Raw genomic sequence first — 72,089 nt, 5'->3', positions numbered from 1 at the left:
CTTCTAACAAAAACAAGAAAATAGAAGATTTACTAGGAAATAAGACCTTTGAAGAATTCTTTATCGTCCCCTAACTCCTTGTCGTCAACAACCATTGGGACATAAGGTTCATTAAGGTAGGAGTTTATATAAATAAACCTTCTTGGCTGATGATATCGAGCCAGGGCCTTCTGAATCTCATGAGTCTTATACACAAAAGCCTTTATTTGTTGAATCTCCTTTCGCATCTCTTTCAACTCTTCAAGAACATCAGAAAACTTCTAAGAATTTGAAGGAACGACTCTTGGCTTCCTCACATTCCTTTCTTTTCAAGGTAGGAGATAACATAGATTTCTCTTTTTCCTTCATGATTGATGTCTTAACAATCATATTAACATCTTTTCCATCAGAAAACATCATGCTTGGAGTATCCATAACGTATGGGTTTGTGAGAAGAAATCACAAATTGAACTCAACAAGTAGTCTTGAGATAAAAAGAGGTTTTGAGGAAGGAAAAAGAAATGTAGGGTTTCGAAACCTTTAAACAGGTTCGTACACGTCCAACTCACAACCCTATAAAGAGTAGAATTGTCGATAACAAAACCCTCCTTTGTTGATAGACAGTAAATAACAAAACTAAGAAAAGAAGAGAAAAACTTTTCCTAAAGCCCGTGAGGTACAAAATCATTGTCTATTTTGATCAGGTACATGAGACAAGATTCCGAAACAACACAATCAAGTTGCGTTGTGGTGAACAAAAATTTGTACACCATTTTCCTCTTGAGAGGAATCCACAGACCTATGTCTATCAAAACGACTCGACCATACTTTCTTCTCTAATGGTGTTGGTTTATCCTTGGAAACTAACTTCTTAGACGAAGATAAAATCCTACATACCTCAGCAGTCTTCTGAGCAAGTTTAAGCTTATTTGCTAATTGATTTACTTTTCGTTGAAGTTTGTTGACGTGCCTCGATTCGTGTTTGTACTTGTAACACCTTGAAAGTTCATGAGCCTTTAGAGAACAATACGAGCACGTCAAACTGGGATAAAAGTCAGGCTTCTGAGATGTGCACGCGGCTAGACACATGGTGGAACCTGAAACATTACAAACAAAGTTTCCAAGAAATGGGTCAATTTTTTCTTCCAGAATAGTTGGGTTCTCTTCTGAAAGAATATCGAGATTGATGTATGTATTGCTAAAGTTATCAAAATCAATATTTTCACCAAGAAGTGCAACACTTGATTTCTCGTCTTCATTAGAATCATAGTTGTCAGACATTTCATCAAGAATTGCAGCAAGACCTTTGTTCCCGGTGTATTTTCTACGATTTGGGCACTCGTTTGGAAAATGACAAAATCCCTTACACTTAAAGCACTGAGGCATATCCTCATCATCAGTTTCATTTGTTTCCCTGTTTTTAGGAGGAATACGATTATGAGGTTTAACTGATGCTTTAGGATTATCTCTGGAGAACCGTTTACTTCTCTTCAACAGAAGATCCCTAAACTGTCTTGTGATCATCGAGACTGACTTGTCAAGATCTTCATCTGATGAATCTGTCTCAGAGTGATCATCTTCAGAGATATACACTTTTTTATTCTTATCAAGTAATTTAGTGTCCTTTTGTGCTTTGAACACAACATCCTTAGTTTAGATGAATGTTCGTGATTAAAGATCTTTAGCTTCCCAACCAGCGTATTTCTGGAGAGATTATCAAGGTTATTTCCCTCAACGATGGCATGCTTCTTAGAGTCGTATCTAGATGGAAGAGATCTGAGAATTTTCATCACAATGTCCTTTTCAGGAATAGTCTTACCCAATGCAAAAGATGCATTAACAATTTCAGACACTCTGTGATTAAATTCATCAAATGTATCTTCATCTGCCATACGAAGGTTTTCCCAATCGGAATTAAGGTTTTGAAGCCTAGCTTCCTTTTCATTGGAGTTACCTTAGAATACGGTTTCTAAGATATCCCACGCATCTTTAGACCTCGTGCAGTTTGACACATGGTGCTGAAGATTTGGGGTAATGGCATGTATAATGGCATTCAAACCGTCGGAATTTTTCTTTGCAGCATTTATCTCGGCAGGGGTGTATTCACCAATATCTTTGGGAACGTTTACATCTCCAACTGCCACGACGGGAGCATTATATCCATTAACAACATATACCCATGATTGAAAAATCACGTGCTTGAAGAAAAGCTCGCATAGCAATTTTCCACCACAAGTAATTAGAGCCATCGAAGATTGGTGGTACGTTAATTGAGATAACACCTCTGTCCATAGAGTCAGATTGCTACAAACACAGACTTGTAAGGTCTTGAACGTGTTTGCCTGCTCTGATACCAATTGAGAAAGTGGGGTACAAAAACAACACCCAATATATCGCTTAACAATCTGTATGGACAAACTCTAATATACTTTCTAGAGAATCAACTAGACAGTCAGACTCAATCTAGATAAAAAGTATATCAAAGAGTTTATATCTCAATCTCTCGATTTAATATACACTCGAGCAAATAGAAATCTGCGAGTCTTTATCAAATACTAGAGAGATAACTTTGATGGTACCAAAGACCAATATCCAAGTGTCAATCAATTTAAATCAACAACCAAAATGTCGGATATTCTAATTGATTGAACAACGCACAACCTGTGATATTTCAATTATATAAAAAAATATAATGCGGAAAATAAATAACACAGACACCAGAATTTTGTTAACGAGGAAACCGCAAATGCAGAAAAACCTCGGGACCTAGTCCAGATTGAACACACATTGTATTAAGCCGCTACAGACACTAGCCTACTCCAAATTAACTTCGGTATGGACTGTAGTTGAACCCCAATCAATCTCACACTGATCCAAGGTACAGTTATGCTCTTACGTCTTTGATCCCAGCAGGATGCTACGTACTTGATTCCCTTAGCTGATCTCACCCACAACTAAGAGCTGCTATGACCCAAAGTCGAAGACTTTAATAAACAAATCTGTATCACACAGAAAAGTCTACGGTAATAGATAAATCGGTCTCCCACGAATATACCTACGAGTTTTGTTCTGTCTTTTGATAAATCAAGGTGAACAGGAACCAATTGATAAACCATACTTATATTCCCGAAGAACAACCTAGTATTATCAATCACCTCACAATAATCTTAATTGACGCAGCGAAAAAAGATATTGCGGAATCACAAACGATGAGACAAAGTGTTTGTGATTTCTTTTATATCTTTCCTATCGGAGATATCAATCTCAAGCCAATTATTACAATTATACTCGTACGATAAAAACAACAAGATCAGATCACACAACTACAAGAAAGTAGTATCGTCCTGGCTTCAAAATACCAAGGAAGTCTTTAAGTCGTTAACCTGGTTTAGAAGAAGAAACCAAAGGTTAAAGGAGAATCGCTCTAGCTTAGCACAACTAGTATCACACAGAAGGTGTGGGGATTAGGTTTCCCAGTTGCTAGAGTTCTCCCTTATATAGTCTTTCAAATTAGGGTTTGCAATCAATGTTAGCTTGGTAAGAAAGCATTCAATATTCACCGTAAGGTGAAAACCTGATTAGATTCAAGCTAATATCTTTCAACCGTTAGATCGAAAACTAGCTTGTTACACACAAATGAAATGCACGTTTCTAGGCTTATGTAACCGTACCCAAACTTGTGCATTTTTTGGTTCAACAATAGTTAACCAAATGGTTAGCCATATGATCACTTTCATATCAACCATATTCTTCTTCATCATAACTAGTTCAAGTGACTCAAATGAACTAGTTAGAGAGTTTTTCAATTGCAAGGAAATCTTATGTAACTACACAAGACACAATTGAAGCAAAAACGATTTGATTCACTCGAATCGGTTCATGAACTATATAGCCACGGTTTGCAATTTGCATTCCTTAGTTTATATAAGAATAAGTTCACAAACATAGTTTTTAGATATAACCTACTCAAGTTCACGGACTGGGTACGCGGATTTAAGTTCCCGGACGGAGTTCACAAACTCCAGCAGAATTTCTCGAGACGAGAACTTCCGCCAGTTCGCGGACTAAGTTCGCGGACTTGGCTCACGCCACCATTCCGGTTCTCTTGATCAACAAAGTTCGCAAACTTCGGTTCAAGGAATAAGAACTTATACATATATGTGTTTCCACAATAATGCTTATATCCTCCAATGGTTATATAATCTAAACTCTCATTTCAATCATTGAAACATTCTTAGAGGACGTTGATATTCTATAGTTGTTATTCACAAACTATTTTTCGTCAAAGTAAGCAATTTTCAAGGTGATTGAAACTTGTCATGACTTTCGCACTAGGTAAAGATGAACTTGGTTAAAGCGAAAGCTTACCAACACATATTTCGAGAAATAGATAGGCGAGATAAACTCGGCTCGAAATAGAAAATGTGTATAATATAAGTCTATATAGCAAAACGACTTTTGTCTCAAGATAGGAGATAAATAGATTTTTGAGTGATAGATAAGTTCAAGTCTCCACATACCTTTTAGTCGATGAAGATCCACCGGTTCCTTGAGTAGTCCTTAGTCTTGTATGATGATTGCCATGGAGTTCTTGAGCTCAACTACAGTTTCTATCCTAGCCCGAGACCTCAGCTATAGTAGACCAGAAATCAAGACTTATAGTTTTGATCACTATCATTGACAAACATGTTTGAGATAGCAACGCATGCGAGTTCGACCGAGCAGTGCTCTAACAGAGGCATGCAATCGAACCAGCTCATGACCCGAGAATGGGAAACGAACCTCCCAAGCACTCCACTTCTGAAGACGAACCACCTCGACGAAATAGGGGACCCGATGCAACAACCGAAGCTAAGCTCAGGAAACTTTAGGAGATGGTTAAGAAACTAACTAAAGATGGTGAGGATGACAAACTGGCTGAAATAATCAACGAAGCGGAAAAGACCCCCTTCACCAGAGAATTGTAGCAAGCACCATTCCCTCCAAAATGCACCCTTCCTACCTTTGGATCACGATTCGATGGCACCGGAGACACCATAGAACATGTCAAGATGTATATGATGTCACTACTACAGTGGAAAGGCAATGATATTGTTATGTGCAAGTTCTTTTCCGCAAGCTTAGAAGTCGAATCTAATAATTGGTTTTAAACCCTACCCGAAGGATCTATCGGAAGCTATGGAGTGTTAGTGGAAACTTTCCTCGAAACCTACATGCATAACAACATTGCTAGGCCAAGGGTCAACACACTGTTCACATTGTCTAGAAGATTCAAGGAACTATTGAGATCCTTAACGGACAGATGGAGGAAATTATGTACCGAGATCGGGAAGGTCCCTGAACTCGGTAGTGAGTCCTTGTCCCTTCGCTAAATGGGGAATTGATATCATAGGACCACTACATGTCGGGTTAAGACAAAGAAAATATTTGATAGTAGCAAAGGACTACTTCACAAAATGGGTCGAGGCTGCAGTATTGAGACATATTCGAGATATGGATGTATTTCAGTTCATCTTTGAGCATATAATTTGTTGCTTGGGGATCCCAAAAACTATTGTTTCTGACAATGGGAAACAACTACAAGTAAAAAATATTGACATGCTGTTCAATACGTACCAGATCAGAAAAATCAAAGCTACACACATATACCCCTAAAGTAATGGGCAAGCAGAGATCACCAATAAAACGATAGCGGACAACCTGAAAAAGAAGTTGGATGGAAAATATGGAGAGTGGTATGAGGAACTACACAACGTCCTATAGGCCCACCGAATTACCAGGAGGGAGGCAACGGGTCTTTCACCCTTCACGCTCACATACGGAACCGAGGCAATCCTCATAACCGAGGCAATGGTACCCACAACAAGAATTAAAGCACGGAGGAGGAATTTATCATCGGATCTGATCCTAGCCAAGCTTGACGACTTGGAGGAAACAAGATAAATGGCTCTACATAAGATGGAAAATTACCAAAGACGGCTACAACGTGAATATAACAAAAAGGTTTTCCCGATAGGATTTCACCCGGGACAGTTTTTTGAAAGAATATCCTAAGTATGAGCGAGATAAGAAAGGCGGAAAACTGACAGCCAGATGGGGCGGGCTGTACACTATCGTTTCGAAAGTCAGAGAGGGTGCGTACAAAATACTGAAACCCGAAGGCGCTGCGGAAGATCAACCATGGAACACATGACATTTGAAGTTATACCACCCTTGAGAGGTGAAATCACATGTATGATACTTTATCATTTAAACTTTATGTCATCCACGAGAGATAGGCAAAAGGAATGGCTTGGGCGAATATAATGTTCATCCGTACTCTTGGCGATGTAAGTGTGCAAGTGCCGAGGTGACTACACTCGAATGGTTGTTCGAACTTGGGGCAATGGCAGTGTGAAAGTTCCGAGACGACTTACACTCATCGGACTATTCGATCTCGGGCAGTGGCAGTGTGCAAATGCCGAGGTAGTGTAAGGGTTCTGGTGGTTGGAAGCCAGTAACCAAAGGTTACCAAGGCATGAGTTCCTGGTAATCGAGAAACCTACGCACATCTAAAGGGTTCCTCCCATCGCAAGTGACCATATTCCCTTAAACCTGGGAAGCCAACTGATGACTGACCTAGGATGATCAGGATATAGAATTTAGGCAAGACCTAATACACTAATTTCATCAGTTCAAAATACCAGTGATGAGATACCTCAATCGGGACATGGTATTGGGACCAATGACCCTCCTGTTGAGTGTGTTCGACAGATATGGAACTTATACTAACATATATCTATAAAAAATATTGCAGGATACCGAAATGCTAAGCTTATGAATGACCATGCATAAAAAGTGAAAGTGGAAATTTTCGAAAGATACAATCCCTACGAAGAGGGACTAAATGGTGACACAGTACCCCATAAAAAAAGTTGTTCGAAATATAAAGGTTTTCAAACGTATGAAAATTACGGCCCCAGAGGAGGGGGAAATAGTAAAGCGGCACTGCAAAACGCAGAAACTATGCTTCGGGATTGATCGAACCCGAACCATCACTGTTTGCAGCGATCTTATCCTTCCTCATGTTTATGAATTCTTTCACACCTTATTTGACTTTGTCAGAAAGCTCCTTATCGTGCTTTTCCTGAGCCTCATTCAATTGACGGGTGAGATCGGTAGCAACATCACTGAGCTTGGTATTCAAAATTATTTCGTTCTCCTTCGACTTCACGATCTGTTCCTCCAAGGCCTTAACCCTCCCTTGCTCGGCTGCATAAGTCAAATACGAAAAGTAATCACGACCTGAGGAAATGGTAAAACAACAAAAGATGAAAAGACAGAATAAAGCATGCATAGGGCTGCACAGGAACCGTCCCGTCCCGTAGAACCGTACCGGAACCACAAGAACCGTACCGGTACCGTCCCGGAACCGCGGTTATATGGGACAGGTACAAGTACCAAAAACTTGTACCGTGCCTAGAGTAGGTACAAGTAAGGGTTCTAGGCTATTCCCGTCCCGTCCCGTACTACCGAGAAACAAGTAATAACGTCTAATAAGAGTTGGGGGTTTTGAAAATTAATTAGTTTTTGTTCATTTCTATTTAGTTTTTGTTGATTTCTTTAGATTTGAAACTGATTGTAGTTTTTTAGTTTTTGATTTTAGGGTTTTAAAATTTTTGGTGTGGTTCATAACTTCATTTGAACTTAGAACTTAGAACTTAGAAGATTGTTTGCTTTATTTTCTTTTTTATAATTTTACATACTGTAGATGGGGCAAAACGAGTTGTTGGTTTTTACGGAATTGAGGAGACGACCGTGCGGAGGAAACTCCTTGAACCGAGCGAACTGTCAAACTTCACACAGATGCACTGCAAGAAGGGAGTGCTTTGAATTCGAGAGATCAATCTGTAGTACTCCGGTCTAAACCAAGACAATGGCCGTTCCAGAGTAAATTCGGTCACAATAGAGGATGGGTTGACCTGTAGGAGGAAAGATGAGAAATGTGTGAGATCAATAGTGATCGAAGATTATAGGTGTGTTGTATATTCTGAAATAAGATAAGTTTTGAATGATTGAATTTTGCTCTGTTGAGAGTAATTGCTCAGACATTGAGTTGTTAATCTCTTGTTGTCTGTTCGACGAAAGATTCTCCTCCTTTCAATCATGATTCAGAGACTTATTTATATTGCTAGAATTGTAAACACCTTCAATCGTGTTTAAACCAATCGCTCATCGTGCGGAGTCTTGGTTGATTTTCCATCCACTACTTTGATAACTCCTTCCACTGATTGCACGACTTCCTCACATTCTCGTTGTGTGTATGAACACACGTGTCGTAGACCGCCAGACCAAAACCGTAGTTAATATTCCCCATGTAACACGATTGATGTCTCGTGTGATTGTGGAGTCTGCAAGGCAGACGTGTATTTAGTTAGTCAGTTGCTGACTTCATGGGACGATGAGTCATTGTATTGCTGAGTTGAACATGATTTGCAAATGTTCTAAGACTCATGAATTGAACGTGTCTGCTGAGGCAGAGGTATGATTCTCAAGTAAATGTTGATGGTTAAAGTTAGCAAAAATATCGCTCATTCGATGGATTTTTGAATACCGATAGTTGAACCAATATTCCTTAATCTGACCGAATATTGATCATCTGAGCAAATGTTACTCGTTTGATGAATTATTGATAGCGTGATCAAAATAAAATATTAAATTAAAATACTGGCAACTGAACCGAGTATAATTAAGAAAATGTTGATCATGGGATCAACGTAAAATTATTAGTGTTTGAATCCGGAATTATGAACCTTGGACTCGAAACCCTAATTTGATTAATTAATAATCAATTAATGATTTATTTAAAATCATTCATGGAGTGAAGGAGGGACCGGATACATGGGATGATGAATCGACCATGTAGCGCCCAGATGCTCAAGTGAACAAAAAATACCAAAGTCTCTTGAAGACCATGAAAGGATGATTAACTGCTGGTGTAATCATTTATTAAAATAATGCTCGTCTTAGCCTTTAGGTGATAAAACCTAATTAATTATGAAGAGATGAGGGACCGACCAAGGGATTATGAAACTGGCCCGGGGTGGTCATGGGATCGACTGACGATCATTTTATGAAGTTCCAAATTATTTGGGAGAGTTTGAACCTAATATGAACAAATGAGGACAAATGATAAAAATATATGGGACCGGCCTCTTGCAAGCCAAAGAGCCAACCTTGGTCAGTCAAGGTAATATGCTCGTGCCATCAAAGTGTTCACGTCTTAGTACTGAGAATTTTGATATTTTCTGATGTGCATTTGAGCAATCATTTGAGAAAATATGAAAATATGAAGAAATCAGGGATTTTGCTGAAACTGAGGAAACTTCATGAGATGAAGGAAAAATAATAATAAAATGAAGGAATCATGAAGTGTGGGACCGACCATGGCCAAGGCATGGCCGGCCGGCCAATGAGCCCGTCCCATAGCATTTTCCTAATTTTATTATATTTTTCATGATTTTATGGAAATATCATAAAATCAAGGAGTTTGTTGAAACTAAAGAGTCTTTGTTGAAATCAAGGAGTTTCCTTGAAGTGAAGGAGTTTCCATGAGATGAAGGAAACAAATAATATTAATAATAATAAAATAAGGTCGTGTGGGACCGGCTTGGGCATGGTCGGCCGGTTAGGGCCCGGTCCCGTGAGTTTTCCCTAATTTTATGTATTATTTCATGATTTGAAGGAATTTTCATAATTTGAAGGAAATATCATGAAATCAAAGAATTTCATGGAATGAAGGAAACATAAAAAAATAATAATAATAGAATAAGGGACGTGTGGGACCAGCTAGGGCATGACCGGCCGGCTAGGGCCTGGTTCCACGAGTTTCCCTAATGTTATATTATTTTTCATGGATTTAAGGAAATATCATGAAATTAAGGAGTTTTCATGAGATTAGGGAAATAATAATAAAATAATGAGGAATCCTGAGGTGTGGGACCGGCCATGACTAGGGCATAGCCGGACGGCTAGTAGACACGGTCCCATGACACGTTTCCCAATTTTATATTATTTCCTTGATGCGAAGGAAACACCATGAAACTGAGGAGTTTCCTTAAAACGAAGGTTATTTGTTCAAATGAAGGGATTTTCATGAGATCGAGGAAAATAATGAAAATATGATAAAATATAAAATTTGGCGTGGGACTGGCCACGGCACGACCGGCCGGCTGGTGGCCCAGTCCCCCAACGCCTTGATTAATATTTTATTATTTATTATTTTGTTCTTATTTTGCATAGGTTCATCGTTCCTTCGTATTTTGGAATGCTCGTTCGTTCATTCAGGTGCTCGTTAGTGCATTATTGATGAGTACACTTGCACCATTTTGGTCGGGGCTTACTCAATAGTTGCTCAGATGCCCGTGTATTGAATATTTCTTCCTAACCCATGGAATTCTGTTGGGAAGAACCATAAATTGAAGTAACGAAATATTATGAAAAACATTGAATATTTTCCAGGGATTCAGTTAATGAATCTAATGATTTAAGAATAATTAATTGATGGCTCTATACTAGTATGTTCGTCTAGGAGCATTAATTATTCAGGAATTGTGTGATATGAGCTTGTTGAAGCGTCATATTTCTTTTATATAGTCATGGAAAACATTGTTACATCCCGAAGACGCTATTTCTCTATACTAGCAGGGAAGCTGTCTAGGAGCCGTCCAATCTTTCGATTCTATATATAAGTAATTACTGAAATTACTCAGTATTCATGAGATATGCTGTTGTCTCAGCTGAGAGACTACACATCGGCATATACTCTGAGAGACAGTATTCTCAGTCAGAGATTCTTGTGGCATGAGTTTTCATGCTTTCGATAAGAGACATGAACCTCAGTATTCGTCTGATTGCTGGATCAGGAGCATGTATAATTATGGGTTTATGATTTTAGCCTTTGTCGAAAACCCACCATCTACATTAAGTCCCCTGCTTAGTGAGGGACAGTCATGTTCCTCTGTCAACACTGAATGGTGATTTTCCGGTTACAAAAAATATAAGCAATTGAATTTTAGATGAGACTTTACCGGATTTTTGATAGTACGAGCAAACCACGGCTTGAACGAAGATTCTGGTGGAATGATAGAGCATCTCCTAATGATCATGAATTAGTGTTGAACCGTTGATTTGATGACGGGACCTTGGTTGTTTTAGGATTCACGGGCCGGGCCCAATAAGAAAATCCTTGTGAGATTAGGTTTTGGAAATAAAATTTGATATAAAAGAGAATTAATCCTTTTTTTTATTTCTCTCCCACGACCGACCACCACCTTCACCCCCGTCATCTTCTTCACGCCCGAGCAGAGGAAGGAAGCAGAGAATTTTTTTCCGTAGCTTTCCAGCCGGAGCAGCCGCCGTCCGACCATATTCCGGCCGGCGTCGACAGGTAAGCGAATTTTTTTTTTAACTTGCAGTTTTTTCATGAGTTGTTCATGCTTTGATCATGTTGAAGTTATATACATGTGCATATATGAGTGTGAGTTTTGTAGAAAACCCTTGTTTTTAGAAAATGTATGTTCGTTCAATTGTTAGTTTAAGAAACTAATAATAATCCCTGACTTAGAAGAGATTTTTTTTTATACATAGACTTGTGTCCAATGATAAAATTTTGTTTATGAGCTTTCATGAGAACCAAAACTTTATCTTAAAAAGTGTGAGTTTTTCACAAAATCGAAATAAACCCTCGTTTCGAAGACGTATGATAGTACGAAGGAAAAAGATTTTTTTTATAAAACCATGGCCTGTTCATGGATATTTTTTTTGATGAGACCGTGGAATATCCACAAATTTTATTTACGTGAGCGTTGCTCACGTAAATTTTTTTTTTATTTACGTGAATAAATCACGTTTTTTATTTATATATATATATATATATATATATATATATATATATATATATAAATCAAAACTTGAATTTTGTGTACTCATTAGAAGTAAACAATTATTTATGATGAAATAATGTTTTAGTTTTCATAACTCCATGGTGAATGTTCATACCGTAGAAATGTTCATGATTTTATGAAAATCTGAGTTTTGCTCATCTTTTGTAGATTTGAAGAAACGAACGAGTTTTGAAGTGTTAACTCTTGCATCACAATCACTACTGTTAGTGGAATCGTAAAAGGTAAGAGTTAAGAATTACCATTTTGGTAGATGCTAGTTGAGCATTTTCCCATTTGCATGATTCCATCATCTTGTCGAAGTTTGTATCTGGATGATGCACTGAAGTAGAATGTATGTGAACTTTACAGCTACTTCGCAAAGATGTATGATTCTCAAGCTAATGATGTCTCTAGAGATGATACATGTGTAGATAATGATGCCTTCAGGGACGATACATGCATGGATGAGACTTCTTTTGGTGAAGAAGAAGATGAAACACCTGGAATCAAGAATGTTCCAAATATAGAAGATGCATTCTTTGTGGATCAAGGGTCTGAAAAGCGTCTCAGAACTCCATCATTTCATCTTCTAATAAATCCTAGAGAGGTTACTCAGAAGAAATTGGTGACTCCTCAGGAAACCATTCGGTTCTGTCTCGAACAAAGATATTTTTCTGCATCGATCATTGAATTCAAGCTTTCTCGACGGCCTTTAGAGAAGTTTTCTGGATGGGCGAGGTACATGCTGGGTTTTCCTCGCGTTCGAGCCAAGTTGCATGATGCACAGATAATACGGGCTATCCAAGCTTCTGGAGACTTGTTCATTTTTCACGATCCTCGAGGTATTGTAGCTCTACTTGCTCGTTGGTGTATTCCAACTCATACCTTCATATGCATATTGGGAGAGTTTACTATTACTTTAGAAGATGTAGTTGCTTTGTTGCATCTTCCAATCACGGGTAACCTTCCTGAAGGTATTTCTTCCTTAGAGGAAACTGCAATCTCTAACATCTTGACAGCTGCAATGGAGGAGATCAATAAGGCATCCGACAGTAAAGGTTGTTATGCTCATTGGTTAATACATTGGTGGCCAAGAAATACTCCTCTAGAGTGGCCTGTTGATGGTACGTTATCTATTGCTGCTTTCTTGTGTTTATGGCTGTCCAGAGATGTATTTGAAGATACTGAAAACTTGTTGAATCCGTTCGTGATTCCTTTTGCAATTAAGATGGCTCAGGGTGAGCAACTACCAATAGGTAGTCTGTTCTTGGGTTCTTTGTACTCTAACTTAGACTCCCTGATTATAAACTCCAGCATCTCAAATGGTTTTATGAAGATTGAATGCTATGCCAATACAATGTTTCTTCAAGCTTTGATGTGGGAACGTTTCAAGAATTATGCACCTATTCCACGTACCATCTTGCAAGGATTGAATGGTGATGCTCGCCACGTTTTTCTGAGAAGACCAATGCTAGGATCATGTGCTGGTCCACAAAGCAACCTTGACTCAAGACTCGCTTCATTGATGTGTTAGACAGTGAATCTGAATTCAACTTTCGCCCGTGGGTGTCAGTTCCTTCTTATATTTCTTAGTTTAAAACTGTCAATGACGAAGAGAGTATGGCTTTGAAATCTGGTGCTGACTTGAGTGACGACGAGAGGTCCTTCATGTTGAGTTGCACTCCTGGTCATCTGATATCAATAATGCATGGCGAATTCTTGGTGGAAGAATACAATATCGATAGAGCAGCTCGGGAAATGGGCATGGATCAGTGTGTTCCGAATTTTCGAAGAAGGAAACCATCGGTTGGACAGCTCATGACCGTTTAGACCGCCCACATGTGGAAGGAAGTGAATACTGGTTCCCTAGCTCTGAGCGAATTACATATGTAACTCCAGGTAACATAAACTTTTGGGATAAACAACTCGGGCGTTTACTCGATTTCGTGTTGGTTGATCAACCTTTGGTGAATGAGCCTCCTTCTGCTGAGATGATTGCTACTCGACCAAGACTGAAGCATTTTCCTGGTGGTGATAAACGAAAAACATCTCCAGGAGGTTCACAAGTAAGTATTCTTTGTGTAATTTTCATGAAATGTGTTTTGATTATTGCATCAAAATTTTCCACAGGACGGTCGTAACGTAAGGCCTCGAATCGATGTAGACCTCTCAGAAACTGAAGCAACTATTCATGGTGGAGAAGGCATGAATAAGAATTATAAGATGGTACCTAACACCATAAAGTCCCCAGTGATCTCTTTGGTAAGTTGTCGATATTTATTTCACCATGACTTTTTCCCATCCGTGTAATTAGGATCACAAAAATAATGTTTGTTACTTTGTTACAGAATTTTACTCCATCAAGTATTGACGGTCTTCAGTTCTCTGCCGCTGGGCAAACAGTTTCTGACTTGAATGACAAAGAAGAGGCCGTAAATATTTCCTCGTACATCCAATTATGATGCTTTGTAGACAAAATGCTAATTGTTGAGAATATGTCCAGGAGGATGTCGCCATGGAGGCGGAGAGTACTGGTGATGTTCGTTCATCCTCGGAAAATGGCGATAAAGAGAATTCTCAGAGCTCAAAACCGAACGAAAATGACGGTGCTCTTGGTGTTGATGCGGCTAATTCAGGTTCTTCGAACGCTTCAGGGACCACCCAAGTAAATATTTACCTTACATTCAATCCATAGGACATTAAAATTCCTGATTTATGAATGGGTGAATGAGAATTCATGTGAATATTCGAAAAGTCTTGCTGAAATACGTCACCAAAAAATTTCAGATCTCAGCCCTTTAACAAAAATGCAGTAGAATCTTCATACGATGTTGGATTTTCGCAATCTACCCATGTATCCTTAATCCCAGGAAATTTCCAAGCTTTAGTTAAGAAGCTTTTAGAGTTTTGAGCACTTTTAGGAGGTGAAATCAGCGAAATAGTAAACTTCCATGAGACTTCCAGAAAATTGTCAGCTGTCATGTAGTCCGATATTTTGACCTCATCTTTTTGCTCGTTCATTTGATTGCTATGAAATTTTGATATGTTGTAGGTAACATCCATACAAAGAGAATGGTATATAACGCAACCCTTGATTCTTCACCATTTTCTCCCAGATCATCGTTTTGTACAGGGCAGTATAAAATCTTTTCAGGCGAGCTCATTGTAAAACGTGTTTTTGTGACTTTCACGTTATTCTCTGACATTTAGCATGTAGAATGATGAAATTTGATGATGTTAGACCACTTGTATGATGTATTTTATGGTTTATTTTGGTTTCATGCTTGGATGATCCTAATCTCATGTAATCTTCGTATTAGGTGTCAAATACCGAAGTTGAGAATGAAGGAGCTAATAATGATGGCTTGAGCAACATAGAGGTTATTGATGAAGGAACAACCATATCTACACTTCAAAGTCATGATAGAGTTGTTTTTGATGTTGTTGAAGATACCGAGACTTCAATTGTTGTTGCTTCAGTGGCCAAAGAAGCTGAACCACGTATAGAAGAAACTGAAGAAACTGTTGCTACGACTGTAGAAGTTGCTCCAGTGATAGAGAATCATATAGTGGTGCATGAATACCCGAGTGCAGGGATTGCTTTTGATCCTCCATTTGATGCATCACTCCCATATCACGTACTAGTTGGTGGATTTAATGTTCCCATTGGATATGCCGACTTGTACGAGAAAATATGGAAGAAATTTGGTCACATCATCGTTGCTAGAGACCCAAAGCGTGCTTATTCTTTAACAATGCAAGTAAGTGTTATCTTGCGTGTTGTAAGTGATACATGCGCTAGGGCCAGGAATACTGTGACTCTAGATGTACTCTTTGATTGGGAGTTCAACTTGGAGAATTCTGAGAGACTTGGCTTTAACGTGAAGTGGATTTGTAAGAAGATAAATGCTATTAAGGACTCATGTGAGAATAACATACCCTTTCCCAATGACGCTGTGATGGAGAAGGAAGACAAGATTTCCAGGATGACTGAAGAGCTGAACATGGAGAAGGCGGCCTTACAAGTCTTGAAGGATGCAGAGGAGCAAAAATATTTCTTTGCTGATTTTCTTTGACTTCTTTTCATAATATCTTGAACTTCTGAGAGATGTGAGGTTTTATTTTTTTGGTTTTGGTTGGTTTTGGATAAGTAGATGATTGAGGATTTTCTTTGGGTTTGATAGAGATTTTCTTTAAGTAAACTGAATTTTGATAAATTGTTGAATTAGTGAATGCAAGTATTGCAAACATTTTGGAGGAATTGAAATACAATGAAAGAAAATTCTAAATTCCAAATACTTGGGGTGTTCGTTCCTTGAACATCCAATACCTCGAATATCCAAAACCTTAAATATCAAAGGCCTTGAGCCAATTCTCGTGTATTACGGTCAGAGTCTCCTTGCTACCCATGTTGATTAATTTGTAGTACCCACCAGCAACAGACTTAGAGATCATAAAAGGTCCTTCCCAGTTGGAGTTCTTTGCAGAATGAAAGTTACGCTTAGTTGCTTTGAGAACTAAATCTCCTTCCTGGAATTTGTTAGACTTGATCATCCGTGCTCTGAATATCTTCTGTCGGTTTGGTATTCTTCGTGTAGTGGAATTCTATGTTGTTGAAGTCTTCCCACCTTGCGGCACATGTGGACATTCGTGCAAAGGAGAATATTTGGGATACTGTTTGTCGAATTCAACCATTATTTAAGAAATGACTGTATTAGTGAGGTGTTCACTTCACAGAGGCTCTGCATCTAGCCACTTAGTAAAATATTGCTGAGGTTAGGTTATGCATTCATAGCATTTTGCAATAGCTAAGTTTTTGGTGGAGTGAATCCCTCGGACCAAATAAGCATATTTGAAAACTGATGATATGGACACATGAGGAGGAATAAGACTTGCCTGAGTCCGAAATATTTTGATGAAAGCATTTGCATTTTCTTCAGGATTTTGTGTTAGCCCTTTCAGGGCTTTGAACTCCTCCATATACTCGAACGGTGAAACATCTTCTTTTTCTTCTTCTAAATCAGAAGTTTCTTCAACGGAGAAGTGTGCAATTGAGGGTGTTGGTGTTAACTTTCCAGCATGAATCCACGTACACTCTAAGATCATATCATATCCTGGATCTTTTCGGATTATGTAAAACTTTGTTTCTGTCCAGGCTGAGTTTATGTTCACCTTGAGAGTAATGTGGCCATAAGCTTCTCTGGGCATTCCTTCATGATCCATAATTGATGCTGGAGCATAAATGGCTTCCTGTCGTGTGATACCGGCGGCTCTGAGAGTTTTTAGAGGGATAACATTGACAGAAGTGCCGACATCAATCAATGCTCGTTTGAATTCGTTACCCTTGAGATGGACTGTGGTGAGAAGTCCCCAGTCGTACATTTCTTTGTCTGTTGCTGATGAAGGCTCATGTGGCGTCTCCTGGATCGACATACGCTTTCCTGACATAATATGGTTCAATGCAGCAAACATGTCTCCCCTTTGAGATTTCGATAAATACAACAACTGGCAAACATTCTCAATTAAGGATTGAACTGCTTCCTTGACAGGTGGTTCAGAAAGTGTAAAGGCTCTGACCGGGAGAGGATCTCTGTGTACTCCTTCAGTTCCCAAGTTGAGTTCTCCTGATTTGATCTTTTCTTTAAATATGCGCTTCAAAATTCTGCAATCACTTGTGGGATGGTTAACGAACCTATGAAAGCGACAGTAACGAGGATTTTCCATGGCATCTTCAGTTGGCTCTTTCTTGACATATGGCAGTTTGATTGCACCGTCTTGAACCCAGGCATCTAGAAGTTCAATAACTTCTTCAATGGAGCATGGGAAATCAGGTGCCTCTGGATCAGCTTTTGCGTGTTGAGTATGGACTTGTGCATTATCCTTTCGTTGCGCCTTTGAAGGAGCTGAGGAAGTATGTTTGCGTTGTGGTTCGACTTTTCGTTTCCCTCCTTCTGCAACAACGTTTGTGGAGGTTGGATATTGTATTGTTTGTTAATCAAACGTCTGCTACCTCGAGTCTCCCGTGGTTCTTTGGTTTTTGTAGTTTTAGCCCTCTCCAGTAAAGCAGGTGCAATAGTTTCCGACCTCTTAGCCGCTTCATGAAGTTCGGAGAAAGTCTGGAACCTGAGATTTTCTAGTAAAGTCCTATAGACTGGAATCATTCCGTTGATGCACAAGTACACAAGTTGTTGCTCTGTGATATTTGGATCATGGAAATTCAAAGCCTGAACTGTGAACCTTTTCACATAATCGTTAGGATGTTCATTGGTCTTTTGAAACATCTTTCCGAGATCAGAGAGGGTGATTTGCTCTGAAACGAAGAAATAATTTCTGTAGAAAACATTAACCATTTCTCCCCAACTTTTGATACTTCCTGGTGCGATGTTGTTGTACCAGGTATATGCCCTGCCTTTCAGAGACTTTGAAAATTCCTTCAGACGGACAGTATGATTATGCTCATGTTCTCCTAGTGCATCCAGGAATCGAGAAACATGTTCTCGAGCATTACCTGTTCCATCATAAAGTGTGAAGGTTGGAGAGGTGTAACCTTTTGGCAGAGGAATCCTTTGCATAGCAGCAGGGTATAGAGGTTGGTGACGGTGGATATAAGGTGTTTTGTCTTTTCCACGATCCTCCAAAAGGCGTTCCAGGTCTTCACGAGTGATAAATCTGGATGGATCTTTCGCTGGTGGATTGTCTGCAGCCTTGAGAACTTCCTCATCGTCTACTACATGGATCAGAGTGACCTCAGGATCAGCGCCTGAAGACGTTTCTTTAGCTTTTCCTTTATCTTGAGTTTTCTCCGACATCTTGTTTACAAGAGTCTTGAGATAATTACATAGTTCCTTCTAAGTGGCATCCATGTCAGTATGATTCTTGGAAAGAGTATCTTGCACCTTCATGAGATCACCTATGGTAGGTGGATTTTCTCTGATTACTTCAGGAGACCGGCCGAAAAGTGGATTGTTGATGGCTCCAGTGCCATCACTTGCAGGGGTGATCACTGGAGCACCAGTGCTTGGAGGAGCAATAGTGGCAGGTTGCGCTGGAGGAGTGGTAGTAGCAGGTTGCGCATGAGGAGTGGCGTTGGAGGTACCACTAGAGCTTGCGATATTGGGGTCGGGTGCTGAACTCGGATTGGTAACTGAACCATACCCAAGACCGACCATCTTTGTGAGACGTAAGATTGCAACTGAGAGAATGATCTCCCACTTTGGTAGCCAATCTGTAGATGGCGAAAAACGAGTTGCTGGTTTTTACAGAATTGAGGAGACGACTGTGCAGAGGAAACTCCTTGAACCGAGCGAACTGTCAAACCTCACACAGATGCACAACAAGAAGGGAGTTCTTTGAATTCGAGAGATCAATCTGTAGTACTCCGTCCTAAACCAAGACAATGGACGTTCCAGAGTAAATTCGGTCACAATAGAGGATGGGTCGACCTATAGGAGGGAAGCTGAGAAATGTGTGAGATCAATGGTGATCGAAGATTGTAGGTGTGTTGTATATTCTGAAATAAGATAAGTTCTGAATGATTGAATTTTGTTCTGTTGAGAGTAATTGCTCAGACGTTGAGTTGTTAATCTTTTGTTGTCTGTTCGACGAAAGATTCTCCTCATTTCAATCATGATTCAAAGACTTATTTATATTGCTAGAATTGTAAACACCTTCAATCGTGTTAAAACCAGTTGCTCGTCGTGCGGAGACTTGGTTGATTTTCCATCCACTACTTTGATAACTCCTTCAACTGATTACACGACTTGCTCACATTCTCGTCGTGTGTATGAACACACGTGCCGTAGACCGCCAGGCCAAAACCCTAGTTAATATTCCCCATGTAACACGATTGATGTCTCGTGTGATTGTGGAGTCTGCAAGGCAGACGTGTATTTAGTTAGTCAGTTGCTGACTTCATGGGACGATGAGTCCTTGTATTGCTGAGTTGAACATGATTTGCAAATATTCTAAGACTCATGAATTGAACGTGTCTGCTTAGATAGAGGTATGATTCTCAAGTAAATGTTGATGGTTAAAGTTAGCAAAAATATCGCTCATTCGATGGATTGTGGAATACCGATAGTTGAACCAATATTCCTTAATCTGACCGAATATTGCTCATCTGAGCAAATGTTACTCGTTTGATGAATTATTGATAGTGTGATCAAAATAAAATATTAAATTAAAATACTGGCAACTGAACCGAGTATAATTAAGAAAATGTTGATCATGGGATCAACGTAAAATTATTAGTGTTTGAATCTGGAATTATGAACCTTGGACTCGAAACCCTAATTTGATCAATTGATGATCAATTAATAATTTATTGATGATTTATTGAAAATCATTCATGGAGTGAAGGAGGGACCGACTACATGGGATGATGAATCGACCATGTGGCGCCCAAATGCTCAAGTGAACAAAAAATACCAAAGTCTCTTGAAGACCATGAAAGGATGATTAAATGCTGAGTTAATCATTTATTAAAATAATGCTCGTCTGAGCCTTAGGTGATAAAACCTAATTAATTATGAAGAGATGAGGGACCGACCAAGGGATCATGAAATCGTCCCTGGGTGGGCATGGGATCGACTGACGATCATTTTATGAAGTTCCAAATTGTTTGGGAGAGTTTGAACCTAATATGAAAAAATTAGGTCCAAATGACGAAAATATATGGGACCGGCCTCTTGCAAGCCAAAGAGCCAACCTTGGTCGGTCAAGGTAATATACTCGTGCCATCAAAGTGTTCACGTCTCAGTACTGAGAATTTTGATATTTTCTGATGTGCGTTTGAGCAATCATTTGAGAAAATATGAAAATATGAAGAAATCAGGGATTTTGCTAAAACTGAGGAAACTTCATGAAATGAAGGAAAAATAATAATAAAATGAAGGAATCATGAAGTATGGGACCGGACATGGCCAAGGCATGGCCTCCGACCAATGAGCCCGTCCCATAGCATTTTCCTAATTTTATTATATTTTTCATGATTTTATGGAAATGAAGGAGTTTCCTTGAAGTGAAGGAGTTTCCATGAGATGAAGGAAACAAATAATATTAATAATAATAAAATAAGGGTGTATGGGACCGGTTTGGGCATGGTAGGCCGGCTAGGGCCCGGTCCGTGAGTTTTCCCTAGTTTTATGTATTATTTCATGATTTGAAGGAATTTTCATAATTTGAAGGAAATATCATGAAATCAAGGAATTTCATCGGATGAAGGAAACATAAAAAATAATAATAATAGAATAAGGGACGTGTGGGACCGGCTAGGGCATGACCGGCTTATGTGATTTGTAGATAGTGGTAAAAGTGGTTCGATTCTCAGACTTGCGAAGGATAAAATATAGACTTAAATTCTAAAACTAAAATAGAAAAAAAACTAAAAATTGTCACAAACTCAACCAAATATGATTTCAAATTTAAAGAACACTGAGGCTAAGATTCCCCTATTTTCCAAGTTCAAAGTGATTTAATCCCAATATTTATATTTATGCAATTTTCTCGTTCAATTTGATTCTAACTATTGCAACAAGTAGATTCTCAAAATAACAAGTGTAAATCCGAAGCATAAAACATCAAAAACCTAGGTCCAAGTATGCTCTATCAAAAGAAATAAAAATTGCTTAACAAGGATCATTCAAACAATTTTCAACCAAGGAAAATAATCATAAAATAATTGCAAATAAATAAATAAAATAAAATATACCACTTCTTGTTGGAAAAATAGCTTCCTCTATCGCCTCAGCAATGGGGTTTAGCTCCTCATATTAATCACTTGCTCAAAATATTTGTTTATGGTTCAAAAGTTGATTAAAAGATGAAAAACTATAACACTGATTGTTTGCAACGATGTAATGGCGTTGCAAAACAAAGGACTGACTGTTACAAAGAAGTCATTGTAGCAACGTTACAAATTTGAGACGCTGTTCTTATTTGCAACATTTGTTCTTCAGCAGCAGCAGCAGAAACACGGGTTTTCCTGCAACTTGATAAATTCAGCTCTGTAGTGCTACAAACTCCTCTGCGACTGCTCCAATAACTTCGTAACCTTCCCGGGAACTCTAAAACACCTTTTATACTGCTCAGAAACCTAAAAATAGAGATTAATTCTCTCTTTTTATTTTCGTGCAAGCCACGACAATAATCTTCTCTGCCAACTTCCTTACGCGTTTCTAAGACTTCCAAATCATCCGAAACTCTTCCTTAGATAGAATCTCACCTTAGGAAACAATATCACGCCTTTGGTCTCCCTGAAATTCCTAAAATAATTCCATACAGTTTCCTTTTACAAGTCAACCTCTGTTTTCTTCTTCCGGATTATTCAGCCCAATTTGATCGATTAAATCACCCATAACAGGCCTGTTTAGTTATATCACGTCCATCGCAACAAAAATCCGAGGTTGAATCTCCCTAAAACTTCTCAAAATTTTGATTTCTTAAACTGCAGGCTCGCTGGTTTTGTTTCCTGCCAAAACCAGAATTCAAATGATGAGGATGACCTCCCCCTATCCTGTGCTGGTCTCCCTTTAGCAGCTGCCTGGAAATGGATGCCCCTTAGTAATTGGTTACCCCTTATCCATTTGAGGGGTCCGAATAGCAAGTGTCCTCCGGGGTGCCCCGCGCAACTTTTCGAGCAGATTTTTCCAAAAATGTTTATTGGCCAAAAATACCTACACACGCATAAAACACCATAATAAGTACAAAAATGCGCACTATCAATATATATAATCGAGATAAATTAGACACAAAAATGTGTCTATCAAATACCCCCAAACTTATTATTTTCTAGTCCTCGAGCAAATATAAAATATAAAATAAAATCCTAACTCACTGACGCAGGCATCGTCGATTGCATTTAGCGTTTGCAATAAGCCTTTAAACCCCTAGGTGGCCCTAGTGGCCGAGTTATAGTCTCGGGAGGGCATACAAGAGATATACCCACAAAACCTGTACTCCAGACCTTACCTATCTACACAGAACCTTGGAAGGCACTAAAGAATCTCCTTGGTTGACATACTTATTGACTACAGGAGGAAGTACCCTGATGCGAAATTCCAATTGCTGTACACGAGTTTTCACTCAAGCATACTAAAATTCATATAAAGTGACAGAGCTCTACTCAGATAGTCGCACTATGGACATCAATATCCGGAGTCAAAACTAATCACATGGATAGATCAAGAAGATGGATATAGAGAAAAACATAGATGGTTTTGAAGTTTACTAAGTGAAGGGCGTTTCCCATATCTTTCTGAAGGCCTCCGCCAAAATGAATCTATCCTAATGGATTGAGGTACTAGTCTGACTAATATCAACACACTGGCATATACAAGGGAACCAGTGGTCGATAACCTAACTCTAGGTCAACACAGCTGGCATATACAAGGGTACCAGTGGTCGACTTTATTGAATTTATTCATTTTGGTCAAATGGTCTGGTCTCAATTTCTTCCCCTTTTTTTCATCTTTTTTTTTTCCTTTTTCTTTTTCAACTTTTTTTTTTCATGGTATCTCAATCACTCTAATTCACCCTATCATTGGTAACAACTTGAATCGTGAGCCCTACCTAATCACTTAGAGAAATATAGTTTAAAAACAAAACAACATCAAAAAGAAGTGAAAAGGACTCAACGAGATATGGTGAAACTATCATGTTATTCCTAACAACTGAGCTCTGTGCTTTTATGAGTAGACTCTTTATATGTTTCCATCTAATCAGATTGGTTCCTCAACTCCTACAACCAAAATGCTTCCATCCACTTAGATTGTTTAGTGCAATCCTTAATAAGCATAAATTTCTAGGCTCTGGAGTTTATTTATTACAACTAAAAAGTTTATCACATACCCTCAAACTTAAATCTAACATTGTCCTCAATGTTCTAAAGATAAAATTAAAAGCATGAACAAGGAGAAATTGTTACCATTTGAAGCAAAAGAGATAAGGAAAGATATTACCGTGTTGCATGAGATTGGGTTACCTCCCAAGAAGTGCTAAGTTTAAAGTTTTCAGTCAGACATCAAGTTTCATAGAATGTCTAGTGACCTTTCAAATCATATATCAGTAGTCGAAATAACTGTGGGTCATCAAAACCAAATAAAACTGCCACTAATATGAAACAACTGCACAGGATCAGAAAAAATAACATAAGGAGCACAACCTCATTGAAAGTTTCTTGCAAGACAATTGGATTTATTTGGGGCGCCCATTTGGGCTTCATATGAGTGTCTTGAAAAACAGATTCATCTGAACAACGGGACTTTAATAGCTAGATTTCCTCCTGGACAGTATTAGGAGGATCGGGTTGAGGAGTCTGAATAGACTCAAGTGATACCTCATATGCAGTAGGCTCGAGTCCCAAGTTAGGGACTTCTACTGGGGATAATTGACGATCACTACCCCCAAACTTATAATTTTGGGTGTCTCTAAATAGACTAGTCACAATATTCCTAACTTCTAGACCATCAGGTTCCTGAAAAAGGTCAATTGCTTTCTCTGAATTATAATGGGTTGGTTCATCCTCTAAATTCTTTTGAGGTATACTAGTTGTAGGACTTATATGTTTCATATCCTGTATATGGTCAACCCTAGAGTTTTTTTATTGTCTTGAAGCACGATTTCTGGCCTGCTGTCCTGATCGAATGCTATAATCACAGGAAAAGTCTTAGATGGCCCTAAGAATGCAGATTTAGGGTCCAACTTAGGAGGCTCTTCTAAACAAGGGATTAAGGTAGACTCAAAAGCTAGTAATGGTTCGAACCTAGCTTTCCATTTATTAGTATCTAACATAGGAATAGCATCCAACATAGCATTAACTTGTTCAATGTTCCTATCTTCGTCGAAATCCATGCTAAAGTTGGCTAGACAACTCTCTAATGGATCTTCTGATGCGATATTTGGTAATGACTCCTGAACTAAGGTTCTTATCATGTTCACCTCTTCAATGCACGTGTCATCTAGCTCAGAATGTAGCTTTTTGACATTAAAAATATTTAACTCAATAGTCATATTACCAAAAGATAGATTCATAATACCATTTCGACAGTTTATGATCGCATTAGACGTAGCTAAAAATGGGCAACCTAAAATCACAGGTATCTGGTTCTCTGGGTCAGAGACAGGTTGGGTATCTAAGACAACGAAATCCACAGGATAAATAAACTTGTCGACCTCAATAAGAAAATCTTCTATCACACCAAGAGGAATCTTTACAGACCTATCAGCTAACTGCAATGTTATCTTGGTAGGTTTCAATTCACCGAGCCCTAGCTTTAAGTACACATGGTATGGGAGTAAATTCACACTGGCTCCTAAGTCAAGTAAAGCTTTGTGTACCATGTGTTTTCATATCGTACAAGCAATGGTAGGCACACCTGGGTCTTTATATTTAGGAGTTGTGGGGTTCTGAATGATCGAACTTACATGACTAGCTAAAAACGCTTTTTTAGGTACATTAAGCTTTCGCTTTCGCGTACACATATCCTTAAGAAACTTGGCATAAGCTGGAAGTTGCCTAATTTCTTCTAGTAACGGAAGGTTTATGGTAACTTTCCTAAAAACCTCCATTATGTCATTAAAGTTGGATTCACTCTTTGTTGGTACTAATGGCTGTGGAAATGGGGCTCTAGGCATAAAATAGGGCCTCTCAGGAACCGAATTGACATCATCAGAAACTTTATCAGTCTCCTCAGCTATGGTTGGTCCTGAGGGGTGAACTACATTATGCTCACTATCGGGCATGGTTACCTGATTGTCTACTACTCTACCACTCCTAAGGGTTCTAACAACATTCAATTGATTCGATGGTTTTGCACCTACTTCATGAACTCCTCTAGGGTTGGGATTAGTCTGACTAGGGAACCTTCCGTTATCTCTCTCACTTAAGGTCTTATATATTTGGCCGACTTGAAGATCTAACTTAGCAAGAGTCTAAGCATTAGTTTGAAAGTTCTGTTTGGTTTCCTGTTGAAAACTAACTTGACTCTTTTATAACATGTCCTGTCTCTGTGCTAACATATCCTGGCTCTTTCTTAATATACTAAGAGATTCCTCTAAGCTCGTTATTCTATTCTCTGAAGAGTTCTGAAACTGACCTGAAGAGTTCTTATCTGAACCAAAACCTGGGGGAGCATTAGAATTACTAAACTGACCTTGACTCTGGCATTTAGACCACGAAAGGTTCGGATGGTTTCTCCAACCAGGATTATAAGTTTCTGAATATGGGTCAAACTTCTGACGGTTATCGAATCTAGTGTTATTATAGAGAGCATTGGCTTGCTCTTCATTATTCTGGCCTTACCAAAAAGGCTCTAATCTACCACTAGTGTGACCCACTTCTAAAGCTTCCAACCTTTTCGCTATAGCAGCAATTTTGGCATCTGATTCAAAGTTTCCTTTTACCCTATTAATGTTTCCTCTGCCTAGAAGAATTGTTTTCTGGGGTCCCCTATTACTTTCCCATTGTTGGGTCTTTTCGGCGATTTCATGCAAATATGTCATCGCATCATCAACTGTTTGGTTTTCAAACCCACCTGTACACATAGATTCTACTATGGTTGTAGTGGAATAATCTAAACCCTCATAAAGGATCTGAACTAACCTAGCCTTTTCTAAACCATGATGAAGACATTGGGATAATAGATCATTGAACCTTTCCAAATAACTATACAAGGATTATCCCTCCTGTTGAGAAAATGTGCATATTTAGTCAAACCAGAACCACATATGAACATACTTGGCTGCAAGTGGGTATATAGGATTAAATTGAAAGCAGATGGTACTATTGATAGATTTAAATCAAGATTAGTTGCTTTGGGCTACAATCAACAAGATGGAGTTGATTATACTGAAACTTTTAGTCCAATAGTGAAATCCACCACTGTAAGAGTAGTTTTGGTATTATCAGTTACACATAATTGGAGGATTAAGCAATTAGATGTGTCAAATGCATTTTTGCATGGTTATTTGAATGATGATGTTTAAATGGTTCATCCTCAAGGTTTTGTTGATCCAAACTTCCCAGATTATTTTTGCAAACTGAAAAAGAGTTTATATGGTTTAAAACAGGCACCCAGAGCCTGGTTTGAGAGATTTAGTAATTTCTTGGTTCAATTTGGTTTTAAAAGATCATTGTGTGATTACTCCATGTTTGTTTATACTTCTTCAACTACTGTGATGATTCTATTACTTTATGTGGATGATATTATACTCACTGGTAGTTCAGATGATCTTATGAGTACTTTAGTTCAAAAATAAAGTGTTGAATTTGCAATGAAGCAGTTGGGTGACTTGAATTATTTTCTGGGAATAGAGACTGCCAGAACTGATGAGTCTATACTTCTAACACAGAAAAAGTATACCCTAGAGTTATTAACTAAATCTAATATGCTTCATTGTACTTGCAATACACATGTAGTAAAAGAATCTATAGCCTCTATTCATGATGGAATCTTGTTGGATAATCCAGCAGAATACAGAACTATAGTTGGTAGCTTACAATATCTAACTATTACAAGACCTGATATAGCTTATGGTGTCAATTATGTATCTCAGTTCATGCATGCTCTTAAAAATATTCATATGCTTTTAGTTAAAATGATTCTGAGGTATTTAAAAGGCTCAATTAATTTAGGACTTGTTTTAATAAAAGGGGATAGAAGTGCAATTACAGCTTTTACCGACTCTGATTGGGCCAGATCCCCTGATACTAGAAGGTCTACTTCAGGTTATGCCATTTTTATGGGAAATTCATTAATATCATGGTCAAGCAAAAAGCAACCTACAGTGTCAAGATCATCTGCAGAGGAAGATTATAAGTCTTTGTCAGTTGTGGCTTCTGAGTTAGAATGGTTATCAAATCTGTTTAAAGAATTACATATTTCAGTTACTTATCCAATAACTGTAAATTGTGACAACACTTCTGCTATTTGCCTAACATCTAATACAGTGTTTCATGCCAGGGTAAAACACATAGAAGTCCAATATCACGTGGTAAGGTATTTGGTGCTATCTAGATTCTTGAAAGTTCAGCATGTTGCTTCAGAAATCCAACTTGCATATTTATTCACAAAGGGGCTCTGTTTTCCTGCATTCTCTACTTTGCTACAACAATTGTTGGGTATTTGACTTTCACAATTTCTACTGTTGATGATGATGTTGTTGCAAAGGTTATTTCACCAGTTACTGAAGATGGTGTTCACTTTACAGGCTTTTCTTCTCGGTCTTCTGTTGTATCTTAAATACTTGTTCTAGATTTTCTTGTTTTTTATCAAGTTCCTTACTGTGCCTGCCAGTATCAATTTGAGGGGGGCTATTAGGAATATCAGTCAAAGTCAGTCTTAGTCTTTATCAAGATTAATGGTCAAGTCAAGTCATAGACTAGATGACTTAAGTTTGTAATAAATGCTCTTTATTGTGTCTGAAAAGAGTATGTCTATGTATTGAGAAAAACAAAACGTTATACAAAACTTTTCTTCTCTACAACTTTCTTAGATTTCACACTATGTGTTGATTTCGACTACATTCCTATAAATGGGGATGGAATTTTTTTTCTGGAACCCGTCTACTCGAGAACATAACAAGATACCTAAACCACGGATTGATGATGACAAGTTAATATGTGGGCGTTTGGATGGTATCGTTTATGGGTTTGGTTGCGATCAGAAGATTGATGATTACAAGTTGATACGAGTCGTTATATATAGTCTATATGACAATAATTCCGAAGTTCTGGTCTATACATCGGGCACAAATTCTTGGAAGAAAATTGAAAACATTCCTTATAGTGTATCCTCTACTATGAGTTCTACTAAGCCTTCAAATGGAGCTCTTCATTTGGTTGCAAAAAAGGGTATGAATAAGATGGATCCAACGAAAGAAAGAAACGTTTTAGTTTCGTTCGATATAGCAGAAGAGCTAACCAAAGAGATCCAAATGCCTAGTTGCTTTAAAACTTATCCTGTTATATTCTAAGATCTGGGTGTGCTCGGCGAGGACCTTTTCCTCTCGGTTGATGATGTTTATAGAAACAAGTTTGACGTATGGGTGATGAAGGAATACGGAGTCGCAGATTCTTGGACTAAATTTTTGAGCGTTTCCAAAGAACAGACAAACTGGCTTAGCTCAAAAGCCAATCACTGGCTTAGCTTAAAAAAAGGAGAATGGCTTAGCTTGACACCGCTGCAACTTTTCGATAAGAACGGTGAGATCCTATTATGGGTTACGTGTTTTTTAGGAGATGATAATGAGAGCTCTTTAGTCTCATACCACCCAAAAAATGGAAAAGTTAGTAGGCTATCGAATGTCCGAGACATTCCGGATTTTTTTTGTGCAGAAACTTACGTTGAAAGCCTAGTTTCAGTTAATTCTGGTGAATATATATAAAAGCCGCACAAGGATCTAACTAGCTGGGATGGTGATTGCTGCTTAGTTAAGATTAAAATTTTGATATTTTGTTCTTTTTTTATTTATTTTGCATATGAATTTTAAAGCTATTTATGTTTTTGATTTTCAATAGGAAAATCAAAAAGAAGGGAAGTGGCTTAGCTTGACACCGCTACAATTTGTGAAGACTTCAGTATCATGTCGTTTATATGTGGAAACCGTGCATAGTTCAAGATAACATTTACAATCCAATTGATACGTACTGATGTTAATGAATGCATTCTCTTTTCTTTCTTATCTTGGTAGAACGCATTGTAATGTAGCATTTAGATTTTCAGAATTTTCCTAAATTAAAATGTGAGGTTGACTCCAATTACAAAAGTCTTTTCGTGACAAAAACAACGATGTTGTTAATAAAACCCGTTGGAAGACTTGGTTCATCTAAACTAAAACATACATTGAAGAAAAAATTCCTAAAATGTTCTTCGAAATTTGCTATTGTTGTTTTATTAGCATAGGAATTACTGTTGGTTTCGGTTCTTCTTTAACCCAAAAAACAGAAAGATCAACTTTTTGTTTTGTTTTGATCAGAACAGAAAGATCAGCTTTGGATACTATATTACTATAGAAAATTGAATGTCATCTTCAATGACGTGGAGATGGTTAAAAATGACTGTCTCTTGGTTTTACTGTCTGCGACTAACAACACTCTATGCTCAAAACAATTAAGAGAAATATGGATGAGGGTCATGCGCTTTACAACAACAACAACAAAATCCATATCAGAGAATACAAGGAAGAGAGAGATATTGAAGTTGTAGAAAAACTTGGCAAAATTCATTTTTCTTTTCCCATGAATTCGAGCCTAATGTATAAACCAGGACTTCACAATCAGCATGGTCTTGATAAGAATGTCATTTTTAATCACGTTACGTTGTAAAAAATTTTTAGCTTAGGTACCAACAAGTCTAGTATGTATTTAAAGCTTGGTAATCAAAGGAAAAATTCCATTGCCAGAAGAGCATATATTAAGACATTCTCCTGCCTTTTCTACAAAGAGCAAAATATATTAAAACACCTACGTACAACCCTTTCATCTTCTTTCTCCCCCAAAACTTGTGCAAGCCGAGAACTTTATACGTCTGCTTTAATGGATATTTCTAAGGTTGGGTTATGGCTCATTAGCACCGGATGGTTCCATCCGACTATAAATACCAAGTGCAAGTGAGTAGTGAGAATGGATACTATCATTAAATTTACATGAGAGGAGATATCATCATGCTGATGTAGTTTCCCTGCCATAGAAAAAAATACATTAAAATTAAATTTATTACGTAGTTGATAAAATTTATATTAAATTAGTTATGAAGCACACGCTAGAATGCTTGTAAATGTTAAGCTAGTAAGTAACAAGAACAGCAAACAAGGAACAGAAAATATAATGATAGTAATATTAAAAAAACGTACCTGCTGATTTATTTCTATACGTATCATTCCCGGTCACCAAGAACTAGTATGTTTCAGGATCAACTGAGATCTTAATTTTTTGGTGCAAAAACTGATATAGGACTGAAGAGAAGTTGGACTATAAGTGGGTATATATAGACAGAAGATTAGAGTAGTGAAAGAGAAGATTAATTAGGTGAGTAGTTGGTATCAGCATCTTAATAATTAAGGTTACGTGGAGTGGGGCTATCTGTTTACTATTTCCTGCATGATAAGCTAGCAGCGATGAGGTTCATGCATTTCCCTAATAAGCTTAGTGGGAATGGAAGACAGCTGCTGCTTTCATTTGTGCCGTTCGCTGTCTATTCTATGTGTACAAATTACACAGACTACAAAGAGTTGAGAATTTTTTTTTTTTAATCTAGTAATGCTACAGTTCAGTGTGATTGAGAATTTTAATTTTGAACGGTCATGCTCATGCCTTAATTTTCCAACAAATGGCGGAGATACACATTGGGGTAGTCTAAACTGAATCATCAAGACTAATTTTGCGTGTGTGGACAACCGAAAACTTAAAAATAAAATAAAATAAAAAACTGCTCAAGGTTTTCATGTTCATTTTCTGCTTTACATATTTCCCAATCTCACACAAACCACTGGCTATGAACAAGTTCCAGCAAGAACACACACACCAAAGAACGGTATAAAGAAAGAAATGAATCATACATAAAGAAAGTTGCACATACTGAATGCCAGTTATTCTTATTCATCTAAAGTCAACAGACAGAAAATAATTTTTCTGTTTTTTGCTCGGTAAATAGAAATATATTAAGAAAAAGGCAATTTAAAAACTCTGCAGAGCAGAAGCCACCAAACAGAGGGAAAAGCAAACACAACAAAGAAAACCAAAACCCAAGGAAAGACTAGGGAGGGTCAAAGAATAGACCTCTCCGGTTAGAAATCACATCATGATGTAAAAGATTTATAGAGGTTAAATTCTTAGCATCCCAATGAAAAGCGCTGATTTTAGAATCAACAATGATAGCCTCCACGGTGCGTGTCTTGCCATTAAAAGTGCGGGCATTTCTCTCGTTCCAAACGTTCCAACAAACGCTGGCAGGGATCCTCTTCCATATCTCCTTCCCATCATTTTGAGTGGCCACAGATGACCAGTTCTTAAACAAATTTAACAGGGATGAGAAAGTAGGAAACTGCACATTTGCTTGAGCGAAAAAGTAAGCCCAAACTTGATGAGTGAACCGACAATTCCAGAAGAGGTGAGTACCAGATTCCAACACATTATTGCAAAGAGAACATAAATTTGTTGTTGACGAGCCTCCAAAAACAGACAAAGCGCAATTTCTACGCTGCAGATTGTCAATGGTAGGAAGACTATCAAGAACAAGTTGTCAAAGGAAAAATCCAATTTTATGAGGCCAAGCATTGGACCAGATTTTCTTTCTAGGAAAAGAAGGATTGATGGTAGTTAAGGTATCTAGCTGATAGGAAGACTTAAACGAGAAAGCTCCTGAAGATTCACCAACCCAAACAAGCTCGTCATCTTCATCGGGAGAAAAGACTACACTGTTAAGAATTGGAGTCAAAACAGTAAATTCAGCAATCTCAGCATCGTATAAACGTCTGCGGGAGATAACGAAGATCCAATGGCATCCAGAATCATCAGGAACATAAAGTTGGAGCAGGGAGCAATGTTTGCTATTAGATATCTCATACAACCTTGAAAAAGTTTCAGCAAACGGACCTTGTGCGCACCGTAGAGAATGTGTTCATATCATATACTAATATACATTCCAGTAGTAGTGATGCAACTAATCTAACGTAGAATGAAATCTTACTCTTTTAAAATCCTAAGCTCATAAGGCTCCACGTTGAACGGTGACCCTCACCCACCGTTTCGAAGGCGTAGGAGAGAAAAAACAAGGCGTTTTTTTGAAAAAAAAGTAATATTTTTTTGGTTTTCCAAAGAACAAAACTGCAAAACCCTAAACCGAAACTTTGTTCGATGCAGAGGTTAAACAAAACTTCTGCTTAAGGCATTGAAAGCATACAAAACCTAAAAACAAACTGGTGGCGCAACCATCATGATTAACAAGAAGAAACAGGTAAGTTCTCCATCCATAGTTTACGATTCTCTTTTCCACAACCTTCATCATCTTTGAAAAGTTCAACAAAAGATCGATTGCAATTGTTGTTGCCGTTCTGAGTAACGATCTTACTCTCTTTCAACATTTTTTCTTTTTTGATTTGAGTTTTAATTTTCATATGATTAAGATTTGCATAAAAAGGTACTAACAAGTGATTAAGATTATTAAACCTAAGTTTGGATTTTCCTATGATTGCTGAAATATTGATTTTATTCAGAAATATTCTCTTTTGTGTCTTCCCGGAACCCTAATATTCCCATGAAGTTGGGTTATCTTAGGGTTTATCCGTGAGAAAAAAAAAGATTGATTTTTGTTAGGGGGAGAGCAAAAAAGTATCCGAGGAGAGCGAAAACCGTAGTTGACTCATTAACTAGACCGATTTGAATTTTAAATATTAACTGGGACAAGTATACCCTTCCACACGCTCCCCTCACATGCTTACAAACCAAAACTAACTTGACTCACAAATCTGTTCACAACCAGTCGAACCTTTCTTCTCCCTTCTTACTTTTTCAGTTATGCAGTGATAAATGATCGACTGTGACAACATTAGTGATAGATACATGATTATACATGTCCATTAATTGCTGATCAATGGTAACTATAACCTTTTTTACTAACCAGTGCACAACTCCATTTAAAAGATAACTAGAATACGTATTTTCATATATGGAAAGAGCGTTTCCTATTTTTTTCCATGAATGTGTAAACATGAATTTCAGAGTGGCTATAATGTAGTGCCAACTTGTAATCACGAATCTTACAATCATATCTACATACATATGCTAAAGCAAATCCATTATAGGATTATTTAACTATGTTCTTGTATTTTTGGAATATATGCAACCATTACTACTCAATTGACATCAAAAGGCTGGAAAAAAAGGACTAGTCAACAGAATCAACATAGTGAACTTCAATGTATATCAAATTAATGAAACTAATGTAAAAGTATCCTCTGGAGGTCTTGAACAAGATCTGCAGACAGTGGAAGCCATAGGAAAAGAGATAACATTATTCAAAAAAAACAAACATAAAAGAAAATTGTATGGTTCATCTTATGCACTAATCTTTATGAAGACGAACCCTTTTTGTTTCTCTAGTTCCCACCATATCTTCATATTTCTTAATTCTTTTCATGTATGGTTCCGACCAGTTATCCGAGAAATTGTTCTTCTTCTTTTGTTTCTGCCAATAAGAGAATCTTGGAAGTGAAGGCAACGGAGAGTTCCGTTTCAATTTTAATCCGATGTAGTGATTGTTGTCGACGAAACCCATAGCCACCATATTTCTTCTTACCTTTGGGGAAGCTTCATTGGTTGTAGGAATAAAGGTCATGCTTTGTTCTTCACTCAAATATACAACTGTTGTGGTGAAAGCCTCGGCAATAATGAAACCACTCTCAGGCATTCTCATCCATTGGTTATTATCAATGCTGTCTTCCAATTCTTTTAGCATATCGACACCCCACATTTGCTCGTACATGGTCCTGTGTTGTTATATATTTCCTAGCATTATTTCTCGCAAATAACTACAAGGGTTGTGATGTCTTACCTTGATAGCCAATTGCTTCAATAAAACATGGTAACCGCAATTTCCGTCAGCTGGCATCTCTTGTGTAGCAGCGATGAATTTCCGCATTACTGAAGGAATATCACTCAAGTACCTTGGATCAACTAAGTTAGTATCCTTGTTTTGTGCTGCTAGCCTTTTACGGTTCCTTTTTTCTCCAAATTTCACCAAAATATCGACAGTTTTATCGATATGCTCGTAGAAAGACGGCTCTCGTACAGTTGATCTATCTTTTATTAGTTGCTTCTTGGACTTGCGACCTCGATGCACTTGGGATACTTCTGGCTCTTGAAGGTTGATGGTGCATGGAAATGCAATTGGTTTCAGTTGGGCAAGGATTCTTACCTGTTCATTTTCTGTCGCTCGTTCCCATGTATCTCGAATCGCAAAAAACTCTGGTGTTTCTTCAAATGGTAGATTAATCCGGCTTGGAGATGGAGGTGAACTACTCAATTGCCTCCAAAACGGATCAATAATATTGAGCGGTATGACCTTACCTTGTCTCTTCAATGCACCTATTTCACATGCACATGGAAGACCATTAACCGTACGAGCCAAACAATTGCATGTCACATTCATCGACCCTACGTCAACATTCTTATGTATCTCATCATATAAAATCTTCAAAGCTTTAATTGACACAAAATTGAGGATTTCTTGAAATAAATTTTCGAGTCTGTGATCATGCATTTGCCTAGTTTTGCTTCTCTCGAACTCGGCCTCAACATGAACATGCTCATTTTCGTAAGAACAATGAGCACGAAGAAAACAATTAACAAAGTTACCTCGTGAGTTACCCAAGTATAATTTCAACTTGGCGTGTGCACTCTCAACTCTGCTTGTGGCGATGTTGTTAAAATGTTTAATTTTATCGGTCCAAGCCGAAACAAACTTCTCTTTATATGGATCCAACCAAGTTTTGATAACATATCTCACATAATCTTTACATTTCGGTTCCCAAGTGGAGACAAATTTATTTAAATTTTTCTTATATTCATCTTCAGATGGCGACGTGACAACATCCTTCCATGCCTCATATCATTTTTTGAGTTCCTTTTTTTTCTCATCCTGCTTTTCCTTTTGTTTCCCCTTCTCTTTTTTTCGGGGTATGACAGTATCAATCTTCTTTGGTCTGTCTTTGTCATTGGAAGTTGCAGTTGCAGGTTTGAGTTTGAAGTAACATTTACCGTGAGCATACACGTTCTTCCCGATATGCCATGCGCAAAGTAGATGAGATGATTTGGGAAACACGTGATGAATTGCACTAATTAAACCAACTTCACAATCTGTAACGAAAACCGATGGAATTTCATTTTTTATATAGAGTCGCTTGATACATTCTAGAGCCCATATGTAGTTTGCTTCTTTTTCTCGACTCATGAAAGCTACCGCAACAGTGAATGTTGCTCCCGTCGACGTGTGAGATACAACATGGAACAACGGTAACTTATATCTGTTGGTTTTATAGGTGCAATCCAATAGAAGAAATTCATGAAAACATTGTGCCAACTTCACCGAAACCGGATGAGAAAAAAAGAGATCAGTAACCTTCTTTATCATGGGATCATACTTATACTCAACCGTGTAATGGTGTTCTTGTGCTAACTTAAAGAAGTGTTGTATCATAGATCTACCTTGCATTGCATACATTTTCAGCTTGCGCCTTTCATTATAGATGGTTCTCATGGTGGAACAGTTCTTAGGGTTATCTTTTTTGAGAGTAGTAAGAATTTCACGAGGTCGACACCCACTTTCTGTCAATTTTTGGACTTCCATCTTTTCTTTTTCCTCCAACCTTCCAGCATAACCGTGTCCTACCAATGTGGTTGGAAGCTGGTGATTATGGTAACCACATCCAACTCTAAGCTTCCATATCCCATACTTATTGCAACTTCCATTTAGGCGAAATGGACAGTTACATTTGATGGTGCCACACTTTCTCTTTTTTGTTATGGCAGTCTTTGGCACATAGTTCTTCCCTCGATGACTAGTGTGATGACCACTTCTTTCACAACAGAGTTGTATCCGAGATCCTTGACCATTATCTAGAGTGTTCTTTATCTGTGATGATTTACACACAACCTGAAAATTGTGTTCTCTACCAATAGCCAAACACCACGATTGTAGTTCTTCTCTAGTACTGAAACCCTCCATCTTTAGAAAATATTCCGTAAAATCGATATGTTCATAGGACACCAAAGATTCAGGAATAGGATTAGGTTCTTTAGTGAAAGGCAGATACGCAGATTGAACAAGCTAGACAACAACATAAAAGAAATTGTGTGTTACGTATTTCCCATTTACAAAAACAATGGTAAACAATGAAATTTTCAGGCAACAATGAAAACATATGTTTACGTAAAACTGCATAGATGAACCAAGCTTTTCAAAAATAAAATAATTAATAAATAAAATAATGTTAAACTGATTTTCATACCTGGGATTCTTCGTTTCCTGTAAAATCCGGTATATTTGAAGCATCATCTTCCAAACTTTCAAAATCTGAATAGTCAGTTGCCATTATGGATGCTTTCAATGGAGTAAATGTCGAAACAGTACGATTGGCGACTAATAAGTCATAACTCGAGTTTTAGGGTTTCACGACATTTTTGATTGCTAAGGATCATAATGAATTGAATACATAAATTGTTTCTTTAAACTTCCGTTTCAATAAATATACTTTAGGTTAATAAATAGACCTTAGGCTAAATTAGAGAGGTTAGGTTAGGTCGGAAGGGTATACTTGTCCCAGTTAATATTTAAAATTCAAATCGGTCTAGTTAATGAGTCAACTACGGTTTTCGCTCTCCTCGGATAATTTTTTGCTCTCCCCCTGACAAAAATCAAAAAAAAATCATCTTTTTTGTTAGCTCCCCTTATTTCTGATCTTACAATTTCTTAGTTCGGCGAGTTAACGATCATCCTTGCAGAACTCTTACATGACCCTGCAAAAAGGTTTGATTTACCTTAACTTTCTGTGCATGGAATCATGGATCTTCATCATCAAATACAAATTATCAATATCAGGTAAGAATAATATTATGTTTTGCGATTTCGGTTTCGATCTTTTGCGATTTAGATTTCGATTTTTTGTTCATTTGATGGAATCCCGTGTGCAAGAGATTAGAAATAAAAGAAGAACAACAAGCCTTAAAACCTATGTCTGCCTTTTCTGCAAGTGAATCTATGGTAACCTACATGGCTAAACCTATTCTCTTCTGCGTGAAACAAAACTCAGTTTGCTTTTCTTTCGTTTTTTTATTTAAATTTAATTTTTTTCGTGTTTGATTTTATGTGTTTTATATTGCAGGTGCGAGTTTTTGTGTTTTAAAGAACATCTTTTTTCTTTTGTGTCAAGGGAAATCTTGGATCAATCTTTGGATTGTTAGTCATCGGTTGCTGGCTATTTTTCTCCATCTTCTCTAAGATACATACTTCACTAGAGCATAATTAGCCTTCCATATGATGATCATAGGCTGTTTTACAATACATGTTTTAATGATGTAGTTAATTTTTGGTTTTTGCAGAATTTGAATCACTTTTGAAACCAGAAGAAAGGACAATATTGGAGCAAAATGAAGCTCCTGATCATCTTACTAAAATATCAATTGTTAGTTAGTTAAACCTTTGGCGGATGATAAACCAATTCTAGGATTCTCTTGAGTCTGTCAGACAACCACCACAGCGGGCCATGCCGAAGTCAAGCTGAGAACAATCAAATCCACTTCTGTAGGGTTTGAGATGCAATCAGATCCACTTGAGCTCTGGGGTTCTTGGTGAGTGTTATTAGCTGACTTGCCTTATCCTGGCTACTATTGCTAACCATGTTCTCTCGAACTGTTTTGGTTATTGTGTTTAGCAGAGGTTGCCAGCCAAGACAACTTAATTAGTGGCCGTAACATTTGAAAATGGAGGAGAGATGTATTTAGCTTAGTCAAATTCTTAGTTACAGGCCTTATTCAGGTGCTGCTATTTTTTTTTTAGCTAAAGGAATCATTCTTTAAAGCTTTACACAATGCTCCATTATTTCTGTCATTTGCTTATCTCTTTTCATGCATTTTCTTCGTTATTTTCTGTTCCAATGCAATTGCAATATACCGTTTTTTAGTGATTCAAAATGGTTGATGACATGTGGATATACTCTTATTTATTTTTCTCTCTTTATGACCTGTGAATTATTGTGTCTATGACATGTCTCACTTGCTTCTTTTCGAACGAAAGTTGTCATTGGCTTTCCTTTTGAGTCTCTGGCACACCAAATCGGGTATTAAAAAAAGCCTATTCTTCTTCTAAGGTTTGATCCCTCTCATTACTAACTCTCAGTATCAATTTTTTTTTTTTTTATAATGTATGTCGTCTTTCTCTCAAATGACAAACTAATACTGTAAGTGTAAATGGAGTCTGTACAAGGCTCTTTTGGCGGGAGTATATAATTATACTTAGGCACTTACTTAATTTAAATCTTTTAGTTAAAAACTGAGCATTGTCGTCTCTTTTCCAACAGGTGAACTATATATAACCCTAGAACTATGCACAATGAATGAGTAGTTTTGTTAGCTAGATAAAACTTCATTTCGGGTTGATCCAAAGTACGCAGAGCTTTGTTTAGTCATTACACATGTTGATGTTTTCAGGTTGAGCTTCAACAAGAAGGTACGTAAATCAACAGTGGTGGTACTTATTTGATTGGGTCTCTGTCTCATGGTGGCTGCCATCGGTTAAGTAATAACCACTTGCTTATTCATATAAGTAATTAACCCCTGCTATTGCATATAAAACTGAAGCCCTAATCACCTCTCTTTTTTGCGTTATGGAATACAAAGTTTCCAGATAGATGAACTGTGTTGTAAAGACTGTAAGATTTATTAAATCAATATATCTTCGGGAATTTTTTGTTCAATTAATGTCTTTTACAGGGTTTTTTTTAGGGTTTTTAGGTTTTTCCTTGAGCATAACTTAAGCATTTCCATTATGCAGGTGCACACAATAATATTTATGGAAATAGCTTCGAAGATTGCGAATGAAATCACAGTAGGTCAGAGATTTGCTGCCTATATGGTTATTCTGATGCGAAAAGAAGGCGTTGTTCTACACAAAAAGTTCTTTTGGGACAGGTAAAATCTATTGGATACCAGTTAGTCGAATTTTCCTTTTAATTTTCTTCTAGATAGTACTACTTTGAAGTGCATTTCTTTATTGAAGGGTATGAATACTTGCACTTTGCAGCATAAATCAATATTGCAATAGCTAGAACATCAAAAAGTCTGTTAGTTCCTTGGGCGAGGGGAACCCGAGCTATACCTACTTAAATATCGTTTATCTTTTTTTCTGACCATGGTATTAACACAAAACTCTGCAATGGACAAGGATAAGATAAGAACTTGATAGACAATGTCTTAATCCTGAAATTGAATAAATTTTTGTTTTTGGTCGGAGTTGAATCTAGAGGGAATGGTACTATATAGCTGGAACGGTACTATCACAGAGGGTCTATTTAAATGCTTTACATCCAAGTTTCTTAAGATTTTAATTTGTATGAACCTCAAGATTTTAATTTGTTGGAAAAGGTGTTGGCAGATTCTGCTGGCAAGCAACGTTTCGAGAGCTAAATCCAATTGTCTTTCGATGGGGTCCAGTAAAGACCAAGTACAGGGGGAATTTAATGTCAACACTATAGTATATATGCTTAATTCATTCAAGAAATTATAAGCTTCACCTCTTCTGTACATAAGTTTCAGTTGGTTCAAATATAGACGTTATACATTTACTGCAAACTTCGAACATGACTCAGTTCTTAAAATAGCCATGAAATTTTCTTACTTTACTTACTAAAATTATGAGATTATGTCGTTTCACTCTACAGTTGACTCAGAAATTTGAATGGTCTATGTTTTAAATGTGGTGGTAGGCTTATCTTTTTCTTATGTTGTGACTTATAGGTGCCTGACATTGTTGATGGTGCTGTTGCTGGAGATACTGTAGCTCTTCATTGTAGTTTATACTCTTATCTATGTGAAGACGAGGTCACTTTGATCTTCGTGCATATGAGAAGAATATACAAAGACCCATGGTTGATTTTTACTTCATATGTACGTGTCTACAATTAGAACCAGAGACAACATATACTATCAGTCTTGGCACAATACTTAATCTATGTACTTTTGGGGAAATTAAACTTATAGTTCTCATTATATGAATTTCTTGATAGAAGTATATGAATTCATGGTCCAAATAATTTTCAAGAACTTGAATAGGAAAGCAATATTTAAATTTCTCAAATTGTCTGAAAGATCGGTTGCTAACATAGTCCATTTCTCAAATTATCTGAAAGTTCACCTGTATTGGAATGCTTTTTCGTTTTTATTCATATTGTTCTTCTCAAATCGGGCAAGGCGGGGAGTTAAATGAAGAATTCTGGTCTGGGGCGAAGCTGAGCTGTACCAAATCAAATGGGGACTTGCGCGAAGTCGAGCTTTACCAAATCATATCGGGACTAGGGCGAGGCGAAGCCGAGATTTACCAAATCATATCAGGACTTGGGCGAGGCGAAGCCGAGCTTTACCAAATCAAATCGGGACTGGGGCGAGGCGAAGCCGAGCTTTACCAAATCAAATCGGGACTGGGGCGAGGTGAAGCCGAGCTTAACTAAATCATATCGGGACTGGAGCGAGGCGAAGCCGAGATTTACCAAATCAAATGGGGACTTGGGCGAAGCCAAGCTTTACCAAATAAAAAATATGGTTCAAAGAAAGAGGCATTGATGCATTGTATTTGTAGTTTGTAGTTGTAGATTGAATTGGTGAACCAAGTTTGAGAAGTTGCCGGGGGCGTAGCACGGGCACAAAATCTAGTACTGTTTATGCACCAATCTCATCATTTATCCTTTCTCTGTTGTTTTTAGAACATTTCCTTTGGGGCTACCGAGCCTGGCGTGTTTCTTGACCGTGTTTGACCGCCATATATTTGGCAATTTCTCTATATTTGGATCTTCGGTGCTTATAAAATCCTATATAGAAGAAGGGAAAAGTAAAAATCCATTTCTCGTTACACTCTCGATGAAGAGAACAAAAACAATGCCGATCCTTTCTGATGATATAATCATGATTATACTCTCGATGTTACCAGTCAAATCGATCTCACAATTCAGGTACGTATGCAAACTATGGTTGGAACTATTTAAAAACCCTGATTTCACCAAGATGCATCTTAACCATGCTATTGAGAAGCACAGTTTAATCTCCTTCTCAAATCACAGGCTGAAAAAGGACCAGCGCCACACTATCGCATAGATCTTGATCCATTATCGTTGTGCAATAATATTTCGGCCATAGATATTGATATTCCATGGGAGGATAAAAACCCTAATAGCCTATTCATTGGTTCTTGTAATGGCTTATTATGTGTTGATATTGACTACACTTCTATATCTGGGGATGAAATTTTGTTATGGAACCCGTCTACTCATGAGTACAAGAAGGTACCTAAACCACCGGTTCGAGATGGGCGTTTGGACGATATTGTTTATGGGTTTGGTTATGATCAGAAGATTGATGACTACAAGTTAATACGAGTCGTTTCTTATGGTAGATATGACACTGATTCCGAAGTTCTGATTTATACATTAGGCACGAATTCATGGAAAAAGAATGAAAACATTCCCTATAATAATTAATGTAGTAGTATGTCGTTGGAGCTTAGCTTGTTAGGTTTGTGGGGCCGGTTGGGACCAAGGCATGGCCGGTTGGCCACTGGTCACGACCCACACTCCTTTCCTTAATTTTATATTAAAAAAAAAAATAAAAAAAAAAATAAATAAATAATAATAATAATAATAATAACGGGCCGTAGCTCAGCTGGTCAACCCCGTTCTCCAAAGGTGATGCGCTCCAGGAGGTCCCAGGATCGAGTCTTCGATGGCGTAACATTGCAGGAATTAACATGGAAGGTGTTGTTAGCTTGCCCCCCTTGTGCCACAATCTCGCCCCCCAGTCCGCCGTTTCGGCTCCCCTTGGCAAGGTTACCCATGAGGCCCGCTGGTAGGCTAGCACAACAACCTGTTCAATTAATGTAGTAGTATGTCGTTGGAGCCTAGCTTGTTAGGCTTCCAACTAGTTTCATGTAATCATCGATCTCCCATTAATGGAAAAAATTTATAAAAAAATAAATAAATAATAATAATAATAATAATAATAATAACAACGAGCCCCTAGCTCAGCTGGTCATCCCCGCTCCCCAAAAGTTTAATGCGCTCCAGGAGGTCACAAGTTCGAGTCCCCAATGGCGTAATATTGCAGGAATTAACATGGAAGTTAGTGTTAGTTTACCCCCCTTGTGACACAATCTCAAACCCCCTCCCGCCGTTTCGGCTCCCTTGGCTAAGTTACCCATGCGGCTACATTGGAAAAGAAAATGCATCATCAGAGAAATGCTAGCAGAGAAGCTGAGATACAAACTGAAATTAAAAATATGAGTATTCTTTCCAGCACATCTTGGCCGACATTGTATTTTTGGAGACAAACCAAAGGGGAATTTTGGTCCTCTTCCTACCCAAACTCTAGTAAAGTCTTCTTCCTCCGTTGTTTGTTTCAAATTCAACCATACTCCTCCTTTCCCGATTCTACTGCCATTGTTTCAAAAATCAGAAATTCATCTCGAGCAGACAAGAAATTTCCGGTTTTTATATGCAAATTTGAGCACAACCCACTGTCGGAATTTGACTGAAAGTTTGTCTTTTTTTTTTTTTGGTCAAGTCCGATGAAAGTTTGTCTTATGAAGGGATTGGTGCCTAGCCTCGCCGAGCGCCTAACTTAACATAAGTGGAAAGATGAAAATCCTCGCAAGGTCATACCCTAATATTTTTTCTCACTTTTATTATCTTAGTTATTTAATTAAGATAATATTTCATTTTTAATTACATTATGATTACCAATAATTAGTTCAATAACCATCAAATTCTGAATCATGTGTCATGGCCCACATGTTAAATTAACCATAGCTGGTAGTATCGGTTCCTCTAAAGATCATTTCCTGCAACAGCCATGGAGCTGGAAGTAAGACCCAATGCATGCATTTTAAAAAAGGTGAAGCTTGAAAGAACCGAAAATATTATTTCATTTTAAGCCGAATAGCTTTGACAGATGATATTCCAAAGATTGGAAGACCAGGTATAATATGACGATGGTTTCCACCGTTTTTCCAAGCGATTCCACCAACAGAGAAATACCGAGTGAGTAGTGAGAATCGGTACAGTCATTAAATTTATACGAGAGGAAATATCATCATAGATATAATGTCGCTCAAAGATTTATTTTGTTTGAAATCTTTTAAGTATTAATTCATAAATTCAAAAGAAGTTTTGCCAAAAAAGATTTATTTTGTTTGAAATCTTTTAAGTATTAATTCATAAATTCAAAAGAAGTTTTGCCAAAAAAGATAAGTCTTAACACGCACCCGAACCGCACACACGGACGGCGTGCTTCGATGCGAAGCACCGCGCGTGTGTGAAAATGTGTGATTGCACCACCAACTTGCCCATTGCCTAAGTCCTCTCCCTCGTACAAAAATGCTAATGACCCGAACCGCACACACGGACGGCGTGCGCGTGTGTGAAAATGTGTGATTGCACCACCAACTAGCCCATTGCCTAAGTCCTCTCCCTCGTACAAAAATGCTAATGACCCGAACCGCACACACGGACGGCGTGCTTCGATGCGAAGCACCGCGCGTGTGTGAAAATGTGTGATTGCACCACCAACTAGCCCATTGCCTAAGTCCTCTCCCTCGTACAAAAATGCTAATGACCCAAGGGCCACTCTAATATCAAAATTTTCAATACTTATGAAGAGGTATCATCTTTAGTTTTCCCTATGTGGGACTAAAGGTTCATTCACAAATAATGAAAATGAGCTAGTGTCCTTAGTGACCAATAGATCCTAAGTTCCAATCCCACCAAGACCAAAAACCAAACTATTTTATAAACTCATTTTCTCTAACATATGCTACTGAGAAAAACAAGTTCAATGTCATTCTCAAATCATATGCTGAGAAAGGACCAACACCGCACTATCGCATAGATTTGGATGCAACCTCGCCGTTATCGGTGTGCTATAATAAAACAGCCATAGAAATTGATATTCCATGGGAGGATAAAAACCCTCGTAGTCGATTTCTTGGTTCTTGTAATGGCTTACTATGCGTTGATTTTGATGTTACTTCTATATCTGGGGATGGAATTTTACTGTGAAACCCGTCTACTCGAGAATATAAGAAGATACCTAAGCCACCAATTAGAGATGAGCAATTATATGATTCCGTTTATGGGTTTGGATATGATCAGAAGATTGATGATTACAAGCTAATACGAGTCGTTTCTTATAGTCAATTCGATACTGATTCCGAAGTCCTGGTGTATACATTGGGCACGAATTCATAGATAAAAAAATGAACACATTCCTTATAATGTATCCGCTGCTACGGCTTCTACAAAGCCTTCCAATGAAGCTCTTCATTGGGTTGCAAAAAAGGATATGAATATCATGGATCCAAAGATTATAGTTTCTTTCGATATAGCAGAAGAGGTAACCAAAGAGATCCAAATGCCTAGTTGGTTCAAAACTCATCCAGTTAGTGTGGAAACTCTGGATGTGCTCGGTGAGGACCTTTACCTCTCGGTTGATGATGTTCGTGGATACAAATTTGACGTTTGGGTGAAGAAGGAATATGGAGTGGAAGATTGTTGTTGGACTAAATTTTTGAGCGTTTCCAAAGAGCAGACAGGTTGGCTTAGCTCAAATGCCAAGTTTTGGCTTAGCTTGACACCGCTACAACATACACCATGAATAGGAACGACGAAATCCTATTCATGGTTATGTGTCTTGTAGGTGATGATTATGAGAGCTCTTTAGTCTCATATGACCCCAAAAATGGAGAAGTCAGTAGGATTTCGGATATTCAAGATATTCCGGATTTCTTTTTCGCAGAAACTTACGTTGAAAGCCTAATTTCACTTAATTCGGGTGAATACGTATAAAAGCTGCACAAGGATTTCTTCTTCTTCTTCCTTTTTTTTTTTTTTTTTTTTGACAAAGGGGATATTCATTGATATAAGCTCCCAAGAGCAATCGCAGGCCCCAACTTCGACATACAGGACAATCTGAGCACAAGGATCTCTAGTGTGGCTCTTAAGATTATATTTTGATATTGTGTTCTAATATTTATGTTGTGTACGAATGAATCTTAAAGCTATTTATGTTTCTAATACAGTGGGAGGAAAACTAAATAACTTTTCTTACAATAAAACTGCATATTAATTATGTGTGTAACAGCTTTTCTGAGATTTAATAGAGCTCATAATGAAGTGGCAGATTGTGATTTGTGACTTGTCAGTTATCATGTTTAGTAAGTATTGACGTACGTTCATCCATGTCCAGATTATTAGAGAACAACTTACTATAACTGCTTTTTAGTTCTTTCGTACAAAATTAATGACAAATCCTCCGCCGCTAAACTTATTGTTCGGGGTCTACAGGCTTTGGATACTTGAGTTGAGATACTAGGCATCGGATCATTTAACTCTCAGTCCCATATAACCTGTAATGGAATCTGAATCCAACTGAAATTAAACAGTACTCTTTCCTGCACATCTTAGTGATGCAGATAAGGAATTTGTGGTCGCAGATCATGAGCCAACAAGAGTGGTAATTCAGCCCGAGTAAGTGAGTACGACAGCTTCAATGGGTAATTCAGCAAAAAAGAATCGGTCCGGTTGAAACTCCTCGAGACACCCCATAGCCATATATTTTGGACGGGGATATCCGAGGCAGCGCAAACCTAGGGGACATTTTGGTCTTTTCCCCCTGGACATACTCTAGGAAAGTCTTCGTTCGGTCTTCCTTGGTTGTTTCACCACACTCCTTCCTTTCCCAATTCGACTGCCATTGTCAAGACTCAAGACCATCTCCAGCAGACAAGAAATTTCTAGTTCTTATATTCACAACCAACCATCAAAATTGGCTGAAAGTGTATCTTCTGTAGAGGTACAGGTTCTTGTGTTTCTTTTCTCTCTAATTTTGTTTTTCTTCTTTTAATTTTGCATCAAAGTAGTAGTAACGATAAACAAAGATTAGGGTTTCTACTTTTCTCAAGTAAGAAGCAAAACCTAGATTCTTCGTCTCCCTTTCGCAGAAAACCTATATCTTATGGTCTAGACACAGATCTGATCACAGACCCCAGATAAATGGCTATAATTGGTGCACTAAGACAAGCATTTATGCCGAAACATGAATACGAAAGCTTAAGAGAAGAAGAAAAAACATCGGAGTTGTTTAGAAAGACCTATTATTGTATTAGTTATACTAGTGATTTTAGGTTTAATGATATGAATCTACATTACAATTAGTTTAAAATGTTGTTTCTATCTGATAATGGGAGTAGACCCTTTTGTCATCATTGGGTTCAGATTATGGATAATCGATTAGGCGGAGGTGGTGGAAGTGGAGGTGGCAGTGGAGAATTTGATTTGTTTTTCTTTTGCTTGCACCAGCACCACTCACTCTCCATGCTGGATTCTCTTTGTATATGTTCCGATCGATGTGATCTTCCCCTCTCGATTTCTTATGTTTAGTTATATCGATGTGTTTGGACAATATTTTGCTCGCCAATGTCAGTCATTTCATGCAGATATATACGATATTCTACCGTCTCAGAGAATAATTGAACAGCGCCAAACACATTTTTACTTTTAGTTGATCCCGAGATGTACACTTATTTCAGTTTCTAAGTTTAGTTTCTTTTAGCAAACATGTTTGTTGTTCTGCCCTGTGTCTATATACTATGTTTGTGTCCATGTATGTCTGCCTGCCATGTGTCTGTGTGTATGGGCGCATTGTCTAATTTGACTCGTGTCCAAGTGAAAATTGAGACATTCGATCAACCAATAACAAACCCCATGCATTTCATATTTTGGCTAATTTATAATATGACTTAGTTGATTACTTGAATAGTCGGCTACATATATTGTTGGCTCATAAGCAGTATAATTGTGTTGAGTGTTTGGATTTTGTTACAAATCTGATCGATTTCTTGCGCAGAATGAAATGAATTTCTATGTCAATAAGGCTTGGCTCATTTGTATCTAGTTTATGTCACCATCATACCATGGATGCCAAATTCGATGATCATGCCCAGCTGTTCATGTTAACAGTGGAATGACTTAGTTGATTACTTGAATAGTTGACACTGCACTATTCAGTAAAAAGATAGTTATACATAGTAATCTCTCATGTCCTGTAACTATCCAGATTCTGAAAAATCCCGTTAACATGTAAATGGTTATGGTGTTAATGTTTTTAGTTATTTACGATTTCCATTTATCTGTCCGTACACCAGGGTCAAACTCTGATATTAAATTGTAAACACCTGCTACTACAGGTTTTATAAACTAAAGATGTAATGTGAAGACAAAAGTGGAATGACTTTAATTGCCACTAAAGTTATTATATATATCTAGCTCTGTTTAATAATTTTACATTAAAGCTTAAGCTGGCTTTGACGCTATGAAAATGCCACTTTCTTCTTTGTCCTCATGGAATGTAGATAATGGCCATTTATATGTTACTCAGAGACACGTATTTATATCTTCGTATCCTTATGGAGTAATGAACAAAAGCAGACACATTAACTCCTGTTAATGGTTACTGCGTTATCCCTAGTTGTTTGTTCAAATTTGGAAATTAACTTGATTCTGAAGAGATCATTATTGTTTGCTCACGGTTATAATTTAAACTCGATAGTTCGCACACAGAGGAATTCGATAGAAGGTCTATGATTATTAAAATTTGTTGGCATTTAAATGTTTCCTTTTCTAAAATGCAGGGAATTGAAGAAGGTTGTGTCCAGAGAAATTACTTACTGCCAGGTTTTTGCCCAAGGATAGTTTGATGACGAAGAAGCCAATCCGCCAATGTTGACTGATGGAGATGGCTATTGTAACCAGGGGAGAGGACAAAGACCTTGATCTTAGAACGACTTCACCTGATGACTTTACCGAGCCCGAATGGTCAACCTTCTAAGGTATGCTTTGATGAAATTTTAAAGAGAATTCCTGGTCAGCTTATATTGAGTAATAGCCTTGGTTGTTACACGTGTTATTGTTAGCAAAACATGAATACGAAAGCTTAAGAAAAAAAGAAAATGCGTGGAGTCGTTTGTAAAGACCTATTATATTGTGTTAGCTATAGTGGTGATTTTAGGTTTATTGATATTAATCTCAGTTTGTAGAGACCTATTATATTGAATGTCTTTAACTGCCACTAAACATGGTGTGTATATCTACTTCTGTTAATTAGCTTACATTGAAGCTTATGCTAGTATATATGTTACGAGAACACTGCTTGTTTTTTAATAACAACATTATGGAGAGGTAGATAGTGGCAATGTACATGTTACCCAATAACGACATTTTTATATCTCCCTATGATATGTTTGGTGAAGATGGACGGCTATAACACAAGTAACAGCCCTATAATTAGAAAACGATCCCTTTTCTTCCCGATAATTCACCATTAACCGATAGTTAGGGTTTCCAAAAAAATTTCCTCTCCTTCAGCCAATAATTGGTGTATGTTAGCTGTCCATAGTTAAATTTGCTATCTACTACAGATCTAACCCCTGCATTCAGTTCAATGGAAACCTAGTGTTCCTGATTTAACAATGTAAGTTGTACTGAATGCTTTTTTTAGTTGAATATAAATCAGTACAACTTACATTGCTAAATCGGGAATTCTAGGTTTCGCCACTGAACTAAATGCAGGAATAGCGAATTCAATTCAGGACAGCTCACAATTATCGGCTGAAGGAGAAGAAAAATATTGGAAACTTTATCGGTTAATGGTGAATTGTCGGCAAGAGAAGGGATCATTTTTTATTTATAGGGCTGTTATTAGCCGTCCATCTTTACCAAACGTATCACAACCGTACTTATTATGAATAGTTTTGTCACTAAAATTGACAAAAGAGGAAATTGTTAGAGCAATGCTCGGTTGAACCCACAAGTTTTGTTATCTCAAGCTTGTTGTCAATGTGATGATCAAAACTATTTCTTGATTTCTAGTCTACTATGTAGTTCTTCAAATATCGTTATCCTTTGTTTACGCATGGCTCTTTCTCAGTTAGGCATGGGTTTCACTATATTTGTAGCATCGCAAAAAAACAAGACTTGACATCTATAATATGATTAAGAATGGGCCATTCTCTAATCTAGCAACAGAACAAGTACAGTCTATAAATTTGAAATGAACGAACTGAAGAAGGTTGCAGAGTTAAAATTAAAATTACTGTAGAGTGATGCCTAACCAGGGCAAAGGAGCCTTCGGACTGGAAAATATGGTATATATATTCATCTTCGATAGGTGCGTTCATTGCGGTTAACCTCTCAACTGGTAGGAGTACTGTACTATTTTAGTATGTGGTACCTACTGGGCTGTTGGAAAAATGGCATTGAGCCCGTCGGATACAGTCATAAAATTGTTCTGAATACTGACAAACTGGTAATATTAAGAATTTTTATGCCTTGGGGGAATACTAACAAGTTATTGCAAACAAATGCTTAAATTGATTAAAGAGTTAGATGCATCACTACTGTAGAGTGGATATGTGGTAGAAATCGACTAGGATCAGCATTTGATCAAAGACAGACGTAAATGCGGTAGAGTAATCATATGCTTTTCTTTTCGAAAATGCGGGGATAAGTGATATCCAGACATTTGATCAACCTATAACTAACCCCATACACATAGTTTAGGCTGTTTTATGATACTCGTATGACTTAGTTGATTACCTGTATAGTTGTTTGTACATTTTGTTCACTCATGAGCAATTATTGTGTTTAGTGTTTGATTTTGTTACAATTATACAAGTAATCAACCAAGTCATATGAATTTGATTGAATTCTTGCACAGAAACAAATGAATTGCTGTCAGATAGGCTTTTTTACATCACCATCATACCATGGATACCAAGTTTGATGATCATGCTCACCTGTTCATGTTAACAGTGGTTGAAAATTCATTATTCATTACATAGATAGTTGTACGTAGTTGTCTCTCATGCCCTCTAACTATCCAGTTTCTGATAACCCCGTCAACATGTAAATGGTTACAGTGTTTCACTTACTGGTTGGAATAAATGTTTGAGTTAATGTTTATTAACGGTTTGCACTTATCTAATTATACACCAGGACTCAAAATTCTGATATCAAATTCTAGACACCTGCTATGACGGACATATGCACAGTGGGACTTGTTGTATCAGACAGGTATTGACAGGGGATTTCTATTTATCAAGCATGATCCTTGTAAGGGGGTATATTTACTCTTTGTTATGAATCAGCAACAGTGGTATTCCTCACTCGTGGGAGAACTTGAAATTCTATCAAATGGTAATATTAGATTAGCGATCAGCAGAAGAACCTTCGGAGGTAGAAGAAATTGATGAATATGCAGAACCAGTTGTAGCTGTATATATCTTCGTTGGTCTTCCAGTCGTAAGCTTGAGGATGCATGCTGACCTCCCCCTTCAAGAGGTTAGTTTACTCCAGTCGAAATGAATGCAAATCTAGTATTGTCCTCCAGATACGGGTACAACTTAAAAGCATATTTCAGAATGTGAAATATGGATCTGGGCATGTGACAATTCACGCAGTCATATATCTGAGCCATCTGTAACTTTCATTATCTAGAATGTTATGGGTACTCTTTTTGTAGTTTGTTGCATTTTTTTTTCTTTACAGTAAACGGGTATCAAGGTTGTCGTATTAAAGTTTCCGGTGATGTTGCATTCTTTGTTGGGAACTGTTTTACATGAGTTCCTTGAACTTATTATTTAATAAGAACTTCATATTATGGGCCTCCAGAATGAAGCATCTCGATTGTGTCTTCTCAGATAATGCTATAAACTTAGTCGATTCCTTCTATAAATTAAAGATGTAACATGAAGACGAAAGTGGGATGGTTTTAACTACCATTTAAGTTGTTGTATATATCTAGTGCTGTTAATTATCATTAAAGCTTAAGCTAGCATTGATGTTATGAAAATGCTACTTACTTTTTTGTCCTCATTGAAGGTAGATAATGGCCATTTACATGTTACTCACTGACAACGTATTTATATCTCGTATCCTTATGGAGTAACGAACAAAAGTGGACATATTCACTCCTGTTAATGGTTACTGGGTTATCCCTAGTTGTTTATTCAAATTTGGAAAAATTAACTTGATTCCGAAGAGATCAGTATTCGTTTACTTATGATTATAATTTAAACTCGATAGTTCGCACACAAGAGAGGAAATAGAATAGAAGATTTGTGATTATAATCTGTCGGCGTTGAAATATTTCTTTTTCTGAAATGCAGGGATTTGAAGAAGGGTACTGAGAATTTACTTACTGCCAGGTTTTTGCCCAAGTAAAAGTTGATGTCGAAGAGGCCAATGTTGACTGATGGAACCAGGGGAGAGAGTAGAAAGACCTTGCTCATAGGACGACTTCACCTGATGACTTTGTCGAGCCCAAATGGTCAACCTTCTAAGGTATGCTTTGATGAAATCTTAAAGAGAATTCATGGTCACCTAATAATGAGTAATAGTCATGCTTGTGTTTTTTTTTATCAATTTCAATTTGAACTGTGCAGTATACATTATTTTCCATCAACCCCTAGTACTCAATTCATCCATTGTGCGATTCAATCACTCATTTGTGAACTTTCAAGCTTAAGTAAATCATGTTTGGAAACAGTCATTGTTCTGCAGTCATAAAATTGTTCTGAATACTGACAAACTAGTAACATTAAGAATTTATATGCCTTGGAAGAATACTAACAAGTCATCGCCAACAAATGCTTAAATTGATTAAAGACTTAGATGCATCAGTGCCGTAGAGTAAGTATATGGTTGAAATTGCCAGGACAAGCATCTGACCGATGTCATCTACGCGGCAGAGTTGCTTAGTGTTTATCGTCGTTGAAGCTTGAGGATGCATACTGATGTCTCTCGAGAGGTTAACTTATCCCTTCACTTTCAAGCCAGTCTGATAAGCTTTTGCATTCCACTTACAAACAAACAAACAAAAGCAATTAGAATTGTCGAAATGAATGCAAATCAAGTATTTTTCTCCAGAAATGGGTACAAATTAAAGTATACTTTAGAATATGAACATATGAATCTGAGCATGTGCCTGTTCATGCAGTCATATGTACGTTCCATCTGATACTTTCAACAGTGTAGAATGTTATGGGTACCCTTTCTGTAGTCTGTTACATTTTTTTTTCTTTACAGTAACCGAGTATAATACTAAGGTTGTTGAATGGAAGTTTCTGGTGGTGTTGCATTCTTTTTTGGTGGTGTATGCAAATACCTTTTTCACCATGATGAACTGTTTTACATGAATTTCTTGAACTATTCTTTAATTAAGACTCATTTTATGGGCCTCCAGAGTGAAGCATCTCGATTGCTTCTTTTCAGATGATGCTATGAACTTCGTGTATTCCTTCTATAAACAAAGATGTAATGCGAAGACAAAGGTGAAATGGCTATAGCTGCCATTGAACTTGTTGTATATATTTAGTTCTGTTAATTAGCTTACGTTGAAGTTTAAGCTAGCCTTGATATTATGGAAACTCTACTTACTTAGTAACAACGTTTTCATATCTCTCCATCCTTGTAGAGAAATGAACAGAAGTAGACACATTCGTTCATGTTAATGGTTACTGGGTTATCCCAAGTTGTTTATTCAAATTTGGAAATTAAGTAATTAACTTGATTTTGAAGAGATCATTATTTGATTATAATTTCCTGGGGTTGAAGTATATACTCCTCTGAAATGCAGGGAACTGAAGAAGGTTATGTACAGAGGAACTACTTACTACCAAGCTTTGCCTGGGAGGAAAAATTCGATGTCGAAGAGGCCAATGTTGACTGTTGGAGGTGGCTATTAGAACCAGGGGAGAGGAAAGGCCTTTGATAATAGGACAACTTCACCTGATGACTTTGACGATCCCAGATGGTCGACCTTATAAGGTAAGCTTCCTTAAAATTTGAGATAGAATTGTAGGTCACCCCACATCAAGTAATAGTCATGATTGTTAAAATAAGCATGCCTTATTGTTATCCTCCCTCCGACCCACTTTTTGTGGAACGGGGGAAATATGACTTTTTGTTGAACCATGTATCTTGCTCTTTTATCAATTTATATTTCAAGTTAACAGTTTATTTTAAGTTAGTTTGTGAACTGTGCAATATTTCATTATTTTCCATCAACCCTTATACTCATTTCACCCATTGTGAGATTCGATTACAATGGGTGAAATGAGTATAGAGGTTAGTCATGCATGAAATCTCTAGGTATCGGCATTTCAAAATTTCAATTATTGTGGTTAGTGCTGCAGGGCAATTCCCACAGATTAACACTATCTAGGATTCTGGATCAACAAACTGCCTACACTGCACATTCCCATAGAAAGATAAAATTCCGTTATCTCGATTTCAAAAACTGCCTACATTGCACATTCCCATAGAAAGATAAAAATTATAAAATAGCATTATCTGAATCAAGAAAGCTTGTACTGGAATAGTATATATGACAACATACACAAATTCCTGCAGAAAAATATTTAGTTGCAAGAAATTTGTACTGTATATTATACCAATAGAGCAGAGATATTGTATCTTTCTTATCTTACTACGCTCACCAGTTTCATGGTTGCAAATCACATTTATGGTTGAACATAAACCTAGTGTCTCTTGTTCAATTCTTTTTGTTCATCTGGGTGAAAGTTACTACAATGATGACCTCAGTCTGAGTCCTAGGTGCATACTAGACAGCAACAACTTAGTGCAAGTAGTCGTCAATATCACATCAGAGAGGTCTCATATCCTTGATAGTGTCATGACAAGTTAGTACACACGAATGAACCCTCTCTGGAGTCTGTTGCACTTTGGTTTCTTTACAGTGGCCGAGCACTATACTAAGATTACCAAACTCAAGTTTCTGGTAGTGTTGCCTTCTTTGTTGCTGGTGTACCATGATATACACAATTACTTTGTTCACCATTATGAACTGAAATACATGAATTTCTATATTAATTACAACTTCATGTCATGGGCCAAGTGAAGCATTTCGATTTTATTTTTCCAGATGTCTTTCTTTTGTAAAGACCACACGGCTTGTTTTAACAAACTATTTTATTTTGCTTTCAATAGAAAAGACAAGTCAAAGGAACCATGCGGGGGTAAGATGAGACAATATTGAGGTGGACTCTTCGCAATCATATAATTGGTGTAACATTTGAATACCTGATTAACTTTGCTTAGGCAAGGCAATACCCAAATCGGTGGGGAATACCGTGAACACGTTGGATAGTTCTCCTCAGTTTGGCATTTCTTCATAAACCAGCTCCACAATGTCCACATAATATAGATCTTCTTCTATGAAGGAGGTGAGGGTCGAACTAACGACCGTGGTTCGTTGGGTATTCATTGTCAAATTGAAACAGATTAGACGCCAAGCAATGCAGCTGTCTAACACACCCGAATAAGGTAATGAGACTAGATGCATGAACCTCAGCGCTGCTAGCTGGTCATGCCGGAAATGGTAAAGATAGCCCAACTTTAATAAGCCTTACTGAGGTGGTGATATCAACTGCTCAGCTAATTAAGCTTCCTGCTTTCATTACTCCAGTACGTCTATAAATACCCTAATCCAATCTTCTCTTCACTGCAATATATGTTTCAAGATGTTTCCGGTTTCTCGTAAACTACCACGCGTCTCCGATAGGAATTCAGATGATAAAGCATCAAAGCCGTCATCGGTCATAGCGAACAACAATGATCTTTTAATACAGATACTCTTGTGTTTGCCAGTGAAATCTTTGATGTCATTCAAGTCTGTATCAAAATGTTGGTTGTCTATCATCTCAGATCCATTTTTCATTCACAAGCATTCACGACAAACCCGTCTTCCAGTTTCCGGATTATTCTTGCCTGCTACAAATGCTGAATTCAAATTCATCTTCCTTGACGGGAGAAAAGTCACTAGTGGCGAACGCATTAAAATTCTCGACTTTGATGTGAATAACCCAACAGGTTTGAAGATAGAGCAATCATGTAATGGTCTTCTCTGTTGCAGTAACTGGAGATGGAGTCGACATAACCGAACGTATTACATCAACAATCCCTCCACAAAACAAAGTAAAGTAATTCCAAAACCTCAATCTACAGGAAATGGTTTATTTGTGGTGTGTAGTATGAGTTTAGCTTTCAACCCATTTAAATCACCTCACTACAAAGTTGTCTGTGTTTGTGGAAATAGTCCAAACCAATACCAAATTCATATTTTCGATTCAAAGACAGATTCTTGGAAGATATCTGCTGGTGATCTCCTCCCTGCATCTTATGATACATTTTCTAGGCCAGGTGTGTTTTGGAATGGCTCGTTACATTGGATTAGCGCAAGTGAGTTTAGCAGTTGGATTAGCAAAAGTAAGTCTTTTGTTTATTTCGATATCGAGCAAGAACTAGTAAAAGAACTACCAGTGCCACCATTACCATTTAATGATGATTGGCTTGCAAGGAAGATGGGATATTTTGGCGAGTACAAGGGTCATTTGCATCTTGTACCAATTTACAATCAGAGCTCCACATTCTTCGACATACTGGAAATGGACATTGAGTACAGGTTCTGGAATGTAAAATACCGGGTCGATATGGAAATTCTTGCGACTTCATACCCCGAGATGATTCGATATGATAATGACAGTAACAATGTAGATGGAGTAGCAGCATCCTTGTACAATTTTGAGTTCTCTATCTTGCTTATTCGTGAAGAAGAAAAAGAAGAAGAATCAAGTCTGGTAATCCACCTACCGGATAAGACTATTTGGTACAATTTAAAGGAAATGAGATTCACCAAAACACACGATTTGTCGCCAAGTCTTCTTGGGCAGGGTTCGATACAATATGCCTGGTTCGACGCTCATCAATATATTGAGTCACTTGCTCTTGTTTAGCAACTCGTTTAGAAATCAAATCAAGTGATGAAATATGTATTTTTTTTAATTTCTAATAGTGTTCTGATGCGCTTTAACTTTTGAATGTCAGCTCACCTTGTATAATCATTGTGCAGTGATCCGCCGGATTGAAGTAAAGTATAAAGTAGCATAACAAGATATATAGGGGGAAAAAAGTTTTTGTTAAGAGATTGTATAGGGTGTAAAGCCGGGCCGTCCCAGCCTATCTCTAACAAACCTATCGGGTAATCTGGGCTTGGGTGGGCATGGCCAGACGGACCTTGAATGTTACAAACAAGTATAAAAAGAACAAAACTAGCCATAAAACACTAAGGTGACCAAACTTGTGGTACAAAAACCCCACTCAAATGTTGGGATCCATTAAAATTCCATCATAAACAAAATTGATACAAAAACCCCAAATTTAAATGTTGGTTTCATTAATTTTTATTTTGGTTTCATCATAAAATTTGATGAAACCAAAATAAAATTTGATGAAACCAACATTTAAATTTGGGGTTTTTGTGTTAATTTTGTTTTGATGGGGTTTTTGTGTTACTTTTTTTTTGATGGGTTTTTCGTGGAAGGATGGTGACACCTCTGGGGTTATAACTCGCAGACCGAGAAAAGAAAGTAATGCAATAATATACACTAAAAAGAAAGTAATGCAATAAATAGAAAGTAATACAATAATCCAAAAAAGAAAGCAAAAGGAGGAGATTACATTTGTTGGATCTGATTGTCGTAGGATTCGTGAGATGGTTGTCTGGGGTGTTAAGATTGGGTTGGGGGGGTTGAGTTTGGTTTGTTTGTGAGTTGAGTGAGCAAGGTGTTCCAGGGTTCACTGTCGGACAGTGAATTAGAAAGTGACTCGTCGATTCTGGATTAGCATTGCATCTGGGGCATATGTCAGAGTTGGTCAAATGGATATGATGTAGGAGAGAGAAGGTTGGTAATCCTTCATTGATTGATTTCCACAAGAAAAGCCGAATTTTTGGTGGACAGGGTAAGGTCCACAGAGATTTGGTAGGTGGAAGAGGGGTGTGAGTTGGTTGACCATGGGTTAGATATTTGTATCCCGAAGAGATAGTGTATTTTCCATATTTGAGTGTGGCCAGATAATTTTGTCTTGTGAGTTATTTTGGGGAAGGTGGATGTTTATGATTTTTTGAGCTATAGGATTGGGAAGGGTGCATAATTTTTCTTGATTCCAGGTACGAAAGATAGGGTCAATGATATCTGCTACCATTCGGAATGGGTAACATTGTGCTAGGTATAGATGTGGTGAGTGTGGAATCCAATTGGCTTCTATTGGAGTTGTTAACTCATTTCCAATACTATGGAAAATCAGTTGTTGCATGGAAGGGACAATTGAGACCAGTTGTCTCCATTGAGGGCTTGAAGAGGAAGGTATGGTATGAGTGCCTCGTAGGATAGGTTGTTGATCAAGATATTTTACATTGAAGAGACTTCCGCAGATGGAGTAAGGATGGTCATGCAAATTCCAAGTTCTTTTCATGAGAAGAGCCTTATTATGATCACTTCTTTTCCTATGCCTAACACTCCTTCGGATAATGGTTTTGTTACTTTATCCCAGCCTATAGGGTGAAGCTTTTTAATTGTTGAGTCATGTCCCCAGAAAAAATTCCTAGTGATACGATCTATATGGTTGTGAATAGAATTGGGTAGGTTTGGTGTTTGCATAATGTGGTTTGAGGTGGAGGTAAGGGAGGTTTTAGTGAGGGTGAGTCTTCCAGCTGGAGTTAGGAATTTTTTCATCCATCCTTTAGCTATACGGGATAATCTTTGTAGGAGGGGTGCGAAGATTTGATTAGATGCTCTTCCTTGTTTGAATATTGGATGCCTAGATAAGTTGGAGGTTTTAGTGTTTTCGGCATATCGAAAAATTGTTGTAATTCATTTATCTTGATCGGATCTAGTCTTGGGTGATGAAATATTACATATTTGGAAGTGTTAATTACCTGTCCTGCAGAAGTACCATAAGATTGGAGCAGGTTTTTGAGGTGTTGGTTACTCTTGTCCGAGGCTTTGTAGGTAATTAGTAAATCATCCGCATACATTAAATGAGTAATGGGTGGTGCTTTTATGGAAATGTTAAGGCCTTGAACAGACTTTTGGTTTTCAAGATTTCCTAGATTGGTAGATAGGATTTCAGCACATATGATGAAAATATATGAAGATAGCGGGTCTCCTTGTCTGATGCCTCTGGTTGGGATGATGTAGCCATGAGGTGTACCACATACCCACGACAAATTGTAACGTACTTTCTTCTTAATAAAATGCGTGCTTAAAAAAAAAACTATCTTCATTATTACTTTTTTTTAATTTAGCCTAACAATAAACCAAATTGAAAAAATAACAGTGACTCTTTTTCAGACACTGAAGGAGTAATACAATACAAAGAATATATAATTAAACACCTCCATAAGTTTAATGTGTTCTAATTCATTCAAAATAAAATAAGAAAAATAGAAAACAAAAACCCTTTAGTAATTCAAAAAAAGTGATAATGCATGTATTTTTCTTCTACTTCTATACTTGTCTATTTGGTAATTTGTTACTAGTTTAGTTTGTTGAACTTTTGGTTGAATCCATGCCTAGAAAACTATGTTTAACTACATCAGTTTAAGGAAGTATACTTACGAAACTTGTTTCTTAGTTGAAAGGAATCAAATGTATTATTCTAGGATCGATCCCTTAAACAAGATCTATAGTAGAACCGGTCCTAGAGATCAACAGCAGGATCGGTCCCTTGGGGATCTATTGTAGGACCAATCCCTAGCTATTAGGTTAACCATTTAAAAACGTATTTCCGATTTGTCTATTATTTTAAGGTTTGCATAGATATCATAATATGTTCCGGTTAACATGGAAAGTTTATTAATGTCGGTATAATATTTTGAACATATGCTAAACTCTTATTACTTAATGTTCAAGTATTTTCCTTGATACTCAATGTGAGATCCCAAACTGAAATATTTCATAATATCTTTTTGATATTCGGAGTTTATGTCTTTAATTTACTAGTAACTAAAGCATATCTCTGGATATTATATTTATAAAGTATACTTGTATGCTGGCTAATATTTGGTTGTCATCCACGAGAGATTTCGGTATATTAGTTGGACATCAACTGGAGTCTTTTGCAAAACCTAAAATTGGTATTTATTAATTGCATATCTTTTGATATTTTCGGATTCGGAAATTCCATAGTGTACCTTGGTCATTATAAATAATTAAGTTTGTTCTTATTATAAACTCATCCCGGAACACATGCATTTCATTTTGTAGTTGGTGTGAGGTAAGCCCACTAGTAGTATTCTCGTAATACAGCTCTCTCAAGAGAAAAGTAATCTAATTAGGTGAAATTTCTTATGCGTGCTTCATTTAAAGACTTCTTTGGGATCAAGAAGCATCTAGTAGTACCATTGTGGGAAACTAGAATTGTACTGTTAGTTTAATTTTCGGTTATAGATTTGATTAACTAACGGTAGAGTTGAACCATGATATCATCTGGTTTGTTTATTCTTTAAACTATGATATAAGGACACTCGAACTAGATCAAGGATCGACGATTTAAGATCTGATCTTTAATTCAAGATCTGAAGATAGAACTCGTGAGACTTCATTATGTGCGTAATCGATCACAAGGATATCAGTTTGTTTCTATAGGTACTTTTAAGACTGAAGATTTGAATACTAGAAGATTTTCTTATTGATATTCTGATATTTGTGATTATTCTTCGTGCACACTTGATTACTAGAATCTGACATGCTAGTTTATCTTGATAGACTATTTATGGTTTGTTGTATATATCGACAATATACCAATTTTCTCTCTAGGAATTGAATTTGATAGATTGTGAACTAAGATTGACTATCTTTGATAGTCTTTATATCTTAGATGATCCAACCAATACAAAGGAGTTTATATTGAATAAACGGAAGAACCTTTGTAACTCAACATACATCTCTGAATAAGTTGTTGATAAGGGAGATGGATAGAGCGGTTATTGAAACAGATTAGTCCTTTACTACTTTGGAATACAATCCAAAGGAGTAACCAAAGGCTTAACAACGGGTGAAGCAACTTAAGATAGTGGATATATCTTAGGATTCACGTGCATATACCAGATTGGTAGTAGGCGCATGGATAGTGAAGAAACTAAGTAACTTGGAGTTAGTGTACTTGGTCTCAGCTATACGAAGCCGGCAGTAGTATTTGTATAGCTTCTTAATTCTGAGAGTATTCAAAACTGGACTAGGTCTCGTGAATGTCTGCATTTTCAGTTTCCTCGTTAATAAACTCTTATCGTGTGCTTTTACTATACTTTCCTCATTATAATTGTTGTTTTAGTTATAATAAAGTAAATGTACTAGTACGTTAATCAAATACTTGGTTTGATCCCATAGTTGGTTCGGTTTTGGACTTTTACTATATACCAAGTGTACATATTGTGGTTGTCATCTTCTTGAAAATTTCTGTCTATATTAGATCACACAAGGTATGTCTTGAATAGGTGGATATTGAAAATATTATGGTATACTTAGTACCCTCCCCATTTCAATTGGTATCAGAGAATGCAAACACGTACGATAAGATCTAACAATATGTGCTTGGTGTGATCCCCAACCTTAAGACTTGAATCTAAATATGGTTTTAAAAAAACTATAACTGATTCAGTTAACGTACGAATCAAGATTTGATGGATTCAGTTTTTAGTGGTGGAAGACACAAATGAAATAAATGAATTACTCTCCTTTCTTTTGGAAAATGGATAAAAGATATAGGTATCCCAATGTTTACAAGAAACCTTCTATAATATCATATAGACAACCCAAAAGATCCTTTTGTGACTGCTCAAAAACCAGAAGCCATTCTCACTCTGAAAAAAGTGAAGTAAAGGAATCAATTTAATTTAACATGTAAAGCTAAATATGTTATAGTAATGTTGAAGTTAATGGTTCACGCAAATTTCCTCACATGTTTCTGAATCTCATGGTATATCTTGCCTTATTACTATGATAAATGAAGTCTTGTTTCTTGTGAATAATAAAACTCATGGCACTATGACACCATTCTTCACAAGTAATCCTGACGGATCATATTTCTGAAACAACAAATGAGAGATTTCATCACATATATATATGGAATCAAGAAAACTACCTTGATTTCAATAGGTATTTTCTATTGACTTGAAACTTTTCTAATAGAAAAAGGGAACAATTTATGTTAAAAAAAACTATATATGTTGCATTCTTTTTTACCTTGTAATGGAAATTCTTGTATACTGCAATATATCTCGAGTTAAAAAACTATTTCGATCAAAAGAATTCGTTATAAGAAACCCTAAAAAGAAGTGTTTTCTCAACTTCTCTATTGGAAGTAGAATTATGCATTCTCTACATAATGATTTCCTTGATACCGGTGACAAACTGAAAAGATTTCAAGAAACTCAGAATTCTCATAATCTCATTTCCGAAAAACCTCAGAACATAACTTACATTTCTTGTTATGTTATGTTCTTATCATATGGACTAGTATTACTTTTGGATTCTATGTTCATATGTTATGTACCTAATTGGTTCTGAAAATCCCACATGTGGATCGATATCTAGCTAGATAATATGGTTTTTTATTCCGAAAATATATATATTGTATAATCTTTTCGGAAACGATTATAAAAACCTGGTTTGTTTTCGAATTTTTGGGTTTCAATTCGAAACATAAAAATATTTTGATATTTCAAAGAACTCATATTAAAAGTTTCTTGATTGGATTCTCAAAGATGGTGTTAGAAGACTCTTCTGAAAATCTAAGAGGAAGACTAACCGCATTGATCTTAAATTTTCTCGTATGTATAAGAGAAATTGTATGTTATCACATTCTGTACTATGTCAATGGGATAATTGTAGTGAATTTTTTAGTGATCATTGTCTTAACAAGGTTGAAAAATATCTTTGGTATAGTGAAAACCCCCTCTTAATCCATGACTTGTAGTTGGATTAAGAAGCTCGGGGTTTCTTGAATTCCCTATTTGAGGTTACGCTCCATGCATGATGTCTAGAGTGTTCCGCAACTCACCCCTAAGGTATTTGTTGTATTTTATCCAAGGTGTTACGTATCTCGCCCTCAAGCGATGGTTTTCGCAGCTAAAGTGATATATGTAACTCACCCCTATCAAGTAGTGAGTATCATGCTAGTTGATGCATGCACAAGGGTGCACTTCATTACTGCATTTCTCTAGCGCATGGGTTGAGGGTGAAAGTTTTTCTGTTGTCACAAATTTGCATGGGGGGTTAGTCCTAATTTCTAAGATGCGCGCAAAACTGAGATATAGTATTGACAACAAGCTTGATATAGCAACACTTGTGAGTTCGACCGAGCAATTCTCTAAAAATAAGAAATAATAATATATTTTCGGTTTTGACAATGTTCCTACTGTAATCCAACTTACCTATCGAAATTTATCTTGGATGACAACTAATATTGGCTCGCATACAACATGTACTTTACTAATGTAAAAAATATGACATATGCTTATCCTCTCGGATATGAAAAATATATAATGAAAAAGATAATTAAAATATTTCGGTTTTGGGATCTGACCTTGAGTGTAAAGAAAAATACTTGAACATTAAGTAATAAGAGTTTAGCATATATTCAAGATACTATGTCGACATCTTGAACTTTACTTTTTAACCAAATACATTTTCCGTATATAGCTATGCAAACCCAGAGGTAATAGACAAACCAAAAATTCATATGTTGGTTAACTAAGGATCATTCCTACTAGAGATCCATGGATTTTGTCCTTGTAGAGATCCTTGGTACCTGTCCTAGTAGAAATTCTTGATAAGGTATCGGTCCTACTATAGATCCTCAGAATCGGTTTTGTTTAATAGATCGGTCCTAAAATAGATCATTTGACTCCTTTTCAACTACGAAACAAGTTTCCCTAGTCTACTTCCTTAAACCATGTAAAATAGTTTTCGAGGTATGGAATCAACCAGAAAGTTCAACACAATAAATAATAACGAATTACCAAATAGTGTTATCTTGAATATCCGAAGTCCAATAGATAAACTACGTACACTTCGTAACTTCATATACCAAAGTTGTATCACAAAACTAGTATATTATTCCTTGATACTCTCATCATGGTAAACTTATCAAGTCACTAATATTAGAGACACATAGACAAACTTCGTATATTATGTTTTCAATATAAACCGACTTGAAAGAAACGTAGATAGAAGTGGAACAAGTCAAGTATGTGTTACTAACCTCGAACAGAAGGATGATGTGTTCGTTGATGCCTATACGTCTTCAGGTTCTTCAGAGTACAAAAAAAAGTCTCAAGATTTATATGTTCCTAACGAAGTTAACTCTAGTAATCAAATCAAGCAACTTCGAGATTTGGAACTAAAATATGACAACCAAACTTGACATAGATACACTTGGTGAGTTTAACCCGTGAAATGCTCTAACAAAAAGGATTTCATTTTTGAAGTTGAGAGGAATATATACAATATAAAGTCTTATGGGGATTCTTTTTATATAGGAGAAAAAGGAAAGAATCTTGAATATCAATCGAAACTAAGAAATCTACTCCATTTCCTCTTTATGAAAATCATCAAGATCTTCCAAAATTTGATTCCCAAAATTAATTTTGGGCCATTTAAGGTACTACACAACTGTATATTTGATTTTTAATTTTAGTTCCATGTTTGTTTTACGAAAAAATTGGGGGAGATAAATTTGAAACCTTTATTAAATCGTAATAAGCAACGTGATTTGTTTTGGATTAATCGCATATTTACTTGAAAGTTCTAAAACGTAAATTGGCATTGAGAAAATTGTGATCTGAGGTGCTTAACGTTTTGCTGGTACGGTAGATATGAGTTAGAGATGATTGCCACCTTTTCTAGGTGGTTTATATTATTCTAGGTGGTTCATATTATTCTAATGTACGAACTTACCGTTCCATATAATTTGATGCATATGTATCTTATTACATGTGATATATATATGATTTGTAGGTTTATTATTCCATGTAATGTGACTTGATGAAATATTTTAAATAGTACGTTAATCAGTTTATTATCAGCTAGTTAGTTTGATTGACCTCGATTGATTATCCGAACCATTGAATAATATGCAAAAGTTTTTTTTCTTCTTAATTTAATATTTTTTAGTCCTATAAAAATACCAATTGTCTGGCAAAGATAAACATGCGGAGTATGTGCCATATGTATATAATAACCGAAACACCATATAAATATAAAAATGAACTAATTATCGGCACACTAAGAGGATAATGTTAGGTTCTAGTAGTATACCAATGAACAGTCTGAACCCTAACAAAATTTACTTCACTATAACATTACCAAAAACACTTGTAGTGGCAACAATTACTCTCTTAACAAGCAGACAAACAATTATGTATATAAGAACACTTGTATTGGCAACAATTATTCTCTCAAAAACTCGCTGCAACATGTTTCCAACAGATATAAGAACACATTATGATATTATTTTCTAATAATAAAATCAAAATAAGAGCAATAACGAAACCAACTTTATTTTTTTTGCTAATATAACAAGAGCAATAAAGAAACCAAATCACCTCCATGGTTCATCCTCCAATAGAACAACATCATTTTCATGATCAACATAGACTACCGTCCAGTTTATCCAATTATCCACTATTTGTCCCTCGGTGCCCAAATAATGTGCAAGGTTGCGCTTTGGCTGAACGTAATCAAAATAGTGGGCAATTTCTACCACTCCAGAGAGATCCCCAAGATTATAAACCTTCATTTAAATGTAAGTCAGGCTCCCAAAAACTAAATATGAAACGAGAAACTTTCATGTAACATTGGTTTAGTTGGAATATCAAACTCAATGAGCTTTCCCGTCGTAGGGAGATGTGGGCATTTCACAGTAGGAGATGGTGAATTCTCTGCCAGGCTTAACATGACTACACAAGCATATTGATTATTACTCTTCTTGATTCTAACTGTATTTACATTTAAAATTTTGTCTTTGACTTTTCGTTGTCTAGCAAAAACATATTTAGGCGCAGTCACATTTATTCACTATGTGTAAATGTCAGGGATATAAACCAAACTATATATATGTATTTAATTTTTTGGTTATTTTATTTTTGGTACTTAGATTTTGTCCAACTTTTGAGTTTGGTCTAACATTTGTTCAGGTTGGTGTTTGGTACCTGGAAAAGACGTTGACTCGAGTTGACTATGTTAAAAATTGACTTCTGTTTAGTAATTACAAAAATAAAATAAAATAAAGTCTTAAAGCTAAACAAATTTACTATTGCACCCTTAACGTCAATAATGTTTTACATAATAATCCAGGCAGGATTGGAACACGCCTGAATCGGCTGAGTTAACTCGTCGATTGATAAACCCCGCAGAGTTGTATCTATAATGTGATCAATTTCGTCCATAATTTCAGGCCATTTCTTTCTAATCCTTTCCTGCACAATCATCACCCTATTTCGCATCTCAGACTACACCAATTGCAAACAACAATTCCATTGCACCAAAACCATGTTCAATGACAATATCTCCATCTCTCAACAACAAATCATAGCATCTCAGTTTCTTCCCCGATTTCTCAACCGAACCAACAACACACATCAAAGATTTGGTATCTTCTTCAGATTCTTTAAACCCTAACCTTCTCCCAATTGTTTGTTTGAACCAATTTCACCAAATTTATATTCATCTCACCCATATTCAAACTAATCGAACATCAATTTTTCACTGTTATCCAACCATTCGATCATTCATACATCGAAACCCTACAAGAGAATATCTACTTCCATGTTGCAAAATCAGAATCAATTCATAATAAACCCAAATTCATCTTTCATTGATGTAAACCCTAACTTCAATCCGCGGGTAGAAATCCCAAAAATTCAAACCATACTTCTTCGATATTTGTCTGTGATTTCTTCTTTTTATCTTCACGAACTAAATAAGCTCAAATAAAAACACAAACCCTAGATATCTCTCGGACATGACCATGAAGAGATCTGTATTACTGAAAAATATACTATCGATGTGATTTTTGTCTGGTTTTATTTTTTATTTGCTTGGGAAGATGAAGAGAAGAAGATAGAACCGTAAAGAGAAGATGAGGATTCATAGCCCCTAGATCTTATCATTGAATGAACTGTTGGTGTAAGATTATAACATGTGTTTGGATAATTACCGTAGGTCAGTGATATATTTGTAAACTCACATAATTTATTTTATAAAATTAATTAAAATCAAATCAGTACCGGTCAACTTGAGTCAACGTTTTTTTCAGGCACCAAACGCCAACCTGGACAAATGTTAGACCAAACTCAAAAGTTGGCCAAAACCTAAGTACCAAAAACAAAATAACCCTTAATTTTTCAAACGATTTATTTTTCAATGTTAATCCATCACTCAAAACTATGATAAAACAACAAGGCCAATATATATATATATATAAATGAATCAAGATCTAAGAGGTAAATGAGTATTACCTTGATAAAGTAAAACATAGGCTAGCAAAGCGATAAGTTCAACTTCTTCCCATAGAACAAGATTCTCTCTCAAATATAAATATATATATATATATATATATATATATATATATATATATATATATAAATGAATCTCGAGTGATTCTTCCCATCGGATAAGATTCTCTCTCAAATCGTGAAATATATAAAGGGTCATTTCTTTATAATATACCGTAATGATTTTCTCATCGTGTATTAGTATCAACTTATTTCTTTTACATCTACATGAATCTATCTATTCGTATAAGCTTATGAAAATTAATATGTGAAGCAATTAGTCATTTATAATCAACCTTGTATTTCTTGGTCCAACCAGAAAACCAATTGGCATTTTGAAAGCATTCAAATTATATCCCTTCCCGAAAACCTCAATAAATTGCAAATTCCCTTATAAACCCGAAGCAGTTGATATATATATATATATATAGATTTAATCAATAATCGACTTATTCGAAGTCGAGTGACGTCTGGGAACTTCCTCTATCACTAGGCGATCGACAGGCCGATAACATAGATAATTCCGTCAAAACACTTCTTCGAGCCATAAATGAGAAATGACAAAAAAAAATCTTAAACTTTGAATATATATATGAAATAATTTACATGCTTTTATAAAATATTATAGTGGTAATAATATATGTAACTCTACTGGAAGTATCATATACACGATATATATAGAGATATTGAGGGGGGGAAAAGGAAGTGTATTTGTTATTAATCTGGCATGAAAATGACGCTTTCTTTTTTAAGGAAGCCTTTCCTTAGGTTAATCCCATATGATATTTTGTCAAAAATCTTAATTGTCTTCTTTTTTGGAGGGATGTAAATATGACAATAGCACGTGGTAGCTTTTGCTTGTTTTTTTATTCTAGTAACATTTTTCTTGTTTACTATATATTTTTTTTTAGATTTTGCATTAGAATTTACTATATTACAAGAAAGATTAATTAGGTTCTTATGCACTCTAATAAACAAGAAATGTCTTAAAACTTAAATGATATTCTACGTCCACTAATAACGAATTCGCTACAAAAAATGTGTTAAGAAAATCAAATTTTATTAGGTGATCATAATCAAACATTTCTTTAGCAACACGTTTTTTTTTTTTGATCGGTAAAGAATATGGTGCTGACGAGTTTCGAAACTCGGGTCACCGGGATCATTACCCAATGACTTTAGCAACACATGTTAAAAGAAACCTTTGTTATTTATAGTTTTTTTTCTCTCATAAGAGGCCTTAAAATAAATCTTCTTAGGCCACTAGAAAGCTAGGACCGAGCCTAACGATCATTATATAAAAATTAGACATCCTCGTACAAGGATTAGGAATCTTTATTATTATCGTCAACCAAGATTCTCCAAGACGAGGTTTCCGATATGTATATCTACACTTAGAATTTTCATTAAACTTTGTTTTGGACCAGAAATAGATAATCTATAGAGAAACGATTTTGCTGCATAGAAGATTACATTGATATTAAAAATCTTAGGGATAGTGAAGCGGTCGTTTATCCTTTCAGAATATGGTATGACTTTATGCTTGTTTGTGGATGAGTTAAAGCCACAAAACGCACGAATCGAGTTATCTATCTACTCCATATTGAAAATTGGAATATAAAGAAGGCCATTACACGAACGTAAAATATTCATACCTCTATCTTCTTCTGCAAAATAAATGGATTTAACAGGAAAAGACTAATGATATTTCTATTAATCGGTATTTAATGATTGACACGCGTACGTCGTGTTTCTCTTGACAAATGATTTTTATTCCATATCAATTATTGGGAATAACGCAATAAATTTGTATCACTGACACTTTGCAACTACTACCTAGAGATTCACTTAAAACTTAAGTACTAATTTTATAACCAAAATTTTCCTAATTACTTATTTCTAAAATTTCATTAACATTAATTACCGATCTTTTACTATTGGTAATGCTGGTAATGAGGTATTATAACTATCAAATTCCTTATTATCTCGTGTTTTTATTTTATCCAATGAAGAAACCATCTTGAAATATTATGAAATTTTAGATTATCGTAACACAATTAGAATTGTATCTCCTCGTCAACTAGCAAATCTTGGTACAATTTTTTAAACAAAAATAAAAACCTTGAAAGTCTTTGAATTTTTTTCTATTAATTTGTTTTGCACAATGGGTAAAAGACTTTGAATTTAAGACTAAACTTAAAAACAACGCGAATAGGAAATCATGATGAAGGAGAATTATGTTTATTCTTTTCAATCTCAAACCGCGGAATAAAACGAGTAGAAAAGAGGAAAAGTGATTTTAGCATACAACTTTATTTATTTTTTGAATTAAAAACACTAGAACTAAGATAATAGACCTAAAACTATAACTAAGAAATCCTAATAAGATGTAACCATATAAACTAATATAACACTCTAACGGCAACATTATTAAGGGACAACGGAACTTTTTTGCCTGATATTTGAGTCCGTCAATTTCCTAATTAGATTGTGCTAGGATATAGTTGTTGTTGTTATTTTTTTACACCATTTTATTGGTTAATCCTTAAGAATACAATAACGACGTATTTCGAAGTTGAAAAGGCAGGGGTCTAACAACCACACCCAATATTTCGCTTAGCAATCTCACTGGACAATTCCAGTATAATTCCAAGAGAATCAACTAGACAGCCAGACTCAATCAATGGAAATATATCCAAGAGTTGTATCTCTATTTCTCAATTCAATCCAAAATCAAACAATAGGAATTTGCGAGACCGATTGAATATAAGAAATAACTTGGATGGTACCAAAAACCAACATCCAAGTATCAATCAATTTAATCAACAACCAAAGGTTGGATTCCCAATTGATTGAAATTACGCACAACTTGTGATATTTAAATTATATAAACAAATATAATGCGGAAAATAAATAACACAGACACCAGAAATTTTGTTAACGAGGAAACCGCAAATGCAGAAAAAACCCGGGACCTGGTCCAGATTTGAGCACCACACTGTATTAAGCCGCTACAGACACTAGCCTACTCCAAGTTAACTTCGGACTGGAATGTAGTTGAGCCTTAAACAATCTCACACTGATCAAGGTACAGTTGTGCTCCTTACGTCTCTGAATCCCATCAGGACTCTACGCACTTGATTCCCTTAGCTGATATCACCCACAACTAAGAGTTACTACGACCCAAAGTCGAAGACTTGATAAACAAATCTGTCTCACACAGAAAAGTCTATTATATAGATAAATCTGTCTCCCACAGATAAACCTATGAGTTTTATTCCTTCTTTTGATAAATCAAGGTGAACAAGAAACAATTGATATACCAGATTTATATTCCCGAAGAACAGCCTAGAAATATCAATCACCTCACAATAATCTTAATCGCATGGTAGCGACACAAGATATTGTGTAATTACAAACGATGAGGCGAAGATGTTTATGAATACTTTTTATCTTGCCTATCAGAGAATCAATCTCGAACAAATCTTAGAGAAGATAGTACTCAATACGGTATAACTGGGCGCAACTACAAAGAAAATAGTTGGGTCTGGCTTCACAATTCCAATGAAGTCTTCAAGTCGTTAACCTACATGGTTTCATGAAAAACCTAAGGTTAAAGGATAATCGACTCTGGTCGCAACTAGTATCACACAAGAGGTGTGGGGATTAGGTTTCACAGTTGACAGAGTTCTCCTTTATATAGTCTTCAAATCAGGGTTTGCAATCAATGTTACCTTGGTAACAAAGCATTCAATATTCATCGTTAGATGAAAACCTGATTAGACTCAACCTTATTCATCTTTCAACCGTTTGTAACACACAAATGAACAGTGACTTCATTTAGATATGAGTAACGTACCTAAACGTGTGCACCTTTGTTGGCTCAACAATAGTTAAACGAGGTTAGCCATATGAACACTTTCATATGGTTATTCATCTTAACCATAACTAGTTCAAATGACTCAAATGAAACTAGTTTTAGAGTTGTTCAATTGTTTATATTCTCATAGAAGTATACAAGATACAATTGAAGCAAAATCGGTTTTGATTCACATGAATCAAGTCATGAACATTATAGCAACGATTTGCAAAAGATGACATTCCTTTATATATAAAGGTATTAGTTCATGAAACAAACCGATTTTAGAACATTATCAACTTAGGTATGCATACGGGTACGCGTACCTAAATGGTCGGACTAAGTTTGGGTTCGCCAGTACGCGAACTGGTACGCATACCTTCCAAACTTAACAGAAATTTCTGGAACTGAACCTCACGCCAGTACGCGTATCAGTATGCGCACAAGGTTCCCGGACTTTCACAAAACCAACCAGTACGCATACGGGTATGCATACCATGGTTTCCGGACTTGGATTACATATATGCAAGTACGCATACTATTCTTATATCTAATTTTTCTAAACTCTCATTTCAACCATTGAAACATTCTTGGAAGACGAAAATAGTTGTCTCACACAAACTATTAGCTTCTAAGCAATTTTCAAGTGATCGAATGATTAATACGAAACATTTCGAGTCTACATCAAATGACTGTCTGACACAAATCATGTCAGATGTTACCAGACGATTTTCACATGATCATCTTTTGACTTTCGTCAAGAATATAAAATGAACTTGGATAAAGTGAAAGCTTACCAACACATATTTCGAGAAATATGTAAGCGAGTTAAACTCAACTCGAAATATCAAATGTGTACAATTGAAGTCTATATAGCTATACGACTTTTGTCTCAAATATGAGATAGAGTAGATAGACTTTTGAGTGATAGATGAGTTTAAGTCTCCACGTACCTTTTGTTGATGAAGTTCCACAAGGTCCCCTTAGTAGTTTTTCGTCTTCAATCGATGAACGCCATGAAGTATAATGCTCAACTAAACTTTCTTTTCTAATCTGAGATTTAGCTATAAGTAGATTAGAAATCAAGACTTATAGTTTTGGAAACTAA

The 72,089-nt window shown here is 36.6% G+C and overlaps 4 protein-coding genes and 2 long non-coding RNA genes across 13 annotated transcripts; 3 read left to right on the top strand and 3 right to left on the bottom strand.

Moving 5' to 3' along the window:
* Positions 1–27,173: 27,173 nt before the first annotated feature.
* On the top strand, positions 27,174–28,141 carry LOC113332427 (uncharacterized mitochondrial protein AtMg00810-like). The gene is made up of 2 exons (XM_026578972.1): positions 27,174–27,803; positions 27,917–28,141. Exons 1-2 carry the CDS (start codon positions 27,174–27,176, stop codon positions 28,139–28,141), a joined length of 855 nt encoding a protein of 284 aa, XP_026434757.1.
* A 2,130-nt stretch (positions 28,142–30,271) lies between these two features.
* LOC113332296 lies at positions 30,272–30,862 on the bottom strand. The gene is made up of 2 exons (XR_003351437.1): positions 30,753–30,862; positions 30,272–30,580 (listed from the first exon to the last, which is right to left on the bottom strand). It is a non-coding gene; the product is annotated as an uncharacterized LOC113332296 (long non-coding RNA).
* Positions 30,863–33,784: 2,922 nt separating this feature from the next.
* LOC113332426 lies at positions 33,785–35,158 on the bottom strand. Its single transcript, XM_026578971.1, has 4 exons — positions 34,563–35,158; positions 34,196–34,385; positions 33,983–34,084; positions 33,785–33,874 (listed from the first exon to the last, which is right to left on the bottom strand). The coding sequence occupies exons 1-4, from the start codon at positions 35,156–35,158 to the stop codon at positions 33,785–33,787; spliced, it is 978 nt and encodes a 325-aa protein (XP_026434756.1).
* Positions 35,159–35,506: 348 nt separating this feature from the next.
* On the bottom strand, positions 35,507–36,989 carry LOC113332425 (protein FAR1-RELATED SEQUENCE 5-like). The gene is made up of 2 exons (XM_026578970.1): positions 36,906–36,989; positions 35,507–36,724 (listed from the first exon to the last, which is right to left on the bottom strand). Exons 1-2 carry the CDS (start codon positions 36,987–36,989, stop codon positions 35,507–35,509), a joined length of 1,302 nt encoding a protein of 433 aa, XP_026434755.1.
* A 367-nt stretch (positions 36,990–37,356) lies between these two features.
* Positions 37,357–41,316, top strand: LOC113332559. Of its 5 annotated transcripts, none has more exons than XR_003351593.1 (5): positions 37,357–37,495; positions 37,996–38,762; positions 39,103–39,185; positions 39,446–39,582; positions 40,408–41,316. It is a non-coding gene; the product is annotated as an uncharacterized LOC113332559 (long non-coding RNA). The 5 variants fall into 5 exon arrangements; XR_003351596.1 differs by having other exon boundaries at positions 39,103–39,190; XR_003351594.1 differs by lacking the exon at positions 40,408–41,316 and adding an exon at positions 40,036–40,224.
* Positions 41,317–46,372: 5,056 nt separating this feature from the next.
* On the top strand, positions 46,373–56,685 carry LOC113332521 (F-box protein At5g07610-like). Of its 4 annotated transcripts, none has more exons than XM_026579058.1 (7): positions 46,373–46,503; positions 48,341–48,538; positions 50,703–50,780; positions 50,861–51,047; positions 51,875–52,049; positions 53,344–53,534; positions 54,717–56,685. In XM_026579058.1, exon 7 carries the CDS (start codon positions 55,250–55,252, stop codon positions 56,519–56,521), a length of 1,272 nt encoding a protein of 423 aa, XP_026434843.1. In that variant the 5' UTR covers positions 46,373–46,503; positions 48,341–48,538; positions 50,703–50,780; positions 50,861–51,047; positions 51,875–52,049; positions 53,344–53,534; positions 54,717–55,249; the 3' UTR covers positions 56,522–56,685. The 4 variants fall into 4 exon arrangements, with proteins under 4 accessions (XP_026434843.1, XP_026434844.1, XP_026434842.1 ...); XM_026579059.1 differs by having other exon boundaries at positions 50,855–51,047; XM_026579057.1 differs by adding an exon at positions 52,423–52,515 and having other exon boundaries at positions 50,703–51,047.
* Positions 56,686–72,089: the final 15,404 nt, after the last annotated feature.

The sequence above is a fragment of the Papaver somniferum genome, unplaced genomic scaffold, assembly GCF_003573695.1.
Source record: "Papaver somniferum cultivar HN1 unplaced genomic scaffold, ASM357369v1 unplaced-scaffold_131, whole genome shotgun sequence".
Lineage (NCBI taxonomy): Eukaryota > Viridiplantae > Streptophyta > Magnoliopsida > Ranunculales > Papaveraceae > Papaver > Papaver somniferum.
This window is presented reverse-complemented; position numbering and strand designations above follow the sequence as displayed.

Coding starts and splice junctions, on each gene's coding strand:
- LOC113332521 (XM_026579058.1), top strand. CDS start 55,250: ATGTTTCCGGTTTCTCGTAAACTACCACGCGTCTCCGATAGGAATTCA.
- LOC113332425 (XM_026578970.1), bottom strand. CDS start 36,989: ATGGCAACTGACTATTCAGATTTTGAAAGTTTGGAAGATGATGCTTCA. Junction 36,725..36,905: donor CAGGAAACGAAGAATCCCAG/GTATGAAAATCA, acceptor GTTGTTGTCTAG/CTTGTTCAATCTGCGTATCT.
- LOC113332427 (XM_026578972.1), top strand. CDS start 27,174: ATGAAGCAGTTGGGTGACTTGAATTATTTTCTGGGAATAGAGACTGCC. Junction 27,804..27,916: donor CAGTTACTTATCCAATAACT/GTAAATTGTGAC, acceptor GGTGCTATCTAG/ATTCTTGAAAGTTCAGCATG.
- LOC113332426 (XM_026578971.1), bottom strand. CDS start 35,158: ATGCATGATCACAGACTCGAAAATTTATTTCAAGAAATCCTCAATTTT. Junction 34,386..34,562: donor ACTAACTTAGTTGATCCAAG/GTACTTGAGTGA, acceptor ATAACAACACAG/GACCATGTACGAGCAAATGT. Junction 33,875..33,982: donor GAACTAGAGAAACAAAAAGG/GTTCGTCTTCAT, acceptor CACTGTCTGCAG/ATCTTGTTCAAGACCTCCAG.